The following is a 72,089-nucleotide window of genomic DNA, read 5'->3' as shown; positions in this document are numbered from 1 at the left end:
GGGGTGTGGGGACATCATTTTTTTGCAAGATAACTGGCATGAATTATCTTCTATTTATAATTTACTTAATACTCATACCAATAGTGCTTGTAAAGTGGCCAATTTTACTCATTATGGGACATGGAATTTGAATTACCTTGATGATATGATTTTTGATTTTGTGATTAACCTCATATTAAAAGTGCCTTTACAACTCGATTAGAAAGACTGTATTTTATTTAATAGATCTAAAGATGGGAGCTTTGTGTTTAAAGAGGTGTGGCATTCTTTTAGGAATGTGCAACCTAAGTCTAAGATTTTCTTTTTGCCTAAATTTTTTTACAAAATAACAAATTCAACCCCCCCCCCCTCCCTCTTGGTTAGGCTCGAGCTAGTTCATAATGGTTTAACAACCCTCGTGAACTTTCACATAGTTTTTTTTTTGTTTTTTTTTTTTCTGGTTTTTTAATTACTTTTATTTCTATATTATTTTTACAGGAAGAGTTGTATTATAGTTTTTTTATTGCAACATTAGTGTGTATTTATGTTTATGAATAAGAAAATTTTGAAAAGGTCGATGATCATTTTGTGTGATTACATCAATTAAATATCTTTATTGTAACGAAATACATGTTGAAGTGTCTTTTTTTTTTTTTTTTTTTTTTTTTTTTTTTTTTTTTGAGAAATTGAAAATTGCAATAAATTTAAAGGAAACTATTACAAAAAAGGAAACTACTAGACACTCCCTTTAAAACAAGGTAAAATGGGGTCTTATTAGCAAGCAATTTAAGCATAAAGAAAGTATTAGAAAAAAAAAAAGAAATGTCATAATGAAAGTAAGAGTCTCTACTTATCATTTTAAACTCATAGGGGTGGAGAGGATACCAAAGATTAAACAACAACCAAAAAGGTTGATTAGTATCCCAGAATTCCCAATTGAGTAAAAAATAATAGATAGAGAAGATCTTCAATTCCATTATTCTAATTCCATTTTCCAAATACCACCTTATACTTAACATAAAGAAAGAAATACCAAGTTTTCTAATCAAAGAAAAAGAAATGAAATACAGGAAAATACAAATCTTCAAGACATTGCCAATGATCTTGATGTCTCCACAATGCCTTTCTTTAAGAAGCTCCACCAACATCATCCAATCCACCAACCACTCTTGAACTTCCTTTTCACCAATCATATCACTGATTAAATAATGAAGTGGCTCCAATGCTGCCACCAAGAATATTCATTTTTCTTCCTCTAAGGCTTCCTTTAATAGGACCAAACAACCTTGTATCTTTATTACTTTTTTTCTTAATAAGAAGTGACTTCAAAGGGAGTTGAAATTTCCCATCTTCAAACAAATTTTCACCATTACTTATTTTATCAAATTTGGAGAAAGAAGTTACCTTTTCATTAAAATCTTCTCTAAATTCAAATTCAGATTTAGATTCTATTTTATTAGTACCAGCCGGTTTTGGTGAATCCACATTGCCTTCCTGGATCTCCTCTTGTTGAATTATCTCTTTATCAACACCTTTTTTCACATCACAACCTTCAGCATCTTGAATCTTCTCACCATCTCCTAATTGAATAGGAATTTTATCAGCAAAAACAGCAACTTCACACAAACTTGACTCAGAATTTTTGTTTCTCCCAGAATAATGAATTTCGGTTTGATCATCTATTGAACATTCTGAAATATGAGCTATTTTTCCATACCATTTTCTTTATTATTTGTATCCATCGAATGTACTAAAATCTGCTCATCCAAAGCCAGAATTAGTTTTTTTCCACATACCCATGATCAAGCTTTCCAACAGCAGAATTTAACATAGGTTTCTGAATCTCAAATTTATTCCTCCTCCTATTCTTAAATTTCACATGTAACCAAGGTCCATATACATGATCCTTGACCGATTCTTTTTTTCCCAAGCCATCCTTCAAAACTTCCTTCTAAATTTTATTTTGATCTTCATTAATGTCTTCCATACACATTTCAATCTTATGGCCTATATTTCCACAATTAAAGCATAAGGATGGGATTTTCTCATACTCCACTTTTTGGAAAAATTTTCCAAAAAGACCCTCAATCCAAATACCATTAGGTAGTTTAGAATCAAGGTTGATACAAACACAAGCTCTTGCAAATTCTTGTCTCCCCCATTTAAAAATTTTGCCATCTAAAAACAAAGGGATTCCTATTTTTGAAACAATCTTTGTAACATTCTCCTCATCCCAACAATGTAGAGGTAAATGAGGCAATCGGATCCAAATTGTTGATGATAAGCCTTTTAGTGATGTTGGTGAAAAATGAGGTGTCTATATCTATCCATCCCTATTATGTGTCCACCCACAAACCAAGGACCTCACTTAGAACTTCTTCCATTATTTGAGAAGATTGGAAAGAACACAAAATCCAATCTAATCCCAATGAGGTGAGATGGAAAGATCCAAATATATTCCATTGTCTCCTCAATTCAATGCTACAAATAGAAAAAGGAACTTCTTCCCCAAACACTTTTAAAATAAGAGATATTTGGAGAAGTTTAACATTATCACTTACCTTCTCCATATTTAACTTGACCACATTGGCATCCCCCTCCTCATCATGAGCTGTTTCCACTTGATTCACTTTAATATGACTAGTCTTAAATCAATAATTTAAAAAAAAACAAATTTATTTTTTTCCATATTCGGAACAACAGATAGAACTTTCTCTTCAAATACTTTTTTGCAAATCCATCTGATTTCCTTTGGAATTCTTCATCAACAGATAGAACATTATCTTGTATTACCTTTTCAGAAGTCAAATTTAACCGATCCTAAAATTCCACCCCATTATCTGCAATAGATGAAAATATGTTTACCTTAAGTTTAAATCCAATAGAAGACGCACCTCCTTGTCATTGGCCATCTCTGTCAAAAGATTACTGATCGAAGAGGAGAGAGCCAATAAATGCTTTCTATCTTAAGATTTAATAACCTCCTTCCCCTTACCTAGTACCAAATCTATTTCGTGCATCATGTTCATCCGACCTTCCTTGATGATCAAAGGTCTCTGTTTATACATTCCTTCCCGATTTGACAGACTCAAGCTTTTGGATCCAGAATGATTTAATCATTAGGACACCTCGCTGAGTTTGGAATGGAGGTTTTTCGGTCATCATCAGCCGATGACCAGCAACCCTCCACCACCATTTCAGCCAACCAGGAAATAAGGAACGAAAAAATTCAAAACAAATAAGGCTCTCTCTCTCTAGAAATCCTAGAGACTCTCTCTCTACAAAAACACTCCGAAGTGTCTTTATTTGTATGTTATAAATGGATGAACAATTAGAAGAAGTTTAACTTTCCTTTATTGATTTAGATGACATTATTTCATGACAAACAAAATCGTTTAATTGTTCATATGGTTGTTGTGATAGTGGTGAGCATTATTTTTCTACTATGAAAAAGGTAGGAAAAAAAGTAATAGTATAATCCAAAACAAAATATTCAATGTCAAACATATCTTGCTAGGCTATATCATAGTTCTGATTCATATTGTATCATTATGATGAGAATGAAGAGGGAACATTTCTTTAACTTATGCAACTTGCTGTGGACAAGAAGATTACTAATAGACACATTTTATGTTTATATTAAAGAACAACATGATATATGTTGCATACTCTTGGATATAGTGTATGTAATAGACTAATTCAATTCAACTTTCAAAGATATAGGGAAACTATTTTAGGTACTTAAATGTTGGGTTAAATGCTATTGGAGACTTGCGACATTAAATGATCACACCTCCATTGCTCGAAACACTATATAAGATACAAGCTAATGTTAAGTTCATGGCCTTTTTTAAGATGCTGAAAAACATATTAATCTAAAAATTTATTTTTCTATTATCTACTATTTCTCTTTGATGCACTACTCTATAATAAAATTGTGTAGGTTCCATAGACAGAACACAAATTAAAGCTAGAGTCTCTAAGGAGCATGAATTTGAATTTAGAGGAAGAAAATCATACCCAAGCCATAATGTTCTAGCTTCAATTTACTTGACTGGAGATTTATATATGTTCTACTATCCTTCAAAATGCATTAGAGTTGCCTAATGGTTTCTGTATTTTAGAAGGTGTGTATAATAGTTACACATAAAGACTCTTAACTACTTATTCAACTCCATACAAAGTAATAAAAGAAAATGATACATGTAAATATTATTTAGCTAATGGTGGTTACTCTACCAAGAAAGGTTTCATATCTCTATATGATACCACTTGAAGGTGTTTAATAATATTAAGCCCAAAAATTTTAAAGAGCTATTTAATCTTAGACATTCATCACTTTGCACATGTGTGGAGCTTGGATTTGGGTCATTAAAGAATTGATTTGTAATTTTAAAATGTGACCCATAATTTTAATTTGAGACTCAAGTTGAGATTGTACTTGTTCGTTGTATTTTGCATAATTGGATAATCACAGAGGGTGGTAACGACTTAATTTTGTCAAAAGATGAGTGGAGATTAAGAAGCCTTGTAAGGGAAAGATATGAAGCTATGTCAGATGATTCTAAAGAATGGTTGGAGAGAATAGATCAAATTTACTATGTGGAGTCGCAAGGAGAATGTTGACTTTTAAACACAATGAAAACATGTATTTATGGTTGTATGTTACTTTTTGTAGATGTGCTTTGTAAATGCATAGATAAATTATATATATATATATTCTCTTTTATATGATTCTACACTTTTGTAAATGCATTGTCGACATGGCATTGTAAATATATCTTCTTTGATGAATAGTATAGAATCGTCATAGTTCTTTTAATAATATTTTTTATTAATGTAGTAAAATTTTTAAAATCTCATAAAATTATCATGATTTATATGGAGTCAAATTATATTTATCAATTTAGAATATTTTCACTTTACCTCTAGGTATTTACAATTCACTAATATTTGGCATCTATATATGCCAAATATTGACACCCAATCAAACAAAAAAAACATCAATTCTCCTACATTCAGTTTACAAACAACTAAACAACCTCCAAATTTTAGAGCCAGCCAAACCTGAATCAAACAACAAACAAGCAATAGGGGTGTCAATATTTGACCCGACCTAGAACTGACAAATTTTAGGTTTGTGTCAACCCATTTGGAAAATGGGTCAGGTTCATGTTTAATATCTTGAAACATTTTTAAAATTGGGATATGTTTAAGTAGACCCGAAAACCCAAACTTGATCTAGATCAAACCCCATAGCTTGCTTCACACTTCTCGCACATACAGTCCTACATGCGTCACGCCCATCACCAGCATCCCTCTACGTAGCTCTCATCATAAGTCTCACACCCGCACATTTCCTGCACCAACATACATCTTGCACCTGCATGTGTTATGCTTTACATCCCTCCCCATACCTGCATGCGTTAAGCCTAGGGGCTTCATTTCCACAGTATGAGCTCGACCCCGCTGCATGCCTCACCTCTGTGCCACAACCCATGCCCTACATTTGGGTAGCATCCCACACTAGCGCGTGTCACACTAGGCTCCCGCAAGTGCCCCCCACACTCGATAGTCGTAATATGTCTCGCTCACATGTTCCCCCAGCCCCTGAAGCTCATCCTCACCTGCGGCCTGCCTCATAACTTGTGGACAAGTAATAAGTAGCCTATTCTTGGGCCAACATGTCAGGTCGAGTTGACCTAACTTTAGGATGGGTCATATTTGAGTTCAAATTTTTTACCTATTTTTAAAATTGGGTCAGATTTGGAACAAATTAAATAGTTATGAGTAATTTTAGGGATACACCAGATCCAACTCATAAACCATTTTGACACCTAAGTTCATCTATAACTGAATGAGTAATATAATACCTCAACAAAATAAAAAATGAAAATCAAAATACATAACAAGTTTAGACAACAAAAAATTAAAATAACTAGTAATGATAATTTAAAAATATGGAAGATTGGTATCGGCTCCTCCAATATCATTAAGATATTGTCCAAAAGATTTTGAAGGATGTTGTTGTTGATCTTCTTATTGTCTGAACCTCTTTTGTAAAATTTGTGCTTGTTTAGCATGGACAAATGGATGAACATCAGGATTTTATATGGAACTTAAGTCTTAAAATAAGATTTTATTTTCTTCCTTGAATTCTTTTAAGGCGTAGTTCTTAGTTTGAAGCTCCATATGGTATTGTCTCTACGCACTTCTTTTTTTAAATTACTCAATAAGTTATTTATTTCTGTCTTCCGGAGTATTAATAAAGGTTGACAAATTTTTATTTTTAGTTTGGCTTTCTTCCCCCCAAAAGGTAATTCATATTTAGATCCACAAATATTATATTCTTAATCATTTAAATTTAGAGAAAATGCATAGAGTCTAGGAGGTTGTTATTTAGCAAATTTATTGGTTGGTTTTTTTTTTTTTACATTGATGGGGCATACCCAATGTTACATACGAGATGCTTATTGAGCCCTAGATTGACCATCTTGAAATTTTTTAAATTTTTAATAATTTTCCAAATATGATCAAGCAACTAACCTAGTTTGAACTTCTCATATTGTGTAAATAATCCTCTTACTAAGGGTAAATCTCACTATTTTAAGGATGTTTTGGTCGGTTCATCTTTGTCTTCATCTAAGCTACAATTTGTTCATACCTCTTTCAAGGGGTGTCTAACTTTGATGTTTGAGGACTCTGTTGTGGATCAGTTGGTTGCTCCGTTCACTTTAACGCTGGTTGGCAAGTTCCTTTTGAGGTGTCCGAACCTTGATGTTATACAGAAATGTTTTGCTAACCTAAAACTATCAAGATCCTTTCAAATTGATTTACTTGATCAAAGACATATTGCCATCCAACTTTCCAACGATCTTAACTATAGCCTTATATTTACTAGGAGATCTTATTATATCCAAGCATGTCAAATGCATTTACTCAAATGGACACCATATTTTGATGTTAGCGAAGAATCTCTGATTCAACTTGTGTGGATTTCTTTCTCGAATCTTAGACTTTATTTCTTTTATTCTCAAATTCTATTTGGTCTAGCTTTGATTTTTGGAAGGCCTTTACATATTTACCAAGCCATTGTTTCTATTACTCGGTCGTTTGTGGCTCATGTTTTGGTTGAGTTGGATAGCTCTAAAAAGAATCCAAATGAAAATTGGATTAGGTCAAAATTGAATGACTACTTCCAAAAAGTGCAATTTTAAAATTTACCTATTTTTTGTTCTCAGTGAAAAATGCATGATCATGGTATAAATGAATGCTATATAGGAAGCATCCTCATTTTCGTAAGGAGAAGGATGCTTCCAAATCAATGCAAGGGAATGTTGTGAACTTGGCCTCTGATGAAAATGTTATTCCTAAACAAGGAAACTTGGAGAGCAACACCCCTGACCCGCCACATAATACTGAGAAAGCTATGCAATTAGCTAAAGTTGCTCTTGAATTGAATGTCCCTAATGATGTGTATACTAATCATATTATGGGAGTAAATTTTAATTCTAATATTATCTTATCTTCTGGTTGTGAAAAGGGTTGAGCAAATGTTGAATGCTAACTCTAACCATAATGTTGACTGTTCTGATTCTATCATTCCTTATCTTATTAAAAAAAAGTAATCTTTACCTTTAAACGAGCAGAAGAAAGTGGTGGAAGTTAATGAGGATATTAAATTTCTTTATAAAGATAGTGATGGAGATGGTATCATATTGGAGGAGGGTGAATTGGATAAGGGGGAGGATAGACTTTCTCCTAAGGAAGGTAATAATGAGCTTGATTTGAGGCGCAAAGGTAATGTGGAGGATGATGGTATGTTTATGGAGGATGAATACCCTCAACAGGTAAACCAGGTGGCCTAAAACAATGATAATAAGCTTCCATCAACTTCTCGTTATAATAGTGATGCTTTTACTGATACGGAGGATTTGGAAAATGTTGTTAAATGTTTTGCTAAAGATGATACTGATACTACCTTTACCAAATTTCGTAATATGAGAGGTATGAAAAAAATAAAAATATCATTCTGCAATCTCCTAGAACCACCCGTCGCTCAAATACTAGTCATTAGCATGTTTCTTATGTTTAAAATTATTATTTGGAATGTTAGGGGTATTGGGTGCCCTTCATCTAGATTGAGAGTTAAGAATTTATGTCACATTTATAATATTTCTATTCTTATTTTTCTTGAGCCCCTTATTAAAGTTTTCTACTACTAGATGTTTAGGTTTTAAGCAATATGTTTCTAACTCTGCCAATAAAATTTGGGTTCATTGGAAGGATCCAATTATGATTGATGTTATTGGTGACTTTACTCAAGTGTTGCATTGTAGTATTGAATTTTTAAATTTACATTACTATGCCTCTTTTATCTATGCTACTTCTGCTCGTAATACTAGGAAAATGTTATGGGAACAACTTAATAATTTTCATAATATGTGCAATTTACCTTGGCTAGTGGGTGGTGATTTTAATACGATTTGTAATCCTGCTAAGCATATGGGGGTTCTACTCTGAATTATCACTTTATGGAGGATTTCAATTCGATTGATATTATTTTTTTTTGGAAAAAAAATCGCATGGAATCGTGGTCATTTATGGCAACGTCTGGATTGAGTTTCGTTTCATGACAACCGACTTAATGCTTTTAATGCTACTTCCGTAGAGCATATTAGTAGAACTCTTTCTGATCATTCTCCATTATTGATTACAGTTAAAGCTAGACAGATGAACTTTGTACCTCAATTTAGATTTCAAAATATGTGATTACTTCATGATTCATTTTTGGATATGGTTCAGGAAAATTGGTATATGCCCTTACATCCTGATAATTCTGTTCATGGTATGATAAGATTTTTGTTCGAGTTAAAAAGACTAAAATAAATTATTAATTGGTGGAATCACAATGTTTTTAAAAATATTTTCTCTAATATTTTTATGGATGAAGACAAAGTTCTTTCTATTGAAAATATCTGTCAACTCTTTCCTTATGATGCTAATTTTAATTTACTTAAAGAGGCTTAAGTTTGTTATTTAATTTACAAGCTCAGGAGGAAGCTTTTTGGAAACAAAAAGAGGCTATGAAACATCTAGTTGAAGGTGATAATAATACTATTTGCATTTCTTCAAAAAAAAAAGAAGGTGATAATAATACCAAATATTTGCATGCTTTCATCAAGAGGAAAAGAGTAAAAAATTCAATTAACAAAATCAATTTTGATGATGGATCTATTTATGAAGATGGGGAGGAGATTGCTAATTTAGCTGTTCAGCATTTCAAAAATCGCCTTAATAAAGTTTTTACTCCGGTTAATATTGATAACCCTGATATTATTCCTAATCTTATATCTCAGGAGGAGAATGACTTACTTTCTAAACCTCCTTCTTTAGAGGAATTCAAGCATATTGTTGATGATATGAATGGTGATTCTGTGGCAAGTCTGAATGGGTTTAATACTAAGTTTTTTTCAAAAAACTTGGAATATTATTAATTATGATCTTTATGCCGCTATTTTGGATTTTTTGATGGTCATGCTATCCCTAAATTATTTACTTCTACTTCTATTGTGCTTATCCCTAAGACCAATTTGATTTATTATTGGAATGATTTTAGACCTATTAGTCTTTGTTCCTTTTTTAGTAAGTTGATTTCCAAAATTTTCATGAGTATGTTAAACTATATTTTTCCTAAAATTATATCTCTTTTTCAAATGGGTTTTGTTAAGGGTCATGCCATTGCTGACAACATTCTTTTGGCTCAAGAATTTTTTCATGACTTGGATGTCAATGTGAGAGGTAGCAATGTTATTTTGAAGCTTGATATTTCTAAGGCTTACAATAATATGGATTGGAGCTATCTTTATAAGATTTTATACTTATTTTTCTTTAATTCGAATTTTATCCATCTTATTAGGAATTGAATTGAAGGTTCCTATTTTTCCAATATTATTAATGGCAAGAATACTGGTTTTTTTAAATCGTCCCATGGCCTAAGACAAGGGGATCATTTATCCCCTTCCCTTTTCATTATTGATGTGGATTATTTATCTAGAGTTCATGCTAACCTCTTTGAAAATCAACCTAGCCTCTATTTTAGTGCCTTGGTAGTTTTCCCATCTCTCACTTATGTTTTGCAGATGAATTTATTAGTTTCATGAATGGTTCTTTAAATCAGATTAGTAAACTTTTAGATTTTTTTTGTGTTTTGAAAATGTTAGTGGTCTTTCCTTAAACAAAAAAAAATTGTTGTTTTATTGCCCCCAATAAAATGCCTAATAATCCTACTATTGCTATTAAAGCATTGACGGGCTTTATCCAAGCCCAAATTTCTCTTAGGTATCTTGGGGCTCCTCTATTTAAAGGTCAAAAAATCATTTCTTTTTGATGATTTGATTACTTCTGTTCAAATTAAATTATTATCCTGGGACTCAAATTTTTTTGAGCTTTGGTGGTAGGCTTACTCTTATTAGAAGTGTGCTTTGCTCTCTTCCCGTTTATACTTTTCAAACTCTGCAACCTACAAAAACTATTTGTAATATGATTGATAAGAATTTTAATAAGTTCTTTTATAAAGGTGCTAACATGAACTCTTAAATTATCTGGTCCTCTTGGGATACCTATTGTGGTGTTTTAAATGAGGGTGACTTGGGTTGTAAGAGCATGTTTGATTTATCTTATTCTTTCTCTTTTTAAGTTGTGGTATACTTTATGTGCTAATAGGAGCCTTTGAACCAAATTTATGATTGTTAAATGATGTTTTGGAAAACACCCATCTATTTGTAATTTTAATCAAGGTGACTCTAAAGTCTAGAAGAGACTTTGCAAGTGAAATGGATGGTTAAACCACACTTAATCTGGGGTCTGGGTGGTGGGAATATTTTCTTTTGTCAACATCGCTGGTTAGGTAAGCATTCTATTGATTCTATCACTAATTCCTCCTCCACTTCGGTGATTAAGGTTAATTTTTTCATTACAGATAACTGTTGGGACCACGATAAACTTGCGAATGTTATTCCGGATGAGATTATTAATATTATTTTTAATCTTCCTTTGAACACTGAAGGTGAAGATTTACTTTTTATGTAATTTGTCAAAAGATGGTACATTTAAATTGGAGGATGCTTGGCATGATTTTAAAACCAAGAAGGAAAATTCTAGTATTTTATCTATGATCTGGCATAAGAGCATTCCATCTACTATTGCTATTTTTATCTAGAGGATTATGCACATGTTCATCCCTACTGATGATAATTTAATTCATAGAGGTTTCATTTTACCTTCCAAATACCAATGTTGCTATCTTGTGGAGAATATGCAACATGTTTTTCTTTCTAGTCCTATAGCTATCAAAATTTGGACCTATTTTGATGATTTTTTTTAATTAAATAGTTTTAATGCTAAACTGTCTATATATGCCAATCTTATGTTTTGATTTGTCAAGCCTAAGGGGCATATTAGAAATTTTATTCATTCTCTTATTTTATGGTATTTATGATTGGATAGGAACAATTCTCTTTTTAATGGTATTGGCATGAATTGCCACAGGATTATTAATAATGTGAAAGACAAAGTTATTGAAAGTTCGTTAGGGATGGTAGGCCCTATGAACTAGTCCCGAGGCTAACCAAGTGGGGGGTGAATTAGAATTTTTAAAAAATTCTTAAAAAAGAAGAACAAATATCACAAACCAAAGTCACCATGGAAAAACAAGTACGAAAAATTAAAGTGCGGAAGCAGTAAAAAGAATATAAGGGTTTATAGTGGTTTGGTCAACTTGACCTACGTCCACTCCCCGGAGGCGCCCTCGGAGTATTGCACTACCATAGTGACTCTCCTTTAGCACCCACAGCTAGGCGGAGAAGCCCTTACAAAACACCTCCTTTTTACCACCCCTGGCAAGGCAGAGAACCTAACTCCGTTTGCTTCCTCCTGAAGCAGGCAGAGAACCTCGATCGATCGCTGAAGCTTACCTCTCCCAACCCTTCCAAGGATAAGAGACTCTAGGGAAGAAGAAGTGGAATAATGCTTGGAGCAACCCTTATGAACTCCCTCACAAGCTCTCCCTCACAAGATCCTCTCTCTCTCTCCCTCTCTCTCTCTCCTTTAGGTTTTCTCAGGTCATGAAAGCAGCCAAAAGATGTTCAAAAATGTTGAATAAGAGCTCTTAAATAGAAGAGCTTCAAAGGAGCTCAATAATTGCAAGTTGCCAACTTTATCGTCCAGGACTATAATAATATCATCATGTACGATCAGTTCAAAACATAGACGATCGGCTGGAACATCGCCCTGAAGATGATCTAGACAATTGAAAATTGGCTTGATCGTCCAGGATGATCTCACGATCATCCCGGACAATTTGTTCAAATCAGAGGAAAATCGTCCAGAGCATCGATCTGAATTCGAGCTGTCCAATCCTGATTGGCCAGGAACAACTAAGGGTTTTTGAATATATCGTCCTGGTCGATCCTGCGATCGTCCAGGACGATGTGATCGTATCAATCATCCTTAATTGTTTCCTTAATTGCTGGATCAATTTAGGCATAATTGTGCCATATCATCCAGACCGATCTCATGATCATCCTGGCCGATTTCCAAAAATACAGAATACCTAAATTGATCATGGCGGCTATTTCTTTCTGTAATGAGCATATCGTCCAGGCTGATAAGTTAATTACGGATGCCTTAACTAAGAAATCCTGATTAGAACTTCTATTTTAAACTCGATCGTCCAGGACGATAATAATATCGTCTGGGACGATATGAGTTAAAACAGAAATTCTAAATCTCTCAAGTGTGTATGTGTAGGGTTAGTTAACATCAGTCACTTCAAACATTTACAATTGACTCAAGAAAGGAAAAGAGGAAAATTACATACTTACTCAACCCTAATCTACCTAGTCTTGAGCTGATTTCGATTTCCGTCCAATCTTTGAGTCTTGAAAATTCAGTAGAGAAAAGACAGTCGTATTGTTTGCTATCATTAAAACCATAATTCATGAAACCAAATTTGTAATAGTTATGAAACTCTTTGCTGCTAATCTGCTTTCTAGTAAGAATTTTAAAAATTACTTTTTTGTGGCTAATGAATTAGGTATTAAATTGGATGGTTTTTTGCACCCTCCTGCTGGTTCTAGAGTTATTTACTAGATTATACCCCCCTTTAACAGTTACAAGCTGAATGTAAAGGGTATCTTTAAACATCATTCATCAGGTTGTGGTGGGACTATCAGGGACAGTTTTGGTAACATTGTCATGGATTTTTCGAGTCCCTCACAATTGTATGATGAGAATTATGCTGAGCCATTGGCTATTCTTTATGGAATTAAATTATGTATTTTCTTTGGATATTGTAATATTAGTATTGAAGTTGACTCTACTTACTCTATTCAATGTTTAAATTTCTTAGAGGATATCACATGCAATCCTAATCTTTTTTACCTAATGAGGGATATTAAACAGTTCATGGTTTTTACTAATGCATATTTTTCTCATGTTTTCAGGGAGGGAAATTCTTTTGCCTATTGGCTGGCTAATTGGGGGTGCAACTTGAATCAGTTCTCTAATTTTATTGCTATTAATCTTCATGCCCTTGTTAAAGGGCTCATTAATTTGGATAAAATTGGCACCCCTTATGTTAGAGTTTGTTATGTTTGGTGTTTTAGTTTTTGGTTTCTACTTTGTTTTTATTTCGTTGTTGGCCTATTAGTCGATTTTTCTCGACTATTCTGACGGGATTATTGTGTCTGGTTTTGCTGGACCTCTCTCTGGCTGTTTGTTTGGTTTGTTTTGTGTCCAGGTTTTCTATAGTCTAGATAGTATGTTGTGTTTCAGATAGGTGTTTTTTTGCTTTGGATTTTCTTATTTTCTCCTTGGAGACCTTATTAATGTTTTGGCTAATTGTTTGGGCGCCTTTAATTTGGAACACTTATGGAGGTGTTTTGGCTTTGTGGTCTGATAGGAGTCGTTGTTGTGCTATCTAATGTATGGTGGGTGATGTGCTGATTTTTAATTCTGGTTTTTGCTTTGGCCTTAGTTATTACTTTTTTTTATATGTTAATATTTATTTATTAGTGATGTTTGGCAGGTGTATTGGAGGTGTTGGGTGGTTATTAGCTTTTGCTGGCAGTGGTTTATTGAGCTTATGTAGGAGATTTATTGGTGTTTTCATTGGCCTAGGCGGCTATTTTAAGGTTTGGCTAGGTGTGTTTCTCTGTGGGTCACTTTGTGGCCTAGATGTTTCGGGTTTTCCTATTCATTTTTGTTTTAGTGGTTGGTGGCTTGATTACCAGTGATGACTTGTTGCATGTTTACTCTCATCAGTACATTAGTGAATTCAATTGTTGGATGTCTGGTCCCACTAGCTATAACATGGAGTTAGATTATAGATGGTGTTCTCCCTACCCTAGTTTATATGATGAGTTGTTATTTTTTATATATTGATTCTTATCTGGATTTGCAGGTTGTTCTGAGTGCATGTACACTAGCTGATGGTTTTTCGGACAAGGAGCTTGAGCTGTATACTGCTTGCTTTATCTTTATTTGGGTGCTCTCTCTTGAGCACCGTATAATGTACCTAGGTATTTTTGTACATTTGCCTAGTAGGGACCTCGAGCTCTTAGTTTTTTTTTACTTTATTTTTATAACTCTTCGGAACAGTAGTGAGCTTGAGGGTCCTTTAAGGACTTTGTAACTTTTGATTATATTAACGCATATGCCCCTCTATGGGTTTCCCTAAAAAAAATAATTTAGCTTGATCTAAATGTAAATCGAGATAAATAATTATAATGAATTAAATTATGATATGAAGAAGATATATTTTGAAAATAAATATTAATACTCACAATATCTTCATTTGAAGCAACATTAATATGTCTATTTTTAATATGTCAAATGCATGCATACACCTTGTTGCTTTTGGAATTATTGTAGGCTTCTTCCACAGGTGTCAAAAAGTGATCTAATAACTAATATATACCCATGATTAGGTCTTGAGAAATTTCAATGTAAATTTGACATAAGAGCTTATATTACTCCTGAGAATATGCAAAAGATCAGATAGACATATTTTTGGGAAGCTTAATGGTTGTAGAAGACCAGTTAAATGACATGCTCCTTACCCCTACTTATATAAAAATTCTGTTGGCATTCTTGACCTAATGTGGCCACTCAACACAATTTGGCCTATAGGACTTCTCAAGTTGCCTTTACCCGAAATGACCACTCACTACACTTTGTCCTATAGGATTCTCACACTTCTTAAGTAACCTTGATCCGATGTGACCACACACTACACTTTGTCCTATAGGATTCTCACACTTCTCAAAGTAACATTGACTGGATGTGACCACTCATTGCACTTATACGAGTATATGTGTTTTTGGAGTGTGAGTTTTTCTAGTGGAGATGGCATAAATAAAGTATACAAGTTCTTGGAGTGTGAATTTTTCTAGTGGAGATGGCATAAACAAACAACCCCTAAATCCCTCTCAACACACGACTGTTATATTCCCAGCTGGGTCAAGAATGGCAAATCTCCTTCAGAAGATTTTTTTTTAGTTAAAACCCACTATAGGGGCTTACACGTTTATTTAAAAATACGATTACAAAGAGTCCTTAAAGAGACTAAAGGCTCAACTAAAAGAAAAGAAAATACATTAAAGAAATAAAAAATACAATAAGAAAAATAAAATCTAATGAGCCTAAAGTCTCTAACTAAATGCAAATTTTTAAAGACAATAAAATTGAAGTTCCTCATAAGCCACCAATCTTGAATAATCTGTAGAAGCTGTAATATATTGAAATATAAAAAGCCAACTCCATCAAAAGCATAATCATCCATTATCCATAAGCCTTTAAGATTCTTCATTAGCTCGCTCATTTGATAAATCAAATACTTCTCCAACAAATGGATGTCATCAATAACTGAAAAATACTCAGGAAAAAGAGTTATAACGTGCTTTAATAATAAGCAGAATAATATTGAAATAGGCTCAGCATTAATTAATTCAATTATAGAACAGAAGAATACCAAAAATCTCAAAGTAATTTGGTAATTATATAAAAAAATTTCTGTAAACAGCTCTATAATGAAGTTCCAGAAAATAGTTAAGGCCACCCAAGCCATATTAAACCCAACAAAGCTCCAGCGATTCCCAAAGAAACTCAATAAAAAAGAATGCCAAATAATCCAACCCTCCATTCTCAGCTCACAGAAACCTTCCAGGTTTTCAATCCAAAAGCCAACCAAGCTCCAACCGAGCCAAGAATCCACATAATAACCAAATTACTAAGATTGCAAACACAATATTCCATAAAAGAATTAAAAACATCATAGCCAAATAAAATAAAATATTAACATGAATTAATGACGAATATAAGGCAATCCTGACTTGTCAAGATTGATTAAACCTCTTAATAAAAAAGAAATGTCATTATTATAAAACAGAGTATACTGATGCAGTTTAGCTCCATTTTTGGCCAAAAAATCAGCAGCCGAATTTCCCTCTCTTCATATATGAGAAATTTTATAATCCAAATGGGAAAACATCTTTTTGATGTCTTTTAAAATATAAAAAGTATCAAAATTTCCAATGTAACCAACAGAAAGATAATTAATGACTAAAAGAGCATCAACTTCCAACCAAATTTTAAAGTAGCCAGAAGATAAGTAGATTTGGAGGGCTTTATAAATGGCCATGAGTTCAGCAAATAAAACTGAACAGTTATTAAGAGGAGAAGAAAAAGCCACAATTAAATTACCTTTGTAATTTCTCATAATACCTCCACAACCATAATTATTTCTAGAAACGAAACCATCAGTATTCAGTTTGATATAATCAATGCTCGGTTTCTTCCAAATAACAAATTTAAAACACGGTTCATGAATATAATAAAAAATATTAATATTAAGCTTGTTGGCAACAAATTTAAAACCACGAAATTGTTTTTGATTAATAAAATTAATCTTATACAGACTGTTAATTTTCTCTTTGGTTCTAGCAATTATAAGATTGTGATTCATAGGAATATTCCTATGTTTAGCATCATTTATATCAATCCATAAAAACCAAATAAGAGATATGGCAGTAACAACTTTAATATGTCCTGAAGTAGTATTGTGTCAAATAACAGTTAGGAAATGATTAAAGGATAAATGACCACTAAAATAATTGGTATTAAAAAAATTATCAAACCAAATACAAACTCTAGCAGCAATGGGACCATTAATAAAAACATGATTGATATCCTCTAAATGATAACAACAATAGCATTTAGAAGGAAGGTAGAACCCTTTCTTCCAAAGAACAACATCAATAGGAATATAGCCCTTTAATATTCTCCAAACTAAAATAGAATAAGATGTAGGGATGTTATTGCTCCAAATACTTTTGAAAACCATAGAAGAAACTTTCTTTTTTCTAATGAAATCCCAAGCAACTTTAAAAACAAAATTACCATTATAAGACAATTTAAAAAGAATGTGATCTTTTCTTTGATCATCCAAAGAAAAATCCTTTATTTTATTGCCAATGTCAACAAGAACCAGACTAAGTATACTTTGCATATCCCAAGTATTATTTTAAAAAAAATTATTCACTTTTAAAGCAGAATAAGAAGAAGTAGAAAGAATGGAATCAATAGAACCTTCAAAAATCCAATTGTCTTGCCAAAAAAAACAATTACCAGAATTTAAACCCCAAGCAATAAGAGGTTCCATTATATTCATGGTTTGACAAAGCCTTTTCCAAATTAAAGAGTCACCATGCTTATAAAAAGAGCATAAGGGATGTTTACCTTTACAATATTTGAAATTCATAAACAAAGCCCAAAGACTTTCATTTTTCCTAAAATTCCACCACATTTTCAGAGAAGAAACAATTATAGAATCAGAAATAGATTTGCAACCAAGCCCTCCCTCATTAAGAGGACCACATAAGTTACTCCAAGAGGTCCAATGCATTCTAGTAGCATTATTTCTAGAACCCCAAAAAAATTTATTCAGAATTATCTCTAATCTTAAAACAGTGGCAATATTAGGTTGAATAACTTGGAATAAATGAAAAGCCATAGAATTAAGAACACTTTTTAGAATAGTTAATCTACCACCATAAGATAAAAAATGAAATTCCCAAGAAGAAATTCTATCAATCATCTTTTGAATAATTTCATCAAAGAGATGAGATTTCTTTAAGCCTCTAAAAATCGGAGCACCTAAATATTTAAAAGGCAAACTTTGATGAACAAAATGAGTAATGGAAGAAATTCTATTTATCTTAGCTAACATGAAATGTTTAGAAGTAAAGAAAGAACTTTTCAAGTTATTAATAGATAAACCACTCTCTAAAAAGAAATTATTAAGAAAACTTTTGATTTTCTTAATATGGTTTAGGCCTCCATTACAAAATATCATGAAATCATCTGCAAAACAAAGATGGGATATAGAAAAACCATCTTTAGTTAAATAATGCATGGACGGATACTTCTCAAAAATAAAATTAATGCATCTAGAAAAGTATTCCATAGTTATAATAAAAAGAGAAGGAGACAATGGGTCCCCTTGTCTAAGACCATGTTTAGAATGAAAGAAGCCATTGGAAACACCATTAAGCAATATAGAAAACCAAACATTGTCCACAGAATTTTTAATCAATCTTATAAATTGATCAGAAAACCTAAAAATACCTAAAACTTTATAAATAAACTCCCAAGATATGTTATCATAAGCTTTAGAAATATCAAGCTTAAAAAACATGTTGCCACCTCTAACTTTCAAATTGAGATCATTCACCATTTCTTGTGCCAAAAGAATATTATCTGAAATCAATCTCCCTTTAACAAAAGCAGTTTGATTTAAAGAAATCATACTAGGTAATAAAGAACCCAATCTTAAAGTAATGATTTTGGAAGTTAATTTGTTGAAAAAAGTACATAAGCTTATAGGTCTAAATTCATTCCAACTAACAGGATTTTCTTTTTTTGGGATAAGAACAATAGCAGAAGAAGTAAAGTATTTAGGCATAGCATTACCATTGAAAAAATCAATAACAGCCTCAATTAAATCATTTTTAATAGTGTGCCAACAACTTTGAAAGAATTGAGAAGTATAACCATCCATACCAGCGGTAGAATCAGGATTCATAGAATTAACTGCTGTAAATATTTCTTTTTCCGTAGGAATAGCAGTTAAAGCAATATTTTCTTCCACAGATATGATTTTATCAATAAGAAAAGAATAATCTAAATTCTTAACATGAACCTCATTGCAAAAAATATTAGAAAAATAATCAATAACAGATTCATGAAGTAAAGTGTCAGAAATCCAATTTCCATTCTCATCTCTAATCTTATCAATAAAATTGATAGATTTCTTTTTGTTAACCAAAGCATGAAAATATTTCGTGTTTCTATCCCCATCAGAAATATGTTTGGAAGCAGATTTTTGCTTCCAATAGGTTTCCTCCATATCTTGAAATTTAACCAAATTATCTTTGGCTATGTTCAAATCATTAAGAAAAGAAGAATCAAAAACAGTAAGAACTTCAAGCCTACAAACATCTTTTTCCATTTCTTTTATGTTGGAAAAAATATTTTTAAAATGATTTTTATTCCACCTATTAAGGTAATGCTTTAACCTTTTTAATTTCATTTGGAGGGGGTTTCAAGTGAGTGTGAAGGAGATCACACGGTTGCTCCGGCGAGCTTGCACCTCAGTACCATCGGATTCAAGGTTCGTCTTGAAGGAAGTTTTGGGAAGAAGAATATCTCATTGGTGTCAAAGGACCCGGCTCCTCCGCCGCACCGGGGAAGGTGGAAGTGATTGTGTAAGGGCTTCTCCGCCTAGCTGTGGGAGCTAAAGGAGAATCACTAAAGGTTTAGTGTAATACTCGGAGGGTGCCTCCGGGGAGTGAACGTAGGTCATGGTTTGTCCGAACCACTATAAATTGGTGTATTCTTTCCTTATCGTCATTTTCTTTTACTTGCATTTAATTTTCATAATTATTGCGTGGTGAAATTTGAGGAAGAAAATTTGTTTAAGTTTTTGTTGTAAAATTTTAAAAATAACAAAAAAGATTAGAACTCATGTTTAGGATTACTTTTTATTGAGAAAAAGTTTTTCACAATTCACCCCCCTCTTGTCATTTAGTAATTTCAAGGAGAACCAGCAGAAGTAATAATTTCCAAGTTTCTATTAGGATATAAAGAAAAATCCGAACACATTCCATTGTTTAAAGCAACATTTTCATCATAAATGACAATTTTCAAATTATTCTCCCTTAAAGAAATATTTTCCACATCCAGATTTTTGTTAGAAGAACTAACAATCTTAGGAGTTTTTAGTTCTATTAATTCTTCTTCAACATTCTTTAAATAATCATTTAAAGAATCATTTTGTATCTGTTCTTTATTAGAAGAATTAATAGGATTTGATTTAGGAGAATAATTTTTAGAATTTCCTTTCAGTTCAGGATTCAACACAAAGCAAGAATTAATGTCATGACCATGTAATTTGCAATGAGAGCAAAATATAGGAAATTTATCAAATTCTACCTTTTGAGAATAGCCACAAGAATCAGTCCTAGCCAAATTTCTTTAGGATACTCCTTTGTAATATCGATTTCAACTAATATTCTAGCAACCGAGGGCCTAGTCTTGTTTGTCGTGGCCTGATCAACTTGTAATGGCCTTCCAAATAAAGAACCGATAGCTTGCAGAATTTTTATATCAAAGAAATGCATTCTCAAATTAGGTAAAGATAACCAAACCGGACAAATATGCGATTTAACATGAATATCAAAATCCATAGACCATTTGAGAAGCAGCATTTGACAATTTCTAACGAAATAAGATCTTCTCAAGAAAACTCTACTATAATCTAATTTATTTGAAAGATTAATAAAAACATGCCTCGCATCAAGAAGAGTAACTGAAAACATGCCTGTTAGATGCAAATCATGGAAGAATTTCATTTTTTCTTCCATTAAAGGTCTACGAAAAGAAAATTTACCAACTAAAGCAAATTTATAAGGCTCAACAAGTTTTTTTAAGTCATTCTCCGAAATTAAAATAGCAGGAATGCCATTAACAGAGGAAGAAGAAATAGAGACACCAGATTTTTCATTAGAACAAGAGCCAGATAAAGCTTCTTTAAAAGATTTAGGCATCACTTTCTTAGGTATAATCGGATCCACCTCTTTCTTTCCAGAAATTTTCAAATCATCAAGAGAAGATGATTTAATCTCATGCATGAGTTCAATCAAGTGATTGAAACAAGAAAAATACTCATTAGCCATCAATTTTTCTCTGTTTACAAAGATCCGAGAAGGATCTTCATAATCGAAAGGATCCGTCAAAACCCTAGATGGGTTCGACGGCATACCCGAGTAGAATCCAAAATAAATCAAAGAAGATTAAGAAGGATGAAGGAATGATGTAAAATAAAGCAAACCAAATCAGATTAACACCAAAAAAACTGCTCGATCTCACCCAGGAACGCGAATCGCCCTCTCGTCGCCCGGTCGTCGCTCCAAGAATCGCAAGCCTTCGGGTTTTTTCCGGGTTTTTAAATCTCCTCTCCTCTCTCTCTCTCCCCTTCAGAAGATACCATATCATCATCTCTCTTTCTAGGGTTTGCAAATGGTCGATAAGATATCCGATTGTGTCACCAACGACGCCATCAGTCTTTTTGCGGCTGACCAGGCACCTCAATCGCAAAGTTTTAAAATGGTCGTAGATGAAAATACTCAATTTCAAGAATTTATTGCTCACCCTAAACAAATCAGGAATAAAGATACCCACATTGCACTGCGAAATGCATTGATTGATCATTTGTGGGATCAATATATTAATTCTAATGTGTTAGTTCCCTGTGTTTTTTTTCATTTTTATTTATTTGTTCTAATGTAATTTTCATTTAATAAATGTTTGTTTATTTAGGACATATTTATATTTCAAATTAATATTCCTTTTTTGATATTACAAAATGGATTCCATTGGAGATGTGCATTTTTTAAGTATATGACATCTTAGAGTGCGAGTTTTTCTAGTGGAGATGGCCTAAGAAAATAGCCCCTAAAACCCTCTTGACACGTGACTGTTATTTTCTCAACTGGGTTGAGAACGACGAATCTCCATTAGTGGATACCCTATCACCATCTCTCTTTCTAGGGTTTATAGATGGCCAGCAATATGTCTGATCGTGTTGCCAATGACGCCATCATCCTCGTTCGATGGCTCACTAGGCACCTCAATCATAAAGTTTCGAAATGGTCATGGATGAAATTACTCGATTTCAATAATTTATCATTCACCATAAATAAATTAGGGATAAAGATGCCCATATTGCACTGCGAAATATATTGTTTGATCATTTGTGAGATAAGTATACCAATTCTAATGTTTAATTGCATGTGCATTTTTTTTGTTCTTATTTATGTGTTTTAATATAATTTTAATTTTATTTGATAGATGTTTATTTATTTAGGATATATTTATATTTTAAATTAATATTCTTTTTTAAATATTAAAAAATTGAGTCCATTTGAGAGGTCCATTTTTTTAACTATATGATATTTGGAGCGAGAGTTTTTCCAGTGGAGATGGCCTAAGCAAACGAACTTTTATTACGTCTTTGACCGGACGTAGATCAAACAATACCTAAAAGTTGTAAGCAAACAGCCCCGAAATCCCTCTCGACACGCGACTGTTATTTTCCCGACTGGGTCGAGAACGGCGAATCTCCTTGAGAAGATACCCTATCACAATCTCTCTTTCTAGGGTTTGCAGACGGCCGGCAAGATGTCCGATCGTGTCGCCGACGACGCCATCAGCCTCGTTCGGCGGCTCACCAGGAACCTCAATCGCAAAGTTTCTGACATCGTCCTCCTTCTCCTTAATCACAAGGTAATCCTGCAAGAGATATTCCCTATCCGACCACGTTGATCTTGTTAACCTTCTAGGACTTGCTTTTTACACCTCCCCAACTCGATTCACAGAGTGCCGGCTCGTTCGGAGCTGTCGCGGGACTTGCCATCGCCGTTGTCTTCACATGGAAGTTCTTGAGATCGCCTCCGGACCGGGGGCGGCGGCGCACCCCAAAACGCAATGTTTTGCCATCTGCAAATGGCGGCCCGTCCAGTGGAGTCGCGGCAGAGGATCCTCCTACTGTGCCCAATTTGAGAGATTCGGACGGGGTCCAGGAGAACGGCTCTCCTTATGAGGTAGCGTCACGGTTGCTAAAACTAATTTTTTTTGTTTCGGCTACAGTTACTGCACTTCTGCCACCGTATATACTGGGTTATTTTATTTCGACCCTTTCAGCTTAGTCTTGGACAAATTGTGAGGAAGAGGCTTGGCGGATGCCGGAAGGTACGTGGAGTGATTATTTTCGTCAACCAAATAAATTTGAATTTATACGTCCAGAAATTATTCTGTTATCTTTGGGGAAAAAAATTGTCAAATATTTTGACCAAATTTTGATCAGGATGAATTTCATACCGGTTAAATTTATTTTGAGATTAGCAAAACCCAAGTTTTGATTAATAAATGATTTGACTTATTTTAAAGAAAATCTGATGGATATAAAATTCATACTTATCACAATTTGATTAGGATATATCCTGGCCCAAAATTTCTTTTTATTTTTGTTGGTATTTAAGAGAGCTTTGATTCTGTGAACCGTTGAGTTTACATGTGGCCTATTCCATAGGCTAAGCAAGAAGCTTGTAGGCTTAAAGCCTTAAATTGATGTTGAGTTGGTTTACCAAAAAGATGAGTTCACATAATTATACGAACTAGGCATGACCTAGGGAAAATCGTAGTTCATTTGTAAAGGGAGAGAAGAAAGAAGAGGTGATAAGAGTTGGAGGATTTTTATTGTGAATCATCAATACTTGCCCTTCCAATACATTATAGGTGCCTTTTGTAGAAAATGATCGGTAATACATATTAAAAATATGTTAGACAAATGAATCAAGTTATTTTGTGTACTTATTGCACATTAACATAATGAACACGTGTAAAGTTTAAATGGATGTGCTTAAAATCTAATATGGAAAGTAATCCAACAATTGAGATTATCCTATCCTCTATTTGGGCTGCAGAAACATTTTGTTGAAGAGTTGGAAAAAGGTGGCTATTGTGGTAGAATTGGTATGTGCACTTCTCTAAGTGAACCCAAACGTGTTCTAGTTTGGAAGTTGTGAAGGTGGCCAATAACCATCATGAGTGACCAATGGGTTGTCAGTGAATGAACAGCTAGTGGAAGATATGGGGGCATTGGTGCTAGATGTCAACATATATCATGAATTGGATCAATAACTTGAACAAGGATCCTATAACGGTATGGCTATGACAGTGTGAAGTTAGTCTATATGAATGAAGATGCAAACAATAATACAGGAAATGGAGGAGCATCCTTTATGACTATCTCAATAGAAAGTGAAAATATTGGACATTATGCCGTAGTATGTGAGCATTTAAATCTTGGTCATATGGTGGAATTAGTGGAAAGATAGTTAAAAGATTGAGTGGGAAACAACATAAGATATTGAGAAATGATCTATATCTCTATCTTTAATGGTTTGGGAGAAGAAATCGTAGCAAAAGGCTTCATAGACTCGAGTGCATCATTTATTCTCTAGCATAGTCTTATGTTTAAGCTCTAGATTAAGTTCAACTATAGGTTGATCATCACAATCCGGATCATTATATCTATATCAACATACTCATATAAGCATACACATCCTCAATTGATTCTATTGAATTCTTCCATGGATCCAAATAATCTATTTATTCTAATTAATTTTTTAATCTTATTGTTTAGCAAGATTTGTTTCTTTGGAATTTCAATCCTTTTCTTTATACAAGTACTTGTTGCCTTCCATTATGTTGAGGTTGATTTACATAAGATGAAAATGTACAAGTAGGAATAGAAAGTTGTCGATATGGGCACTAATATGGTGGAGATCAATATTGATCATTTTCAGTACATGATCTTGAGATTGTGGGTAATTTGTGGAACTTGTATATTGATCAAGGAGATTAATTAGTTTGTATCATGATCTTGATTATTATATAAAGGCCATGGTGGTCTATCATTGTCATAAGGGGTTTCAAGGATTGCTCATATTATTTATGATAATATGATGAACTTGATCATTCAACACAACCCTTATTATGATATGATATAGGATTATGATGTGGATGTTGACATTTTTTTTGTTAACACAAGGCCTTTTGACTTTGGACTCTTTCGTTTCGTGATTCTTCAAATATGGTTGTGTTAGTCCATTATGGAGAGATTAGAAGTCCTGCTTGGTTGTTCCATTGGTTATGACTTAGTGAATTCATTCACAGGAGAGTTTGAATACCATCAAAGTGACATAAGAATCTATTCTTTGACCTAGAAATAATGAAGATCAAGCATGTTTATATAGTGGAGGCTTGGATTTCCATCACTTAATTGCATTGATAAGTCTTCTTCATCACAAGACAAATGTTTGCTGATCAAGATGTATAAAATCAAACTTCAATAAAGTTCCATTCAACTTTGGTCAACCCTTTGCTCATTATGAATTGACATATGCTCAAATAATGATGTCACACACTTACCAGACTAAGCATGGCTAATGCCAAAATATTTGGTGACCCTACTCTTTTTTCCATTATGTCATGATTGATCACCACTTGCAATAAAACTAGATATTATAATTTAGGGGTAACTTAAAATCTTTCTTTTGATGCGTAAGATGAACAATCTTGATTAGACTAGGACATTTTTAAATGTTATTCTCTATATAAGCAAGTGCTATGTAAAAATGAAAGCAGTTAGTAAAGAGAAATAAAAATGTCTAATTCAAGTAATTTGAAAATATCTTGGTGATTTTTTTCTTCCTTTTGAAATTCTTTGATGAGAACTTCATTTATTTTTGTAATTCTGATATGTCTTGGTATCCAAAACAACAAAATACTTCACGAGATTCAACAAAAAAATAAATTATAATTGGTAGAAAATCAAATACGAACCACGCAAGATACAATGATCCTCTTTTGAGTGGAGAATCTTCTCTCCCAAATTCTAGACGCCCCTAGAATCCCTCACACAAGAGAACTACAACACTTAAAATAAAATTCTGCATAAGAAAAACTCTCATAAACCCTAACTTAGACTGAAATAAGCTCTCCACCTATTCCCTCATAAATCAATCACTTTCCTAATGCATTTCCCTCTCCTATTTGATTTCCAATTAGAAAAATCCTTTTCTAATTGATCCTTGCTTAACATAGTGTATTAACTCCTTGATGGGCCCCACCACAAGAGCCGAATCCTCCTTCTCTTGCTTCCACCATCTCCTCCTGGGCCAAAACCACTTGGACAGGCCGTTCTAGGTCTTCCCGGGTATGAGCCTTGAGGTTTGCTAAAGCGGAGGACCATGTTGTAGCGAAAGCCGTATCAATACCCCCCCCACAAAAGTAATGCAGGGAACTACAGTTAAATAATCTGGTAAGACTCCCATGTGGCCTTGTACTCTGGTAGATCCTTCCACCTGATCAACACTTCTTTGCTTCCTATTGCTCCCTCTCACACTCCTTATCCCTCAGATGGTTCCGACAACACCTCCATGTCATCTGTCAAGGTCGGGGGCAGTGTAGAAGATGGAATATACTCTCCTATCACCCGTCGCAACTTGGACATATGAAACACCGGGTGGATGGCTAACGACGGTAGTATCTATAGGCGATAAGCCATGGCCTCGATGTGCACCACTATTTTGTAAGGACCAAAATATTGGGGTGATAATTTATCATTCCGTCTCTGTGCCAAGGTTTTCTGTCTGTAGGGGTGAAGCTTCAACTAAATCCTGCCCCCTACTTCGAATTGAATGTCCCTCCTTTATGCATTTGCTTTCCTTTTCTTAATTTGTTGAGCTTTTAGCAAATCCTTTTCAGTTCTACCAATATTTTATCTCAGTGCTCCAAGTACTGATCTATTGAAGCCACCGGTGTGTTGCCCTGTCCATAATATATGAAGTGCGACGGGTCTCTTCCATATAACAATTTGAATGGTGTTGTCTGAGTTGCTGAATGATAGGAAGTGTAATACCAATATTCTTCCCATGCCAACCATTTTGCTCACAATTTGAGTGTGCTCGATATGAAGCACCATAGATAAGTCTACACACTACGATTAACTACTTATGTCTATTTGTCAGTCTGATGATGATAAGCATTGCTTTTTTTTCAAAACTATTCCCTACATCTTGAACAACTCTTTTCAGAACTGGCTTAGAAAGATCTTGTCTCGATCCAACAAAATCGTTTCTGGGATCCCATGTAGTCTGATCACCTCCCTCATGAAAGTCGTCGCTATTGATATTGCAATATACGGGTGGCGATGGGGAATAAAATGGGCATACTTACTCAGTCAATCCACTACCACTAGAATCATAGTGTATCTTCTTAACTTGGTATGTATTTTGGACCCCCACATGTCCCCCAATGGTCGTCCCATGGAACTCCTGAAGTAAGCAAGGAATGTAAGAAGAGGTATTCGGGAGTACAAAACTCCTATAACGCAACAACTTCTATCTCACCACTGAATACCCCTAATGGCTATTCTTGTCTCCTGTCAACTCCTCCTTGATTTTCCTCAACGCGGCATCAAGTTCACTTTCTCTCTTTAGTGCTTCCCAATGAACCACCAAGGGCACAGATAATGCCATCATCTATGGTTCTCCCATGCACTTGGACAACCCATCTGCTTCTCTGTTTTCCACTCTAGGTCATTACTGTTTCTTGAAGTCATAGCCCAGTAATTTAGAAGCCACCTTTGATGCTCTTCAGTGACCATTCTTTGCTCCAGCAAATACTTCAAACTCTTTTGGTCAGTTTTGACAATGAAATGTCTCCCCGATAAATACGATCGTCATTTTTGAATGGCCATCACTATTGCCATAAGTTCTCTCACATAAAACGACTTGAGCCTTGATATGGCCGTCAACACTTGACTGAAATAAGCCATCGATATTTGGTTTTGCATGAGTATCTCTCTTAGCCCAAACCCCGAGGGGATCTATCTTAACTACAAAAGGCTAGCTAAAATCTGGAAGAGCTAAGACTGGCACACTAGTCAATCTTCTTCAGCTCCTCAAAGGCCTGGGTGGTTGACTCTCCTCACTTGAAGTGTCCTTCTTAAGTTGTTTTGTCAATGGCCTTGCTATCGACCCATAGCCTTTCAAAAATTTACGATAGTAGCCCGTGAGTCCCAAGAATTCCCTCAACTCCTTCAAATTCCTCGGTATTGGCCATCTGAACATGGATTTAATCTTACTTTGGTCTGCTTTCACTCTCTTGAGATATCACATGCCCTAAGTATTCCACTCTTGCCTGGGCAAAAGAACACTTCTTCTGATTGGCAAACAAAGAGTGTTTCCTTAAGGTGATCAACACCCCTATTAGGTGCTCCAAATGCTCCCCTCCGATCTATTGTATGCCAATATATTGCCAAAAAATACCATCACAAACCTGCACAGGTATGGTTGGAATACCCTATTCATTAAGGACTGGAAATCGAATGACGCGTTATTGAGGTCGAAAGGCATCACCAGGAACTCATAGTGTCCCTCATGCATCTGAAAAGCTATTTTATTGGGTGTCGCCTGGTCGCATTCTGATTTGATGGTATCCGGATTTAAGTCAATTTTCAATAATATCACATATTCATGTAGCTCATCTAACAACTTATTAATGATGGGTATGAGAAACTTGTCTGGTACTATTTCCTAATTCAGGGCACGATAGTCTACACAGAACCTCTAGCTTCCGTCCTTTTTTCCCCAACAATACAGGACTAGAGAAAGCGCTCACACTGGGTTTAATAATTTTATCTTCAAGCATCTTCCAAATCAACTTCTCAATCTTATCCTTTTGAACTGAGGGTAGTAGTACGACCGAACAATGATGGGGGATACTCCTCTTAGAACAATAGAGTGCTCGTGCTCTCTTGGGGGTTGCAATCCTTAGGGAGGATGGAATACCTCTTTGAACTATTGAAGAAGGGGTTGGACAATTTCTGGAATGTCCTCTCCATCCTCTATCTCACCTCCCTCCAGACTTTGAAGAAACACTAAGAATCCCCCTCCTTCCCCTTGTCGGGCACGAACCATGGCTTTCAGAGAAACCATTACTTTAGATAGCCCCCCCGTTAAAAAGCCCCCCCCCCCCCAAAAAAAAAAAAAAAATTACCACATTTATTCCCTCCACTTGGATCTCCATGGCAAATGCTTTCCACTTTACCTTGGTCTCCCCCAAGGTTTGGAGCCACTTCATCCCCAAAATTAAATTAATAATTTCCAATTCAAATGGGAGAAAATCCTTCCTAATGTGAAGCCTTCGCAGCTCTACCATCAAAACCTGACATATCCCTCTTCTCTTCTCTATATTTCCTGTGCCCATCATCATCCAAGCCATCCTTTGGCGTCTCCCTTTTAATTGGTACAGTTTGCTGCCTTAGTACCATGAAAGTGGTTGTCGTGTGGTAAGAGCCTCCTCCACTGTCCCCTTTACGACTCTTCTGTAGTGACTTCTTGTTCTCAATAATTTATGCCAACTCCATTGCATCTCCCAGATCATGGGCTCTTGTCACTCGTACTGTTGCCCTCAACTCTGTTTTGAGGACATTCATGAATTTTCTTTCCAACATTGCCTTTGATAACCTCCCTACTCGTCCTGACAGAAGCTCAAATTTTTCACGATACTCCATCACAGTGCCATCCTGTGTCAAGGCAAAAAATTGCTCATAGTAATCCCTATCCTGCTCTGCTTGAAAGTGCTCCAACAAGTATTCCTTGAACTCATCCCAAGAATGGATTGGTTACCTCACCTCTCGCCATTGGTACCATGTCATTGCCTTCCCTTCCAGACATAGAGCGGTGGCCATGTATCTCATTTTCTGTCAACCTGTTCACTGTAAAATATCTCTCCACCTTATATATCCAGCCATGTGCGTTATCCCCTTCAAATAGAGACTTTTAGCTTTATAATCTTCATATCCCCTTCGCCCCAATGCACCCTTCCGCCTCCCATACCTCCCATGGCATGACCATTATGGTCCCTCCACGGCTCCCTTTCTTCCCTTCCCCATTTGTATCCCCTCCTTCCTCCAAATTAAGCCTGCTTGCTCTCTTCTTCCCATTCCCTCCTCCCTACATACTCCCTACCCATCCCCTTTCTCGGAATAGGCTCCAAGTGGAGTATTTCCTCCTCTCCTAAAATTTCCACCTCCCCTTCTTCTCTCGTCATGTCATCTTTCCAATTTCTTCTCACCTCGACGAAACAATTTTAGTATGAAGCTCCAACATCCTCTTCATCATCTCCTCCATGTTTCTAAACCTTCCTTTTATTGCTGAAATACATTCATTCATTGATTCCACATCCGCCCGTAGTTTCCTTACTTCCCCGTCCAACTTTTCTTCCAATGCCTTAACTTTTTTTCCACCATTGGTACCTAGATCAAGGTTCTCTCGGAAAAAAACAACTTTGATGAGGCTTTGGCCTCCTAATAGCAAAATTTAGCATACGACAAGGAAAATCGCAGCAGAAATCAGCAACAAAACCTAGATTTCTATCCAAGAAAGGGCTCTTATGCTAATTTGATACGTCTTGGTATCCAAAACAGCAATATACTCCACGAGATTCAACACAAAAATAGATTTTAATTGATTGAAAACCAAATACAAACCACGCAAGATATAATGGTCATCTTTCGAGAGGAGAACCTTTTCTCCCAAACCCTATACACTACTAGGATTCCTCACACAAGAGAAATATAACCCTGAAAACAAAATTCTATATAAGAAAAACTCTCCTAAACCCTAACTTTGACTTAAATAAGCGCTCCTATTCCCTCCTAAATTAGCCACTTTCTAATGTATTTCTCTCTCCTATTTGAATTTCAATTAGGAAATGGAAAAATCCTTTCCTAATTGATCGTCCTTTAACATAATGTAATAACTCTTTGCTGGGCCCCAACATAAGAGTTGAAGCTCTCTCCCTTCCGCCATCTCCTCCTGGGCCGAAACCACCTGGACCAGCCGGTCCAAGTTTTCCAGGTACATGCCTTGTGGCTGGCTGAAGTGGAGGCCCCTGTTGCAGCGGAAGCCATATCAAATTCTTGAAGTTTCTTTGGTAAGGATGTTACCCCATTTGATTACTTATATTATCTCTGACTCTATTATTGTTACTCTCTATTAAGCTAGATAATTAGGCCTTGGTCGACCATTAAACCATAATTGTATTTTCATTAACCTCCAAATAATCCTTAATAATTATCTCATCTTTCAATTCCTATAAAGCCTTACCACCATTCTTTTTTATTTAGCATTAGAACTATAATAGTTAGTAAAAGGGAATAATTTTGGGGTTTTGTAGGTATTTGGATGGTGGCATGGGTTTAGAGGATTGTGCAGAGTATTTAGGTTGTAAGCATAGTGACGTGGTCAACCAAGCTATAAAGTTGGGAGCAACAATAAAGAAGAGGGGGGCATAATATAAGTATTCGGAAGGGATGATTTTAACATCGAAGTCTTTATAAAGTTGAATACAACTTTTACCGGAGAACTTCATGGGAAGAAGAAAGCTACTAATCTATCTTCAAATTACTTGTAAACCAACAAACAATTTTATTTCTTTGCAATGATTCTTTTATGGTTACATAACTTGCCTTTATAGAGGATGTCGTGAAATAATCCTAGACTAATCACGGGTGGCTAGCCTATCACATAATGGAAAATTTTAAATCACTCTTTAGTACAATATTTAGTTTATTGATGGCCAAACATGACATAATTGAAAAGTGAGTGTTTGTAAAAATATGCATATGATGTATTTCAAATGCTTTAGATCTAAACCTCACTTTTTTTGGTAAGAGAGCGACACCTAATTTAAGCACATATTGATCCATAGTGATGAAAGAACAGACCTTGTTTTAATGAAGTTTGATTAGTCTTGGTCATCATATACTCTTGTGGTTGAGGAGGCCAACCATGAAAATAACGGGTGAAAATCTAACCATCCATTTCATCCACATGTTTGATTTTCATCATATTCATGCTTGAAATTAGATTCCTTTGTTGCATCATCTTTTTCATACCTGCATGGAGTTGGTCATAACTTGCTTGAATTATTATTAATGAAACAAGTTTTTGTCGAAGGAGGCTTGAAGTGTATTAAATGAACATAGTCTCACAATGGGGTAGCTTGAATATATTTTTTATTGTTTACCACTATGGAAGGATTTATAATAGTAAGAAGACGTTGATTAACATTTGCATATTTAGGAAGTGCACATGATGTTTTTGGTATTGAAGAAACTATATTATTAGAAATAGCTGTTGGGTACTGGATAGGTTTATGGATGGAGAACTATTTATAGACAAGTGGACCTTGCCTATGGTTTTTGAATGGGCATTGGAATAGGTTTAAATGTGAACTTTTGTGGAATTGGTGTAGAAGATTTCTCATGTGACTAAATAATTTTAGAGTTGTCAGTTGGAGGTTTCTATGCATTAAGACTACTTCAGGATTTTAATAAAGTGGAGGTGCCAATATATCAGCAAGGTGTTGAACACTAATAACCAGTTTCTTTGATTAGATATTTGACATCTTTCAACTTGTTGTGTAATGTGTCAAAGGTATGATTAAGTTTATTATTTTATTTAAAGTCTTTGTTAAGGTTTGCAAGATTATCCATTGACACATGTTGGTGTGCTAAGATGATCCACACAAAAGAAATAATGACAAATATGAAATATTTATAGGTCTTATGTATTGCTAATCAATCAATGTTGATAAACATACTCAAATAAATTCTTACCAACTTCACCTTTGAAAGGAGTTAACCACAACTTGAATTTTGATATTTTATGGTAAATTATTGATGGTTGCTTTTCTTGGAGATTCAAATTCTTCCATAGGATGCTAGGTATCTGCTTTAGCTTTGATACTAAATGTAGGAGAATAATGGAGAGTGGGGTGGTATGTGTTTATAATGTTGTGTGAAGTATTTCCGGGTTTGGGAATAGTGATGCGACAATAAAGAGTGGGGGAGGGATCATACAAATAATCAAAAAGAGGTAATTATGATATTTTGAAGTTTACACCGAAGAAACTTCATGAAATTATAAAGATGATTTATGCTTTCACTAAAGAATTTGAAAGGGAAGAAAAAAGTCGCCAAACTATCTTCAAATTATTTGAACCAAGCAAACAATTTAATTTCTCGTAAATGATTACTTTCATGGTTACATAATTCTTGCTTATATAGAAAATAGCATGCAATAAGTCTGCTAATTAAGGATGACTGGCTTATGCATTAATGGAATGTTTTAAATCATTCAATTATGCTATTTAGCTTGTTTGAAATCAGCTAATCAATAAACTTTTTTGTATGAGGAAATTATTTTGAGGGACATCACGAATCAATTCCAATTATACATAGGATTTTAACTGCGGCATGATGCTTATGTAAAATCATCTTCTCCATGGAAAAGATGCGTCTATTGCCCATCATGATTTTGATTTTATGTATGCTTTGCACAGGTGACTTGCCAGCTGCTTGGTGTCATTCTGGAAGAAAAAAATCCTGAAGAGCTTCAGGTTGAAATCAAAACTTCAGGCTTTCTTAGATTCTAGATGCATAAATATCTTCAAGTTCAAAACCTTTACTTGCAGAAACATGCTACAGTGAGGCCTTCTGTGGTTGAAGTTCTTCAAGAAATTACCAAATGTTGTGATTTTTATCTAATGGAGAGAGTTCTTGATGATGAGTCTGAGGTGAGCTCAGGGAAGTGTTAATTAGGTGTTGGCACTGTCAATATGATTATGCTGCCTGATTAGATCTTCTTACCTAAAATTTCATTTAGAAGAAATTATTCACTCGCAGTCACTTTGCTTCCCATATATCGGATAAAATTTGTTGTGTTAGTTTTACTATCATTATCATCTGCATAACTATTTTAGATAAATTTCATGATTTCTCAGAATTCTCATTTCATTTTAGTGTTTTGGATATAGTTTACTTGAGTCTTTTGAAACGATTTCTTGCTACATTATCTTTGATTTTCCATTTCTTTTCAACAACTTCCACGTTAATTTATCTTACCTGTGATGCAGGACGGTTTAGAGTCTCCTGATGCAACAAGACGCATGGTGCATATAGATCAGATAAGGGAATTTAGGATTCAAATATCACGAATTACTAAATGTGGGAGCATACTTTCTCTAAATGCAAAAGTAAATTCGAGAATTAGAATCCAAATGATATTGTAATGATAGGGTAAATTTAAAGAACTTAGCAACAAATCTGAACCACATAAAATCAAGTAGCAATTGTAATTTAATCACCACAAATAAATTCTCAATTGTATAAAATTTAAATAAAATCAATTGTACTAATAAGCCAATAATAAAGTATTTAGAAGAAATTTAATTCATGATCTCATCCTATTATAAGGAGATGACTTCTCCAAATATTTTTTATTATACTGCACTCAGATGAAGCACATATCCAACTTGCACACAAGATTGAAGTTTGAGAGGGAAATTTTTATTCCAGCATTTTTTGGCATGCTCAAAACATCTAAATATAGATTTCTCATCCCTAGGTTAATAGATATAGTTAGTATAAGATCAACCAAAATAATGAAATTAAAAAAACCCTAAAGTTTATACTTTTTCCCTTAGAAGAGACAAATTACAGGTTCACAATGGCAGAATTTGTGAACTACAAACCAGCCATACATGGCATTAACAGGAATTTTGTAACCCATAAATATATTTAGCGAAAACGTGTTATAGACCTAGAAACAATCTCAAAAACTATATTTTTAGAAAGAAGTGAAGTCAGATCGCGATTATAGTCTTATTTGAAAAAAGTCAATTTTAATGAATTGAGCTTTGATATCACCGTAATGACACCCCAATAGGAAAGTTAAATAGTACTTTAATTGAACTTGAAGGTAACCATTGATCATGCCAACTTGATATCATACCAACTCCTATAAATGAACCTAATATTAAAAAATAAATACTCCTTTTCTCAAGGCCTTCATTATTGGGCATGTCTCTTAACTACTTGAAATTACATAATAAATCAATTAATGAAAATATGTAAATTTTACTTCTATCATTATTTGATGTGATGCTTCCAGCATGAATAATCACAAATTTCTTTAAATATGGCCATCATAAGCAAAATTGGTTTTGAATTTAGCCTTTGACATTTATCAAGCAAATTCTGTTAGATTTTATGTCCTAAAAATTAGTCACGAGTCTTCAATAAATTAGGCCTGTCTTTGTTTGTGAACAGGATATTTTGTTGAATTCATCAACAATAGTGAATGCAAAATTCCTTCGAGAATAAGCTATATTGAATTATATGGCAGAGAATTAGATGTCATTTCTTATAAAAGCAGTGGAAAAAGAGAAGACCGCTAGGAATTGACTGTAGGGTCATGAAATATGACGCATTGAAACCTAGATTAATAGCACATTTTTTTGAAACATTCAATTTGTTGGCATTTGTTTCCAAGCATTACAAAATTTTAAATGATACTGCCTTCTCATTTAATTTCTTAAATATTTTCAATGAAAGTATTTCTAATTTAAATGCACCATGACTTAATCACTAAGTTTTAAGCTCTAGATACCTCCTATTCACATCAGCCACTTATATTTGTCATAGTTAGCAACTATTTTGTTGAGAATATCTCTACGCAATTCAAACAAATCATGAAAATTATGCACATGATATGAGAAAAATAATAAATGTTGAAATTTAAACGCGCATTCTAATAGATATTAATAGTAAGTTATTACGAAATCCTAGAAATTGAAATACAAATAAAATTGTAAGTAGGCAAATTACGTAATTATGATGTGCATATGTGGATGAAAAATCTATTGAAGGATAATTAATCTATATAGTTTAAATTTAAATTGTGATGACTTTTACACCTTTAAAATTAACTAGATGGATTGTGTTTCAAATTTCTTATTTTTTAGGATATTTGGAACCAACAAATTCTCAGAAATATTGATGCCACATAGCTTTTGTCATGGGTTCATTCAATGAATTCGTTTGACACTAACCAAAGAAAAAATCAATAGCAATCTGATTATTAATCATAGGAAAAATGGCAAAAGATAATTCATCAAGAACTATTTTTTTATTGCTCATTTAATTTATCAACTACAATATATGCATTTGGTTCATCTTTACATTCAGAAATAGACTTAATACTTCTATGTAGTTTTGATACAAATATGATCGTGCCCAATTTTAATTTCATATTCAAATTTTGACTTTTGACCAAGTGTAGATTAAGGGTGCGTTTGGGACGGCTTCACGGCTGCTTTGCTTTATAAAAATTTATTAAGTGCTCATTTGGGACATTGCGGTAGAACAAAGTTAGAAAAATTTCTGCTGTCCGCCGCTGCTTCTCGCGACCTTCCATTGCGTCCCGCGGTCCGTTGCGGCTCACTGCTTTCCGCCGTTTCGAAGGGCATAAAAGACGGAAAAGCCGAGTCGCTGCTTCTTCGATGCGCGCCTTCTCCGATGGGCATATTTTTCTCTGCAGCGTCGTCGTTCTCCTCGTTCAAAAGCTAGGGTTTGCTTTCTGATTTTTGGCCGCCATGAGCTCTACTGCATCTACCAAGGGAGGGCGTGGCAAGGCCAAAGCCACGAAATTTGTGTCTAGATCTCATAAGGCCGGTTTGCAGTTCCCCGTCGGGAGGATTGCTCGCTTCCTTAAGGCTGGCAAGTACGCTGAACGTGTTGGTGCTGGTGCTCCCGTATATCTTTCTGTCGTCCTTGAGTATCTAGCTGCTGAGGTTGGTATACTAATCTATTTTTGAATGAGTTAGGTTTCTTGTTCTCTGCAATATTTGGCTGTAGGTGGTCTTATTGCTTTTGTAATCTAGGTTCTTGAGTTGGCGGGGAATGCAACGAGAGATAATAAGAAGAATAGGATTGTGCCTAGACACATTCAGCTTGCCGTGAGGAATGATGAGGAGCTTAGCAAGCTTTTGGGTTCTGTGACAATCGCTAATGGTGGTGTTCTGCCAAACATACACCAGACCTTACTGGCGAAGAAGACTGGCAAAGGGAAGGGGGATATTGGTTCAGCGTCGCAGGAGTTTTGATTTTGATTTTTTTTATTACTTTATACATTTGGTTTAAATATGTATAGAGCAATAAAATAGTTAAATTTTATATCAAAATTGTTAACATAAAGAGTTAAAAAAATTAAATTTGAACAAATTTTATTCATCTTCATATATATAAGGGTAACAAGGTAATTTGTTGTAAAACAGCAGCAGCACAACACTTCGGTAGTAGTAATACCCAAACAACATTGACTGATTTCTATACAGCAACTTAAAAAAGCAGCTTTATGTACAACAATTTCACAACCTGCTTTACCGACAGCACCAGCCGTCTCAAACGCACCCTAAAGTTCATGAACATGGTCTAATATAGATACTTGATGCATATTCAAAGCCATTAAATATAAATTATTCATATTATAATCATAAATCATTTTTGCATTCAAAAATATCCTTTAGGAATTTTCATGAATTATCATTTTATCAATTCGATCAGCTTCTATCATACATGATCTTTATGTTGATGTACAAGTAACACAGCCTTAATAGTTGATGACATTATTTTATCATTAATGACATGAATCACATAAATGATAGACGTGTTGATTAAGACTCCTCAATATCCAAAGTTGTGTAAAGCTTATTTAAGGTATTTGGTGCATTATAGCTTTATTTACCCTAATCGTTTACATAGAACCTTTAGGGAAACAAATAATACAATAACAACAACATCAAGCCTTTATCCATTACGTGGGGTTGGCTATATGAATTCCTTTTTTCCATTATATCCTGTTAATAGTAAAATTCTCATTTAAATCTAATAAAGAAAGGTTATTTCTAACATTTTCTAATTAAGTCCTTTTAAGTCCGCCTCTATCTTTTTAACATAAGCCAAATCTAATACATCTACTTTCCTAACCGGGTCATCGGAAGTCCACCGTTTTATGCGACAAAACCATCTAAGGTGACTCTCTATAATCTTATCTTACACTGGAGCTACTCCAACCTTTTCACGTATATACTGGTTTCATATCCTATCTCTATGAGTAAAGCCACTCATCCATCCGAGCATTCTCATCTCTGCAACACTTAAATTAATATTATGCTTCTCTTTTAATGACTAACATTCTACACCATAAAACATTGTAGTTCTTACCACCATCTTATAAAATTTTCTCTTAAGTTTGAGTGGGACTTTTTTATCACACAACAAGCTTGATGCATTCCTCCACCTCAACAATCCAACCTGAAATCTACTAATAATATCCTCATCTTTTCCACCATTACTCTAAACAATAGACCAAAAATATCTAAAACGTGTATCCTTATTAATGACTTGATTGCCCAAAGTCACAATTCCCCCATCAAATCTATTACTTCTAAAATTATACTCCATATATTTGGTTTTAGATGTACTCAAACAAGAACCTTTAGACTCTAAGGTTGAGGCCATGGCTTATCGCCCATAAAAAATTGCAAGGACTCGGATCTTCTTTTCTTAAAATATAATTATATACACAAATATTACAACTTAAAGGCATTTTTCATTGAGAAATGCTAGACTTGACATATTGACACAAGTACAACCTTATAGCTTACAAAATTTTTTTAGAAGAAAGATAGAGATGGGGCGGAAACCGTGGATAGAGGAGGTAGAAGACTGAGACGAAGTTTTAGAGGGGTATGGGAAGGAGGCTAGCTCGCAAGCGAGTGAAAACCAATATGTTTACATTCCAAAAATCATCAAAAACTCATACTCTTACTGCAGGAAAACAACCACTATATATAGGAAATAAAAGAAAAAAAAAATTAAATGCAAGATAGTTAATGCACCATCCAAACATCCACTAGAATTTCCTCAAAAATCTCAGCAAACAGGAACTGAAAAGGTAGCAGCAAACAGGGCAAAACAAAAACAGAAATAGCTGCCAAAAGGGGGAAACCGAAACATTACATGGCATCCAAGGGAGGGGGGGGGGGGACTGAAGCATCAACAGGGGGAAAATGAAGCATCATTCGAAGCTAAAGGGGGAGGGGGGAACTCGAAACTTTACCTACATCAACAACTTCCGTAATAGACCTAACCGACATGAATCCAAATTGATTTTGAGAAACATTAGTTTCATGTCATAACCTATGCTCCATAACTCTTTCCTATAGTTTTAAAGTATGATACATTAACTTAATTCCTCTATAAATCGCACAATCTTGTGCATCACTTTTATTCTTATAAATAAGAATCAACACGTTCCTCCGCTCATCTGACATATTTTTAGTCTTCAAAGTAATATGAAAAAGTTTAGTAAGCCAAGAAATTTCTTTATCTCCTAAGCATTTCCACACCTCTATTGGAATATCATCAGGTCTAATAGCTCTTCCACACATCATTTTCTTTAAAGCCTCACTAACTTCGATGTTATTAATATGCCGATAAAAACAAAAATATATATTTTCATTTAGGGTGCTAAGGTAACTAAACTCAATCGTATTTTCTTAATCTTCGTTGAAATGTTTAGCAAAATATCTATCTAGCTATGTTAAATTTTTTCTTTTAATAAAAACATTTTTAAATCTTCATCCTTAATGCATTTCACTTGAACTAAATCCTTATTGCTACTATGTCTTTGTTTGACCAACTTATACTTATTTTTTTTCCCTTCTTAGTATCTAATCTATTATATAAATTATTAAAAGATAAATTTTTTGTATCGCATATTGCTATTTTAGACTCCTTACGGGCCTTTTTATATCTTTCTCAATTTTTCAGAGTTTTACATCTAAGATATTTTTTTATAATAAAACTTCTTATTTTTAATCTTTTTTTTGCTTATTTTAATTTCATCAACAACTATTTTTACTATTACGTGTTTTTTTCTTAATACTCAAAGCACATCCTTTGCAACAACCTTAATAACACTAGTTATTTTTTTCCACCTAACATTAGCTTTCTCATGCACAAACAAAATCTTAAAATTTATAATTTTACTCAAAAAATATTTTTGTTACTGTACTTTAAATGCCCCTATTATTTAATTAAAAATAATATTTTACTTTATTGTTTATATTCTACCCCTTAATCTTAAAGTCCAAAACTAATAAGTGATATTGGGTACATAAGCTTACATTCAAAATAATTTTATAATTTAAACGATCTATATTTCTTATAAGAAAATAATCAATTTGAGTTTTACTTTATCCATTCTTATAAGTGAAAAGATGCTCATCTCTTTTCTTAAATAAGGTATTAGCAATTACAAAAGCATGTGAAATCTAAAATGGTCTTACCCCCCTCATTAGTTGCTCTAAACCCATAGCATGCATAAATGTTTTTAAAATCATTTACCTCTCTACCAACATGTCTATTTAAATCTCCTCCAATAAAAACTCTTTATTAAAGGGTTATTTATTGTATTAATTCTTTAAAGTCATTTCAAAATTTTAGTTTTGCACATATATTTAAATTTACTTGAGCATAAGCACTTATAATATCAATAATCATAGCATCAATAATAATCTTTAAAGCTATAATTCTATTTATAATTTTATTAATTTTTATGATATTATCCTTCCAACTTTTATCTATAATCATACTTACACTATTTCTAGTACAACTCCTATCAGAATACCATAGTTTAAATCTTAAACTATTAATCTGTTTAGTCTTCTCTCCAACCCATTTAATTTTCTGAATGCATATAATATTTATTTTCTTATGAATCATACTATATATTTATCCATTAATTTGCCTGTAAGGGAATCTACATTCAAAGTTCCTATCATAATTCTAGTTCCACGGACTATCTTCTTTGCCCACATTCATCAATAATATGGAACTCTTGCTTATTTAACATTGCACCTGGGAGTCGGTGTTGCGGCCCTTGCATTCTTATTGCTGTATCCAAGCCATACAACATGTCGCTTTAAGAAAATACCCTAGCATTAACACAATGTATTAAAAAATTCATGTTATAATTATTTGACAAATTTTACACATGATATCCATGTCAATGGCGCAAAATGGTGCACACCTTGGCTCATGATGGAGAGTCTTTACTTTTGATGCATTTTTTGTATTAATCATTTTATTTCAGTTTTCCGTTTTTGCCCTTATGGGTAGTTGATCGCTATTGTAGCCCAAGGGGCATTCTAGTTTTTTGTTTTATTTGTCATTTTGAGGCCTATATATATGGCCATCTTCTTATGCAATGGGATGATGAATGAATAGACAAATTTCAGTTTCTTTCTTCTTGCTCTTATTGCTTGTGTGCTTCGAAGAGGAGAGATCACCCTAGAAGAGGGCCAACACAATACCCGACAGCCGCCGGAAGGTTTGGGCTTTCGATTCTACCTTTCTTTGGTTTCTTTCGTATTCTTTTTGTTTTCCCTCCATATCCCTCATACCGCCGGCCACCTCTTGCTCCTTCCCCAAACCCGGAAACCCCACATCCCACCACCGGCCCTACTCAAGCACTAGCCACCCGCCGGCCACCAAACCCCATAGCCACTGGTCCCTTGAACCTTCTAGCCGCTGGCCCCTCCCAAACTTCCATGAGTTTTGAATTTCAAAATTCAAATTTTCCTTAATTACTTTTTTAAAATATCTTTCTATTAATATGAAAACTTCTTGATTTGAATTCAAACTTATTTGAATTTCAAATTAATCCCATATTAATGAATCCTATTTTTGGAAACCCATTCAATCCCTAAAATCTGAAATTAATTCAGATTTAATCATATAATTAGATTGATTGCATGGGGACCACATACATCGAACTTGGACACCTTTCTCTCCCCTCTCTCATGGCCGGGCCCCCCTCCAATCTCTTTCCTATCTAATTAAAGCTCCCAATCAAGCCTCCAATCAACCCATTAATGCTCGCTTAATCAACCGGCCCCTTCCCCAAATCAGCCACCCCTTTATTCTCCTTAATTATTTGGGGTTTGAAATTCGAACTTCCTCCTAATTCCTAATTCACCAAATCTGAAATACATTTCAGATTTTTCCTCCTTGGCTTCCTAACTACAGAGCCCAAATCTGGCCCGAAGCCGTGCTCCCCTTCCCTTCTCTATCCGGTCATCCCATTTCCCTCCCTCCACTTGTTAGCCCTTCCAAATCTTTCCCGTGATTGCTGAAAACAGAGTTCCTTCTGGAGTGATCCTGCTGTCCAGAAGTTCTTGACGTCTTCATCATTGAATCTAGCCCAATGCCTTTGCAAAACTGCTGCTCCATGAAGGCCAGATTGCTGTCCACGGATTTCTGCGGGCATATCTACACATTATCTCTCAACCAAAAGGTTTCAGTTGCTGTCTAGAATTCCATAGCTATTCCAGGTTGCTGTCCAGACTATGGAGGCTAAGGGGATTGCTGATTGGAAGCCCCATATTTGCATATTATTTAATATTGGTGAACTCTTTCCCTAGTCACTTATTTTCTTAGTTATCCTACTCCGTGTCTTAATGGATTCTTATGGAGCTTATTATTGATCTCTGCTAAAACCTAGTAATCTTAAAGAGTTGAATGAGTGGAATATGTCATAGTGACTTGTCTCATTGTTAATCTAGGGATATCTTGTTGAAAACCATCCATGCTTGCAACATAGATTAAGTTGTCTATTTTACGATCTTAACTCCTATGCATGTGGTTTAGCCTAAGCTTGTCTTACCGCTCTTTATGTTTTCTTTTGTTGTTTAAAACCAATATAAAGATGTGATTATTATGGATTCTAAAATTAAACGTGCAAATTCATTAAGTAACTCATCTTTGCATATATTGTTTTACATCATTCTTGGTATCAGAGCATGGTAGGCATGCATGTCATGTACTAAAAAAACATCCTATGGTCTAGCCTTGCGTTAACCTTAAATTTTGCATGTATATCATCGCATATATAATTTTTAGTCACTGTTTTCATTGCTGTCCCTGCATTTCCTGCATGAATTTAGTGGAGTTTAAGTCACTCTAGCTAGTGTCTTAGTGCTGCCATTAAACCCATAACGATTCTAAGTGCTTAGGACAACTACACCTTTAATATTAGCTGCTGCCTCACTGTTCCAGCAACTTTTATACACCATTTAGTGAGTTTAAAGTCGTGTCTAGGTGCTGTCCTTGCCCTAGTGGTATCCCTATAACATTTATACAACCTAGACCATTGCTTAGTTTGCTGTCCTGATTTTTCCTGCTGCTATTGGTGCCTTTTTAGTGAGCAATTCAGTGTGTTTAGATGCTGACCACACTCTAGAAACTTTCCTAAATACTTTGACAACTTTATGTCATGCTGTACGTTGCTGTTCATATAATTCCTGCACACATCTAGTGAACTATAGGCTAGTTTCTCAAGTGTTTAGGTGCTGTCCTCAACCTAACGACATTCCTAAGTACCTAGATTTCTTAACTCATTAGTGTAGCTTGCTGTCCAAACAAAATTTGAACCCTTTAGTGAGTTTAAGAAAGCCTAGCTTAGTGTCTCAATGACGTCCCTTACACCCAATCATCTTTGAGTGTCATTTGACGCTTCCGAATAGACCCGATAGGACTTTAAAAGAAGTTAGATGACCTAGTTAGTCTTGTAGACTCTCAAACTAAAACCACGAAGGAGAAACATGTTGGCTCTCCCCACTCTAAGTACGTGCCCCATTCAGTCATGTTAGTCGGACGATGCCCCTCTCTGCTTATCAACCTAGACCTGAGCCTAAGTCTCAACGACCTCACTTAGAATCACAATACAGTCTACCCACATTTGAGTAGTTGCTTCATTGTCTTCATTGACATTAGTTTCTCCTTCTGCTTCAACTTCTGAAACATCAACATTCTTAGGAGTAACCCATTCATCATCAAATTGTAAATCATCAACAAGTAAAAGATCAATTTCATTATCAATGCTTCATTGCTTTTGTAATTTGAGATGTCTATCTTTCAGTTTTTTATTAAACATAACATAAAGTAGTTTGTTCATTCGATCTATTGTCAATCGATTTCTTCTCTTAGTATGAATTTGATTGAAGATGCTCCAATTAGGCTCGCATGCAGAAGCCGAACATGTTAGGCTAAGAATTTTAACTGCAAAAACTTTCAATTCAGGAACATCATCTCCAAACTGACTCCACCAATGTTCTACATGAAAATGAATAGTATTTTATGAATATTAATTGAAGTAGAAGACTTGAACATAAATATTAAAATTAAAATTCTAAATATACAAATTATAAACATACCAGGAGATCGTGTTTTGTAGCATGCTCGTACTGCTCTAAATCCAAATATTCCCTTCTTTAAATGAAATTCCTCAAGTTGATCATTCACTTTGAGATAGTTTTCTTCAGAAATGAGTCTGTCCATACATGCATACAAACTAGTTTTCACTTGTTTATCAACATGAAAGTCTTTATCATAATGAAATTGATGATTTAAATAGTATGCAGCAGTATGTAAGTGTTGGTGTAATTGACGATCCCACTTTTCATCTATAATATCTCCTATTTTTTGTAGTCACTTTCTTGACCTCCCAAATTTTTTGTAAAGTCTTCTTTAGTCCTATTCATTGCTTCATAAATAAATCCCATAGCTGGGGCCCTCTCACCATCAACCATTCTAAGCACCTTAACTAATGGTGTTGTTGTCTTCAAAGCATAATTTGTATTGCGCCAAAATGAATCATCTTTCATAACAATATTTTTTACCTGTTTTTCTTCTTGTTTTTTTGTCCATGAATTTTTATCCCATTTTTCAGAAGCAAACATAGCTTCCAAATGTTGCCTTAACTTCTTGAATCTCTGCAATGTTAAATATGCAATAGCAAATCTCGTAACAGCAGGTCTAATAATTTCCTTGTCAGTGAATTTTCTTATCAAATTGAGTACCCAAGAATGATTGTATATGAACTTACTAACGAATTTGGCCTTCAATAGGGCTGATTTATGCTGAGGCAACTGTCCTAACCTCTAAAGCATTAAATCAATACAATGTGCAGCACAACGAGGGTGCGTCGTTTGAACTTACTAACGAATTTGGCCTTCGGCATCATTTCCTGCTTTCGAAATCGTTATTGCTTTCGGTTTTGTTTCTTGCGTCTTCTTCTTCCAACTTCGTCTCCTGCACTCACGGCTTCGTCTCCTTTCCTCACGGCTTTGTCTCTTTCTCTCACGACTTCGCCTCCAGTTCGTCTTTCAATTCTCATAGGAAGCCGTAATCCTATACGCGAATACGGGAACACGAATTGGCTGCGTCGTATTTATATATATACCGAAGAAAATATTTCGAGGTGGTGCCTCGTACTGCCTCGAGGCGTTACGCTATGATGCGCACGCCCCGTGCGAAAAAATCGTAGGCTTCGCTGGATGGTTTGAGGCGTAAGCTCCGATGCGCATGACTTCCGCCTCGACTTGAGGCGCAACTCAATGCGGACCCCTCGTCCGCTTTTTTAATGGTTGCTATTTAATGGTATTTAATATTAATAAATATATATATATTAATTATTTTACATTGAGCGCCATGTTTAAAATGACGTGTGCCGTGCCGTGCGCTATGCACCATGATTCCATAGGAAACTTTGTGCTGTGGTGCGTCATTCGCCATTGGCAAGTATGCTAACACAACCCTCAACTTTTCAAAACCTAGGACTTGGGAACTTGCAACTACATTGTAATGTTTAGCTAAAAATTTTGTAAACCTTAAATAATGCTTAAGGACCATATTTATGTAATTTATAATTCTTAAATTGATATTGCAGTTGATTATTATACTCACCAAATTCTGAGTATTACTCGTAAGTCTATGTTTCATACAAGTCCATGATGATGACTTAGTAGAAACACCTCACTAAAATGATTGAGCATGACTTCTAGTTTTAGTTTGACACATTCAAATCTTTGATGATGATGACAACAACATCATCAAGCTTTTATCCCACTATTTGAGATAGACTACATGAATCCTTTTTCTCCATTGTGTCTTGGTAAGAGTCAAATTCTCATTTAAATCTAAAAAAATGGTCATTTCTAATATTTTCTAATCAGTTCTATTTAGGTCTACCTCTGCCTTTTTTAATATAAGCCAAATCTAACACATTCTTCTAATCGGGTCATCGAAGGGTTGATGTTTTATGTGATCAAACAATCTTAGGAGATTCTCTCTAATCTTATCTGCCACTGGAGCTACTCCAACTTTTTCACATATTTGCTCGTTTCATATTCGATCTCTAAGAATAAAGCTACTCATCCATCCGAGCATCCTTATCTCTGCAACACTTAACTTAATTGTATGCTTCTTTTTTAATGGCCAACATTCTGCGCCAAAAGTATTGCTGTAACTTATAAGTAATCCCACAATGTTGCATTTAAATTATTTCCTTCTATTAGGCCCTTTACACTCATTGAAGTGATTCCAACCTATATCTAGCTTCTCTCGCACGCTATGAGTAGGTCTAGGTTGACTGTTTGATGGATCCATTCTAAAGCATTGAAATAAATGCCATAATACACATACACTAATTTCAAATATTCAATTGATGCAAACAAATTACAAATAAATTCAAGAATATAATTATTGTCATGGCGATTGAAAAATAAATTTTTAGAACTGTAAATTTTGCAAGAACAATGATTTGGAAATGCTCCTCTTATAGTGTTCTTATCTCTCATCATTTAAATTTTAAACAAAGGTTCATTACAGAGGCAACCACCAATTCTAGATTACATACGCTCAAATTCAAGAGAAGAAATTGTAGACTTAGGGGCTGCGTTTGCATTGTGATTAACTAGGGCAAATATTATTAAGGTTTTAAGTATAAAAAAGTAAAAGGAGCAAGGTGAAATATAGTAGAGCCAATTTTTATACATTTTCATAATTTTGAAATGCTCCAGCCTCATTTATGAAGAATAAAAATGTCTATCAGTGCGTCAGTGACAATTGGGTTGACAAGGATCTAGTTGAGGATTTGATTAAACAAGGTATGTAAGCAAAGTAACTAGTAAATATCATTTAATTAGTAATCTATAACTAGTAAACTAAATAGTAAACATTCACCTTCACCTTCACCTTCTCTCCTATAAAAACTTAAACCCTAAATTAACAAATTTGAGAATAAACAGTAAATACTAAATAAAAATGCAATAAATAGAAATAATGGAAACTCAAAAGCTCGTGAAAGTAATATATGAAATTTTTATTTCCTTGTGGAAGAAATAAAAAAATCTTGTATTTTCGATTGTTATCCATGATGAAGAATAGGAATAGATGCTGAGGAGATCAACTTTGTAGACTTTAGATTGAGGTTAGAGGTTAGAGATGATGAATAGCACCGACAACTCCATCTCACTCAATTGATCATGCTCGGGAATGTGAATGGGTCAGGATGGGTAAGGGAAGAAGAAGAATAATGAAATAGGAATTAGGAAATATGTTTTTGATTTAATACTATGGTTGCTTAATTTAGACCGTTTGATTTGAAATCAATGGTTCAAGATTGATTTTTTTTAAAGCTTAGTTTTTTAAAATCATTTCCAATCTGCTATTTCAACGATCAAATCGCTTGTTTGATGTAGTCACACATAGTTTTCGTGCAAATTCAATTTTTGTAGATAATGGAACTAGCCGGCCGACCGGTTCCCGGTTCAACCGGTTGAATCGGTCCTGCTTTAAAAATCTTGTGGTATGTATTGCACTTGAAGGAATCACATGTCTAATCGGTATCATGGGATTGAAATATGGAAGAGAAATTTTTATTTAACCAAGGTTGTTAGCACATGCCCCAAAATATCTATTTATGGAGTCCTCATCTCTGAGTAGATATAGTTAACACAAAGCCAATCTAATATTATTCTAGATAACCATCAAATTCACTCAAAACTCATGAATTATAATGACACAAGATAATGTGAAAGCAAAAATTCCACAATAGCCGTGACAAACCCTGGTGTAGCCCCTACATCAAATATTGAACCAACTACCAGGATTGGTTGGACTAGTTGTCAACATATTGATATTGATGATTCAAATAATAGTAGTGGTGTGCAAATACTGATGCAATTGGAGCTCCTATTTTTCATGTATAATTTCTTAAATTTCTCACAGACATGGCCATGTCTTCTTTAGTTTTGTACTATCAACTCCTGTTTCTCGTCTTTTGTATTATAAATGAAACCAATAGTTTACTTTTTCTTTGTATCAAATGAACTAAATAAAGGCTTAGAAGTTATCATAACATGAGTGACTCTTAAGCAAAAACTCTCTCATGAAACAATTTTCCTGACTTCTTTACAATCAAGTTACTTAGCCCAAACACAATTTAACCACTCTATGAAGGTGAACATAGCCTCCAATAGTTTCTTTATTCTAGAATGCTTTGTTAAGTATGCCATAGAAAATCTTGTTGCTGTAGATAATGGTTTTTGTTTTAGAAAATGTTCTCATCAAGGCCAAAACCCAACTATGATTGCGAATGAATTTTCTAATTTTTGCATCTTTAGTTAAGGCATTATCATTTTGAAGAAATTCTCCAAGTTTTAAAAGGATTAAATCAATGCAATGTGTGACACACACATGGAGTCCAACAAATATGTTTTCTCTTCTCCATCAATTTATTTCACACTTTCTTATAATCGTTATCATTTTTAGTAACCACTTAAAATACTAAATACTCTATAATCTCCTCTATAACTTCATTAATGTCTGTAAATATAATTTGCATCATTCACCTAATTTAATGCTTCAATAGGCTTCAAAAAATAATGTGATAGGGATTATTTATTAGGTGTTAAATAAGATAGGATTGCAACTCCATGTTGTGATGAAATTCTTAAACACCTCAATAACCTTTTTAGTGTTATTCAATTTCTCCTTCAATATCAAATCTTAAGTTCCTACATGTATGGACGTCTAAGGTCTCAACCATAAATACTTATAGAATTAATCATGTTGACTTAGGATGTGGAAGTTGCTACATACAATGGAATTACATTGATAGGGACATCAGAGCTTGGAGGGTTTATCACCGTAGAGGTCGCAGATCTACGACCTTAATTGAGTCTTTATATTTTTAGTTTTCATATGTTGTAGAAGATTTATGTGATGTTAATTATCTTATTTCAGTTTTACCCTCACTTGAAGGAGCTTTTGTGTTGTTTGGCCAAGGGCCTTTTTGTCTTTTGTCCTTTCATGTTTTTGGTGCCGATATATATGGCCCATTGTTCTCTTTTATGGATGATGAATATTTCATATAAATTTTTGGTTATATGCTTCCTCTTCTCTTGGTGAGTTGAGTTTGTGTGTGAAGTCTTTTGGAGAAAGACAAAGAAATACCCAACAGCATCTGAGCTGTTGGATGGTATCATCTTCCCTCTCTATCTCGTTCTTCTCCTCCCCTAGCCGCCCAAACAACCTCCCATAGCAGTAGCAACTTGCTGCCCTCAACTAGTTGCCACCTCCCTTCCCTTCCTCTCTAACTACCTCCATCATCCCTCCAACACCCTTGTCCCTTGCGCTTCCCAATTTTGCATTTAATTCACATTAATTGAGCATTTATCTCAATTGATTATGACCTTTGGAGATCCACATCCACTTTAATTTTCTCCCTTTCCCAAGCTAACTTTTCCCTTTTCCGACCCAACTATTCTTCCCAAGCAAGCCACATCAGCCCTCTCCCTTTCTCAAGCTAACTTTTCATTTTCCCAAGCAAACTACTTCCCTTCCAAACAAGCCACATCAGCCCTCTCTCTTTCCCAAACTAACTTTTCCCTTTCCCAAGCTAACTACTTCCACATCAGCCCTCTCTCTTTCCAAAGCAACCAATCCCACCTCTTCACCTCTCAAGTTTATTTCTCCACTTCCAAATCCTCATATAACTGAAACTTTCTTTTCCCCTTACTATTCTACCTTTCCAAGGAAACATAGCTTCTTCTAATGCAACAATAATATTGATTCAATAAAGAGCAAGTGTTTTGAAGGTAAGCCAATGAGGAACTTGCCTGCATTTCATCAACGACTCCGTTCTTCCCTTTCATGAGCTAAGTATCAAACCCTCTCTTGTTCTTCATCTAACTAAATATTAGTTTTCTCATTTCATCTATAGTAACATCATCTTATATGTGTTGATTAATCTGTCATGCCCTAGTTAAATTTGAGCGATCAGAAATTCTAGTGATTAGTCCTTTAATTAAATGTTGGACTTGTGCCAACCCATATTTGCTAGTCTACATTTGATTCACCTATTCTTGTATGTTCAGCCTTTACTTGTTAGTTTCTTGCTATCACATGATCTAATAGTTCCAATTTTTTTAATGTTCTTATGTTTTATGACATTTATTTTGTTGTCTTTGGCTATCTTAGCACAAATTTCTAATTGCATGGCTTATTTCTCTTAGTTCAGCATCATTTAGTATCAGAGCATGGTTGCCTAGTTGCATGTGCTAGAATTCAACCCAAAGTTTTACATAGCAGCCCCTAGGTTTGATTAATTGCATAACATTTCATTTACATCACTTGTTTGCCCATTTTACACAACAATTTCTGCATGCCATGTCACTTAGCTACAAGAAGTAGACTCATAATGCCAAGCTTAGTTTAAGAAATTGTATTCATAATGTCAAGCTTAGTTTAAGAATTTGTATGTTTAAGTGCTGCCCCTTAAACTACAGCAATCCTACCTCTTCAAAACTGATTTGAGGAGGGTGTTTCCCATTATTTGCTTGCTGTCCTCTAAAACCTGCATCATATAGCAAGCCTTTGGTGTGTTTTCCCATTAGTCTAAGTGTTGTCCTTTATGTCCTAGCAGACCTAAGTGTCTCCTTGTGTATCCCCATGGACCCGGAACAAATTCAACAGACCTAAGGCGCTTTAGTTGGTCAAATTGGCGCCCTAACTCAGGTTTTAGGGAAAACCAAGCCGATGCGACCAAATTCCATTGCCTCACAATGGAAAGGCTTGGCAATCTTGATAGAACAAGAAGTATGCCTTCACTCTACACCCCATCTAAAATTCCTTCAATTGTTGGTGATGACTTGAACCTCAATGATTGATACCCCCACGCCCCCTCCTCCACAACAACCTAGGTATGACCAAACCTCCCCTCTTGATCATAATCCTGTTTTCGGCTAGGGAGTGCCCCAAGCACATGGTGGACACCACCTTGCCCCTATTGATCGGCCATACCGTGAGCATCCCTGTGGTCATGATCCCGTGCATGATCCTGTTGCTCCTTTGTTGAAAAACATTAGGGTTGATGCTCCCATATTTGATGGAAACTTGAATCCCCAGATCTTTCTGGATTGGATCAAGGGTATGGATAGTTTTTCAAGTAGTATAACATTTATGAGAAGCGAAAAGTTAGATTTTCTGAAATGAAGTTTATTGGGAGTGCTAGTCAATATTGGACTAATATAGAAATCTTAAGGAATCTTGAAGTGAATATTCTGTCACTGATTGGAGAACTATGAAGCGGGAACTGAGGAAGAAATATCTCCCACCATCGTACTTCTCGAAACTATTGGATAGGTGGAACAAGTTAACCCAGGGTATCAAATCTGTAAAAGACTATATCGTAGCATTTGATGACTTTATGATACTCCGCAGTGGAGAGACCACCACTACTCCTGCACAGATTCTATCCATGTTTCGTGCAGGGTTGCGTGAAGTTCTTCGCAACAAATTATTTGCTAGGAATATCACCACCTTAGAGAGTGCCTATAGCATAGTCTTGGATCTGGAAGAATCTAGACCACTCCACACTATTTGTCACAATAAGTATAGACCCCCATTTAGGCCTCCTTGTGGATCAACCCCACATGTTTCTTCTCCTAGGTCAACTCCTAGCCATCCCAGCCGACCCCCTTCTAACACACCCCAAACTTGGCCTGATCTGAAGGGAAAGTCTCACATGGTGGAGTCACATAAATCCCACCCCGGTTCTAAGTGCTTCAGGTGCCATGGGTATGCCCACATCGCTGTCCAATGCTCTAGCCCTTATAATGTCTCCATTATTGAAGAAGTATATGAGGAAGACCTTGAGCCTGAGGCTGACCTCACTCATCTTGTAGATCCTGATAGTGAGCTCTTTGAGGAGGATGAGGATGATACTGCGGTCATCCATTGCATCCAAAGATTTGATCCATCTCCCTTCTGTGTGGTGAGATGTGCTTTGTCCCACCCTAGACATGTTGATGATTGGCATAGGACTTCTATTTTCCGTAATTACACCAAGTTGAAGGACAAAAATTATAAGGTTATCATTGACAGCGGCAGCTGCATCAATGTCATTTCCTCCAACATGGTTACACGCCTAGTTCTATGTGTTGTTCCTCACCCCAACCCTTATAAGGTGGCGTTGGTCAACTCCACTGCCTTGGGGGTGTAGGAGCGAAGCTTCATACCCATCTCCTTTTTAGATTATAAGGAGAATGTTTGGTGTAACATCCTTATTATGGATGTGGGACAAATTATCTTAGGCCACCCCTGTCTTTATGATAATGATGTCCTAATTTATGGCCGTTCGAATATTCGCGTATTTGAACATGTGGGCAAGAAAATCAAGCTTATACCAAACCACCCCAAGCCAAAGGATGAGCCCAAGCCTATGTCCGTAAAGCCAAGAAAAGGACTAAACCTTGTATCTGCCATGGTTTTAGACTCATGTGTGTCACAAGGTGCACCTCTGTATGCCTTAGTGGGACATGAGATTACGGAGGAATCTATTAGTTATATCCCTCAGGAGGTTCAACCCCTACTACAGGACTTTTTTGACATCTTCCCCGAGGATCTACTTGATCATGAGATTTAGTCCTAGGTGCATCCCTTTCGAACTTGCCCCACTATCGTATGAGCCCTACTGAGCATGTTGAGCTCAAAAGGCAGGTTGATGAACTCCTACATTGAGGTTTCATCAAAGAGAGTTTAAGCCCTTGTGTAGTGCCTGCCCTTCTTACTCCTAAGAAGGATGGTACTTGACGAATTTGCATTGATAGCCATGTTATTAACAAAATCAAAATATCGCTTCCCTATTCCCAAACTTGACGACATGCTGGATATGATGTCAGGAGCCACCATTTTCTCCAAGATTGATTTGAGAGTGGTTATCATCAGATTAGGATCTGCCTAGGGGATGAATGGAAGACGGCCTTCAAAATAAAGGATGGTTTTTTTGAATGGCTGGTCATGTCGTTTGGGTTGAGCAATGCCCCAAGCATCTTCATGAGAGTCATGACCCAGGTGCTTAGACTATTCTTGGGTAAGTTTGTCGTTGTATATTTTGATAACATGCTTATTTACAGTCGTTCTATTGATCAACACTTGGACCATCTTTGGCAAGTGTGTAGTGTCTTGAGGAAGGAGCAGCTTTATGTAATCCCAAGAAGTGTGTCTTCTTCACAGACCAGGTCATATTCTTGGGCTTTATAGTCCCATCCTGTGGGGTCTCTGTAGATTTTGAAAAGGTAAAAGCCATAGTCGATTAGCTCGTCCCCAAGAGCATTCAGGAAGTTCGTAGCTTCCATGGTTTGGCTACATTCTATAATAGGTTTTTTAAGAACTTCAGCAGCACAGTCACCCCTATCATTGATTGCCTTAAAAGAGAGGAATTCCATTGGTCTACAGTTGCCACCAAGGTCTTTGATGAGGTTAAGAGAAAGATGGTGGAGGCACCTGTTATGAGGTTACCTGACTTTTCTAAAGTCTTTGAGGTGTCATGTGATGCCTCTAGAGTTGGGTATTGGTGGGGTCCTTTCCCATGAAGGTAATGTTGTGGCTTATTTCAACGAGAAGTTGAATGATATTCGTCAACGGTACTCCATGTATGTCAAAAAATTTTATGCTGTGATTTAGTCCTTGAGATATTGACAATATATTTACTCCCATAAGAGTTTGTCATCTTTTCTGATCATGAAGTTCTACGTTATATAAACTCCCAAAAGAAGTTGAACAAACGTCATGGAAGATGGGTTGAGTTCCTCCGGGAATATACATACACGCTTAAGCACAAGGCGAAAGTGCAGAACCGAGCTACTGATGCCCTTTGTCGTCGTATGATGACGCTTGTTGAATTGAGGGCTGAGGTTATTGGATTTGAGCAGTTGAGAGACGATTATGTTGATTGGCATGATTTTGGAGAGATCTACTCCATCCTCACCTCTATTGATGAACGTATCATGGATGATTATATCGTCAAGGATGTATATCTATTTCTGGTCCAGGAGCTCTGCATCCCTTCATCATCACTGAGAGAGTTTTTTTGTATGGGAGCTTCATGCTGGCAATCTAGCTGGTCATTTTGGCCGGGATAAACTTGTCATATCGATTTTTTTGGCCTAACTTATAACAGGATGTTGCTAGGTTTGTCAATAGATGCCACTTATGCCAACTGGCCAAACAAAAATAAGCAAAACACTTGGTTATACATGCCTCTACCTGTCCCTTCTTGTCCTTGGCAGGATGTTAGTATGGATTTTGTTCTCGGCCTGCCAAAGACCGTCCGCAAGAATGATGCCATCTGTGTGGTAGTGGTTAGATTTTTCAAAATCGCTCATTTCTTGCCTTGTTTTAAGACTTTTGATGCCTCTATTGTGACAAAACTATATTTTAATGAGGGTGTCAGATTACATGGTTTACTCAAAACTATCGTGTCTGATAGGGATGTGAAGTTCACGGGCTATTTTTTGAAAACCTTGTGGATGAAAATGTGCACAAAACTTCAGTTCTCTACTGCTTTTCACCCACAAACTGATGGCCAGACTGAGGTAGTTAATAAGAATTAGGACATCTTCTCAGAACCTTAGTTGGTGAACATGTGAAAGATTGGGATTCTAAGTTGTCTATAGCTGAGTTTGTCTATAATAATTCTGTGAATTGTACTACAAGTCTGAGTCCAGCTGAGATAGTCTATGGTTTCAAACTTAGGCAGCCTATAGATTTGATTCCCATGAGTCCTAGGTCTAGAGTTAGTGAGTTTGTATCATCATTTGCATTCTATTTGCATAATTTGCATAAAGAGATTTTAATTAAGATAAATCAAAGCAATGCAACGTACAAACTTCAGGCTAACATTAAGAAGCGATTCAGAACTTTTTAAGTAAGTGATTATGTGATGGTTCAGATTCGTCTGGAATGGTTCCTGAAAGGGGTTATTTGGAGAGTGTTGGACCTTTTAGAGTTGTGAACAAAATTAATGACAATGCTTATGTGGAAGATTTTTCTTAAGATTTTGGCATAAGTCTGTCCTTTAATATAGAGAATGTAGTAGCCTATAAGGGACCTGATTTTAACCCACCTAATCCATTTACTGAGCCTTGTTTGAACCCACCCAGTGAGCACCCTAGCCTACCTCAACTACCCAAATTACCCAATACACCCCAAGCAGATAAAATTGATATCATTTTGAGCGATAAAATTATTTCTACTAAGGATGGAGGAAGAAGAAGATATTTGATTAGGTGGAAGGATAAGCCGAAGATCGAAGAGATATGGTTTGAGTGTGAGGGGTTGTAGAGGATCGACCTGGATTTGTTGGAGCGATACAAGAGTTCACTTACAGCTTACTCGACAGGGTCAAGTTTTCTCCCACCCCGGGAGAATGATGGGGACCTCAGAGCTTGGAGGGTTTGTCACCGTAAGACCGGAGATCTACGTACTTGATTGAGTCTTTATATTTTTTTAGTTTTATGTGTTCTAGGAGATTTATGTGATGTTATTTATTTTATTTCAGTTTTACCTTCTTGTCTTTTGTCATTTCATATTTTTGGTACCTATGTATATGGCCCATTGTTCTCTTGTATGGTTGATGAATATTTGATATAAATATATGTTCTATGCTTCCTCTTCTCTTGGTGAGTTGAGTTTGTGTGTGAAGTCCTTTGGAGAAAAGCAAAGAAATACCCAACAATGTGTGAGCCCTTGGTTGGTATCATCTTCCCTCTCTATCTCTTTCTTCTCCTTCCCTAGTCGCCCAAAAAACCTCCCATAGCAGCAGCAACTCGCTGCCCTCAACTAGCCGCCACCTCCCTTCTTCCTATCTAACCGCCTCCACCATTGCTCCAACACCCTTGCCCCTTGGGCTTCCCAATTCCGCATATAATTCACATTAATTGAGCATTTATCTCAATTAATTGTGACTTTTGGAGATCCAAATCCACTTTAATTTTCTTTCCCAGCTAACTTTTCCCTTTCCTAAGCCAGCTACTTCCCTTTCCAAGCAAGCCACATCAGCCCTCTCCCTTTCCCAAGCTAACTTTTCCCTTTCCCAGCCAACTGCTTCCCTTTCCAAACAAGCCACACCAGCCCTCTCCTTTCTCGAGCTAACTTTTCCCTTTCCCAAGCCAACTACTTCCCTTCCCAAGAAAATCACATTAGCCCTCTCAATTTCCAAAGCAATCAATCCCATCTCTTCACCTCCCTAGTTGATTTCACCACTTCCAAATCCTCATATAGCTGGAACTTTTTTTTTCCCCTCACTATTCTACCTTTCCAAAGAAACGTTGCTTCTTCTAATGCAACAAGGATTTTGATTCAATAAAGAGCAAGTGTTTCGAGGGCAAGCCAAGGAGGAACTTACTGACATCTCATCAAGGACTCCATTCCCCCCATTCATGAGCTAAGTATCAAACCCTTATTCTTCATCTAACTAAATATTGATTTTCTCATTTAATCTATAGTAGCATCATCTCAGATGTGTTGATTAATCTGCCAAGCCTTAAATTTGAGCGATCAGAAACTCTAGTGACTAGTCCCTTAATTAAATGTTGGACTTGTGCCAAACCATGTTAGCTAGTTTGAATTGATTCACTTATTCTTGTATGTTTAGCCTTTACTTGTTAGTTTCTTGCTATCACATGATCTAATAGTTCACATTTTCTTAATGTTTTTAATGTTTTATGAAGATTATTTCGCTATCTTTGATGCTATCTTAGCACAAATCTCTAATTGCATGACTTATTTCGCTTAGTCCTACATCATACATTCTTAAAGAAGAGTCTTTCAATGTCAATACAAACACGCTTGCAAGCCTCTTTTACAGTTTATTGAGAGATATGATGGGTAATCCTTGTATTATCGTTAATGTTATATGCCATATTCATCATATATTGATTTATAGGTCCCTTTGCACCTGTATTGGATATTTTGGTATACGTCCCTTTGCACCAGTATTAGACATTTATGTTAGAAAAGAAGAGGAATCTTTCCACTAAGCTAGCTATCATAATAAGGGCCACTACCAACTTGTCGTCAAATTGTCATTGTGTGAAATACTTTGACATGGTCATTTTATTCATATAAGCACTAATCTCCTCTTTTACCTTCCCAGATACTTTGGCACATGGTGCAATATTCTTATTCTAATGAGAACTAGAAATATATTTTTTCATTCTTATTATATAGCTTTTATCCACTTTATCATAATAGTTGCACTTCAAATAAATCTAAGTTTTTTTACTCCCTCCAATATGCAATTAAACAATGGACTTCCATGTCAAATTATTGTTTCCCATTGAGCTTTCTTTAGAACCTCGAACCTTTTTAGAATAACTCGAAATTGAACTTCATTCAAGATTGAGAAAACTTCATTAAAAAAAGAGAATGGGAAATGCAAATGATGAGAAAAAGTTCAAAAAATATGGAAAAAAAGGAGATGGGTTGCTAGAAAGCAGAGAGATAGTGGAGTAGCGGAAGAAAAGTATGATGAATTAGTGGTAGTGGCTTAGCAAGAGTGACAACAAAGGTTGTAAATTATGGCTGTGGAGATGAGTGTCGTGGGCTTGCAGTTGAGGATGTGTGTGTGATTCTCGAATTGGTTTGGTTTTGATTTAGATATAGAGAAATAAAAATAAGATTTAATTTCATATATTAGATTTATAAATTAACAGTTTAAAATTTCCTATTCTTTTATATTAGATTTTTATGCCTCTTCAAAATTAAGCTAAAATGTGCCTCCTTAATATTTGGGGCTTGTGCCTCTTGAAAATTGTGCTTAGCATGCCTTAGCTCCACTGAAGGTTTGTGCGCCATGCGGCCAACATGAGGTTTATGCCTCATAGTTATTTTTAATATAAATTGCACTAAGGTGCACCTCTAATTGCATAATTTTTATTATTGTTAACTCTACATAATACTCTTAGCATAGAGTTACATAGAATGCTAATTATTTTTCCTTTTTGCCTAACAAATTTTAAAATATCTTTATAAAAAATATCTCCTTCAATTAGTTGGCATAGTCCTGATTTTTAGGATATCATTAATGATGCTAAACCCTTTTTACAATTATTTATTTTAATCTTCATTCATACTTGTCGTTTGATGCTTATTTTGGTTGTATTTCTTATACATTAAGAATTGCACAGAAGGAAAGGTAGGGTGAAGGAAACATAGATGCAGGATGCATCAAATCGTGTTTTAAGTTCTTCAAAATTTTGGAAGTCTTTCTTAGCAATATATTACTGCTTTAATGATTAATAAAAGTAAATTCTTCATCTGTTGAAATTTCCCTCTTTTGAATATTTATTTATTGCTACTTTTTCTATTATACATTTTTTTTTCTATCTTTCATGGTAAAAGAACAATACTATTTACTATTGATCTTTAAATTCTTCTATAGTTCAATCAAGCGTAAACTATTTTCAGGAAAGAGTTCTTTCAGCTATGGAAAATGCTGGATTGTTTGGTTCAGGTGGCTTGAATAGGGATAAGGTATGCTAGAGCTAAAATTATTTATTAGTGTTATAAATTATCCATCATTGGGACATTTCTCATGCAGTAGATTAAACAAAGAGGTATAAGCACTTTATCTTTATTTTAGAATGATTTTTTTTACATAGCTGCGATGTATCTTTCTTACAGTGTGGACTGTCTTTTGGATGTTGCTTTGCTGGATCTGCTTAAAATAGTGCATTGTAATTATGAATAAGATAGAAATTTGTATATTCTCTATTATAGCTCTTCCAATACTTAAGAGTTTATGTTGATTTGTTAGTGTCTTGAATTAGTCCTGGGAATGCTAGGGGTTGCATTGATGATATCAACTTGAGATTTTTTAAATTGTCAAATACGTTTTGAATTTTGATCAAGCACTTGCTTGTTTGGAGGTTGAATTTAGTTCCTTGAGAATATGAAGAGCATTTGATCTCTTCATGTATTTTGCTAGAACTTAGAATGGAATACTAATATATATATATTTTTAATGGAAATTAATTTTTGTACAATAATGACAAAATTTTTACAGTATTTTGGTCTTATATTATCTGTCAACAGGACTTTGTGAATAAATAGATTTGACTGGCTATGTGATATGAATGTTAATCCTGATGAATTGTTATTCACTCTATAGCCATTTCATTAATTTAGTTTTGTTCCTTGCTTATGCAACTCGAGAAAGGATATGAACTTTAGAGGTATGGCTGCTATGCTGGTGAATATTGGTTACATTTCTCGGTGTAATGGGCCATACAGTGGTCTTTCAAAGAGTTTGACATTGAGAGAAGATGTTAGGTGGTTAGCTTGGATAAGAGAAAAGAAAGCTGCAGGTATTTTGTGGTGTTTTTCTTGCATTTAAAATGAGGGGGTGGGCTCTGTTAATCTTCATTTTTTATGCATTCTTCTTAAGTGCTACATGGAATATTAAAATATAATTTGCTCAAAAATTTTTGCTGGACTTCTATACATGTAATTTTTTTGTCTGACTCTTTTTTTTTTCTTAAACCTTCCAATTTAATTTGATTTATCTATCTTATTATTGCTTCTTATACCCTTCATTTCATATGCCTGAATCATTTAATGATATCCCCATTGTTTTATATAATAAATCCATTATGCTTGCCCACCTCACCTAGGTATCATTTGGTATACTAATAATATTTACTTATAAGATCAATTTCATATTTACTAAAATTGCATATTGCATTTATGGTCTTTTATCTTCTAAACATTTTCCATATTATTCAAATTTTTTGGCATTTTTAATAGAGATTTTAATGATTAATACTGCGCTGTCCACTTATTCAGCATATATTATTCTAAACATTCTACTATACTGCGCTGTCCACTTATTGTATGATTTCTACTATTTAGCCCCTTTCTAATATCACAATTCTAAACATATTCTTTGATTGGAAGTACTGATGCCAAAATCCACTTATTCAGCATCCATTTATTCTTAAAGATTTCATGGAAAAGTTTTATCAACAAATTACTTTAATGTTTTTCTTGCATTGCAAATCCTTAGAATTATCTGTTTTAGACCTAAGATTTTATATTTATACGTCTTCATCTATAATATTTTTCATGATTCAATGCATTGTACATTTTTTGAAAAGATTTTATATTAAAATTTCATTTAATGATTTCTTAAAATAATATTTATTTATATATGGAAGATTGAGTGAGTTTGATCACAAACTCACACATACTACTATATGCTAGGCCTATAATCCATGACCTTGTGGATGAAGCTAAAGCATCTAACCACTAGGCAAAATTGGGGCTACATAGTTTTATGTTCTCTTGATGCCATATATAGTTTTATCTTTTCTTGATGCCTTATTTAATTTATGGAAAACAATCATATTATCTTTTACATATAAACTTTATTAAAGTTTTTAGATTTCTTATTTGTTATTTTGGCTATTTAATATTTTCTATATTTTTCTTTCTTATTATTGCCTAACCTTTTTGAGTCATTTAAATGATCTACAATCATTTAATGTCCGTAGGATATATTGTTCACAACATTTATTTACTTCATGAATACATAACCAACCAAATATGTGAGTTTATCTCGAGGAATGTCTTCCTGTAAGGGTACTTTGCTACAAGTCAATAAGCAAATTTGAAGGCTCGGGAAAATAGTTGAAATGACTCAGCGGAGTCTTTATTGAAAGATTGTAGAGTTTTACAACTAAATTTAAAGTTCTTTTATCTTGAGCGCACGCGCGTGCAGGGGGGGGGGTGTTTGTTATAGTAATGTGAGTGAGGGGTATTTTGATTAAGACATGATTAATAAGATATATACTTCTTATTTGAAATTTGTGCCTCATTAATCAGAAGGTTGATGATTGTGAAATCTCATCTCTAAGATTTGTGTTGGGTGTTTTCTATTTAGGGGATAATGGACTGATGGATGAATTCCTTAGGTTTTGAGATTACTGTTATTGGAGATTTGAATTGACTATTGGATTCATTTTGATGGCTTTGAGATTGGTGTTTGAGATGCTTTGAATTTGAGTTGAACCATAGATCTATCTGATTATAATGATTTAAATTTGACTTTAATCATTAGATATATCAGATTATGATGATCTGAATTCGATTTGAATCATTAGATCTATCAGATTATAATGATTCTCCCTAGGCTTGATTGAAGGGCTATCACAAATCTTGAGTGAAACAAACATTACTGTTAAAATTAAGGAGGATCTTCTTTAGAGCTCTTCTTGTAAGAAAGAGAGAGGAGAGGAGAGGAATGAGAGACAGAATTTAGGAGAAAAATAGCTAAAGCTTTATTAATTTTACCCAAATAATACATCTCATAAGCAGGAGTGTGATAACAAAGAAGGAACAACCTAGCTAAAACTAGACCAACATCTCACAATCTCCACCTTAGTCCAAATTTACAATCAAAGAGCCATAAGTTCATCTCTAATCTAACCATATCTTTAAAACAAGAGCAGCAAGAAACAATAAATCGGGAGAACTAGGGGACGTAGCCCCAAAATCGAGAGCAAAACAAGTATCAACAAACCTCCTAATGTACAAGGAGAAAATACACCTGCACTTCTAGCGTTCAGCTAAGGAACAAGTTCTTACGATACTAATCTGTTTCCAACCGACAATCATAACCTATTGTCTTTCTCAGAGACGAAGAACAAACAAGAGGAGAATAAGAAGGATTCACCTTCTTCACACATAAAAATCCCAAGATTTCACCTCCCCACATCTTCTCTCTTCCACAAGAAGCCCAAAACAACCGTTAACAAAGATCTAGCCCTTTCTTGCTCTCACTCCCAATTCAAATACGTGAATGAAAAAGATTATGACATAAAACTTGCTTCCAATCTATAATAACTTTTGATTGTATTGCTCGAAGAAGAAGAACAAGATAGAGGAGAACAAGAATGGTTCATCTTCTTCACACACACAGAAATCCCAAGATTTCACCACCTCTCTCTTCCTCCTCACTCAAGAAGCCAAGGCAACACAAGCCCTAAACCTTCCCTTTCGGATGGCTCCCGCTCTCACATGACCCGAAAAAATAGAAATCCCTCAAATCCCAATTTCTGCTTCTGATTTTCTTTCTTGATCCATTTCTCGTACACACCAATCCTGATCGATCATTCTTGCTGATTTAACCGCAATCTTAATCGAAAGCTCCACCTCAAAGATCATCACCGACCTTTAATCAAGAACAGTATTCCTGCTTCCAGCCGGTCCCGATCTCCGATCTTGATACTCGATCCGTGCCTGTCTTGAAACCAAGCTCCCGTAATTCTAAAACAGTCATCCGTGAACACCATTCTCTTGAATCGAGACTCCTCTATCTGCAGACATGCCTTCGCCAAGTTGTGCCTTCAAAGCTTCTGTGCGAACGGAAATGGTCTAGCAAAGGCCTACCATCTACTTCTTTTGAGCAAGACCTAACTCCTCCACCCTTCAGCCTATGTCTAATCTCCTCATGCGAGCAAGATTCGTTTGGCCAAGCTAGGTTCAACATCTAGCCTCCACTCACGCCCACGTGCCTTGTCCTGCGTCCGTTTCAAGAAGATTATGGAAGCATAAATCATTTGCTTTTTGGTAAACAAGCTAGATTAATCCGGATCCAATACTTTCTTAGGGGCATATCAAGATTATTTTATAATATATCAATAGTTGTAGTTTTAGTTATACTTATTCACCTCTTTTTTTTTTCACTATAAGTTTAGTATTTTTTTGAAATATGTTTTAAAGCAAATTTGTTATTTTTTAAGTAGCCATATATATATATATAGCCATTGGGTTCTAGAGAATTTTGAAATAAAATCAGACTATTGACCCTAGTCAACAATATCTAAAATAGGAAAAAAATAAATATAATTTGTTTAAATGATACTTTGACCATGCACCTGGCATAAAAAAATGATAAAACAATTGAATTGTCTTTTTTATTTTACGTGCTTATGAGTTTTATTTTAAGTACTTATACAACATACTCTGCGTAGTAGAATAAAGGCTTAATGTTGTTGTTGTTTGTTTTTGCTTGTACAACATGGAAGGCGGATAGTTCAATACTATACTCTTCGTGCTTTATGCATCATTGAACTACTAATGATATTTAATATTCTACTATCTCGGCTAGATTATGATTCAAAATTGTTATTTGCATTTAGGATTCTTTATGGATGAAAACTAGACAGTAATAAAAATGTCGTGTTTATGTATTTTGTAAGCATTTTTAAAGTTTCTGATGTCTGTGAAGTTTGGGTGCGTATGCGCTTATACTTTGTAAGCGGGGTAAGAAGATTTGTAATATTTGGATGTTTCAAAGACTTTGTTGCTTATCGAGGGGCTTAAGCTCAAGTTGTAGCTTGTTTTAAGAACGTAAGTCTTGGATTCAGGATCTTTTGATTGTTACATGAACGAGGGATTTTATTAGTTGGTTTTACAACAATATTAAAGAAAATTGATTAACTTTTAGAATATAGGGCCCTCATTATTATCATAAGTCGGAGGAATCTTGTGGGAAGGTTTTAAAAGAACTGTGGCATATAAATTACGGAGGCAAACATGATGGGATTCTTTTTAATTGTCATTTCTTGGGTTTTTCTAGGCTATTGGCCAAGGAATTTACTTTGTATGATTCTTCCCAACTGCCATGCTGCTTACAAAGTCACTATTTAATACCTTGAGTAATCATTTTATAAGGTGATAGCAACATTGATAATTAAGGGGATTTACGTACATAACACTTTAAATCATCATATTTATATATTTAATATCTAAATGATACTATTCACATACTATATCACACCATTAACCCCATCTCTCATGCACATGAATAGGAAGTTGCAACGAGATCTCTCATTGAAGGGCATGCATTGGATAATGCCATGTTTTGATAGGAAATCGTGATGGCATCTCACTTGGAGAAGGGCCATGGTCAGGGTCAGTGGCTTTTTTTAGTCTCGAAACCCTTGGCGACAACCAAAAAAGAAAAAAAAAAAAGAGGTGATGAGATATCGTGAGGAGACCATTGGCAGGGCCGGTGACAACAACCCTTGTCAACAAAGAGGGGTTTGAGGAAGTTATGATGGGGAAGGGCATCATTAACGGAAAGTATACACTGAGGTGAGGAAAGTGATATTTTTGATGTTATTTAAAAAATGGAATGGGGTGCGAGTAAATAGTGAGATTTTGGTCTTAAATATGTAAATAGAATAGTTTGTGTGCAATATATATAAATCCCTCCAGAATAATTCATTAATTGCTTGAAATCATAGCATTGCTTATTCAGTTTCCCTTTGCATGCAGTCCTGAATTATTTTTGCTTATCTCTGCTGCACTACCTTTACGACCATTGTCCTGTAATTTGCATTGCAAATTTTTTCCTACGATTGAAACTTGTCATTTCAGTAGCTATGGATACAATGCTATAAAGAATGTTTCTTAAAATGTGCTGCAGGTACTCTTTTGCGGCACTGAGAATGGGAGAATTTCATTTGTTAGACAAATAGAATCGGACTGGCATATCGATTCAAATCTTGATATAATCTCCCAACTCACTGTTAGTAATATTTAACCGGTAATGCTTTAATGCATTGTTTTTTTTTCTTTTCTTAATAACATGGCTTGTTTTTTCTTTCAGAGATTCATTAGATGCCAACTTTATATCTATTCGGATGATCTTGGACAAATAGCACCCAATGTCATCACATCCACCAGTTTGGAGCAGTATCTATCACAGATTTCATGAGAAACAAGAAGGTAATGGTAATTAGTTTGCATGCATTATCTCTTTCCTCCTAATTTTCTATTAAGTTACTATTCTGTCAAATCCAGACCAGGCCTGCAAAGCAGATGCATTCAAGGAATTTTGTATACCCGTGCTGTGCCGAGTTCAGCTTTGTGATTCCTTTAGAGCAAAGCTTGTTTGAGATTGACGTAAACATTGTAAATAAGGAAAATTTGTCACAAGTTTTCAGCTTTTGTCCAGTGATGTCCAACTTTCTGGACAATTGGTATTGACTCTTTATTCATCTATTAGTGACCTGGAAAATCCTGTTTGTGCTTGCAGTAATACTCAGGTTTCGTTCACCATTTTGGCATTGGACTAGAGTTTTAATCTAAATTATAAAACCCAGTTGTGTATTGGTTTCTTTTCAAGTTGAACAAGTTTAATCCTACTGTGCAGACGTTCAATTTCTCAGTTTAACTGTTTAAATTCTATCGAACCAAACATACATTAAATTTTTGAAAAAGATTAAAAGTTTTCTGATAAAACTAATACCGTTATGGATTTCACTGTATTATAGTATTATTAAAAGCTTCATGATCAAAGTCAAATTAGATAGAGCTCTATTCTGCTTTTATATACTCGCTGTCAGCAAAATAAATCATGGATACGTGTTTCTGTTTACCCGTCCTTTTTTTTTAATAATATGATCTTACTGCTAAGGGCATAGGCATGCTGCTTCTTGTATAGAAAATTTGGTATTGTATTTGTGCACTATTTTTCCTTTTACTATAGTGCATGAGTTCATTATATTTTTAATTAGATAATTCATGATCATATCTCGTTAGGTTCAACTCTTGACAGTGTAGAGAGTTTCAGTTTATCCTGGTTGCACAACATTCTAATTTTGATGCTGGATTTAAATGTACATGTGAGTGATATTCGACTTTACAAACAGACAAGTTCAAAAGGTTAGGACCCAAAAACCTTTAGTGAACGAGGAAAAAAAGAATTTTTTTCAGAGGAACTGTTGTATTAGCTTAATAGTCTTGTATGAAAGTGCAAAAAGATTAAAAATGTGTCATTTCATCTTTTTTATGTATAGGGATTTCAGAGCTATATAAAATGTTTCATAAAAAATTATAATAATAAATGAATCCCAATATTGATTGTTGTGGACACATGTCATCCTCTAATAGGTTGTTAGGAATTGTTGCTACTTATTGATCTTGCTCTATTTCAAGGTGCGTTCTCTTATGACAAGTGTTTATGTGCGAGTTGAATGAGGTGAGTCATTTGATGGGACAAAAAGGCTCTCTTCGATAAGTCTCTGCTAAACAGCTTTAGAGATGTGGTTTCCACTAATCACGTTGTCATTGAATTCCTAGCTAAAGGGAGAGAAATAATGGTGAGGGGTGACTTGATCTAGGTATGTACTGGCTACTTGCTACTTGCAAGCAGTGGAGAAGGTAGCGATTCCACTCGAGGAATTGTTGTTGCTTGACGTAGAGTGAGGTCTCGGCTTGGAGACTATAGAGATCAGGGAGGAAGTGCTATGTTCGAAGGTGTATCCAACAAAACTTTGAGCATAAGTGCATCCTTCAGCAAGGGGCATTGAGGTCAGTTGATATGGACCCTTCTTAGAGGATGACTTTGATGTCTTCGCTTGGATGGCGGCAAACATGGTAGAGGTGGTTGAATTGAAGAAGTTGCTTGCGACAGGCTTAATGTGAGATAGGATATTAGGCCCATCAAGCATTAAAAAAAAAAAAAAAATCTGCTATATTCTTTGAGCTCATAAGGGAGGAAGTGCAGAAGTTAGTAGAGCCTGACATCATCAAAGAGGTTTAGCACCCAGATTGGATCCTCCAATGTCGACACGGTATATACATCAATTGAAAAGTGGAGGATGTGTGTGAACTTCACTATTATGAATTCGACATCACCAAAGAAGGGATATCCATTGTTAATGATAGATGTTGTAATCCACTTGAGAGTGGGCGACTTGATCATGAGTTTTCTAGATACCCTCTCAGGATACCATCTAATCAAAATGCATCCAGACGATCATGATAAAATAACTTATATTATTGCAAAAAGTCTATATTGTTATAAGGTGATGCCCTTAGGCTTAGGGCGACTTACAAAAGAATGATTTATAAGGTATTTGTTGACAACCTCCTTGTGAAGAATAAATTGCCCAACCAGCACACTAAGGATTTGAAAGAGACATTCACCACCCTCAAATGATATAATATGCGACTTAACTTATTGAAATCTACTTTTGGTGTAGGTTCAGCGAAGTTTTGGGGGTTTTTTTCTCACATCTGAAGGTATCAAAGTAAATCCATACAAGGTGAAGGCGATCCTACAGATGAAGTCTCCCTAGTTAAGTGCAACAACTCATTTGGCGAGTTGGGCTCAATCGATCAAGATTTACCCAAGGAGCATGGGTGATCGCCTCATATTTTGGGTGGGCTCCCAATAATCTAGGATATAAAACTTGCCTTCCCTTGATACCCGACTCCATAATGACACAGTGTGATTGATTAAGATGGGGATCAACCAAGTTCTCATCCATGCTCACACTAAAAAGAAAATTTGACTACTTATTGAAGGAAAGCTCAGGCCTGTAGGCGAGTCAAAGCCCCTGCTTAAGTGAACTCCATTCCTTCTTACGTTCCTAGTAGCCTAGGCAAGTCACATTTAAATTTCTATTAACTTATTTTTGTGAGCAAGCTCAATAGAAAAGAAAAAAGAAGAAGAAGAAGAAAAATAAAAGAGAAAGAAAAAGAAATGGAAGAAAGCATAAAATTTTTTATCATTAAGACAAAATGACCAGCATACATTAAAACTCCAAAAATAGCTAACTTGCCAATATGTATCAAAGGTAATAAAAAATTAAAATTCTAGTTGTCAACATTCCATAGCAAATTGTCAAGCCACTATAGGTGACTCCTTTTGCATTAAGATTCATAATGAGTAGTGCATGAGTCCCTTAGTGAGTCTTAGTGGACACACACTAAAGGTGATGATGAGTATTTAAATTAACAATTATATAAGTTGACTCTACTATTTACGAAATGATTTGTAATAAGTAGCATGTGAGCCCCCTATATAAAACGAGTCTAGGTGGTTGACCTTACCTATGAAGGTTAAAAGCCTAGCATAAGGTGCGACCCACCTAAGGCGACTTCGCATAAAACTTACTAGTGACAAGTTTCCTCAATAAAGAGTTTTAGCCAACTCGCTTACTCATTGACAAGCCACTAATCATGCAATCGGTCTATCAAGTCCAAAATGTTCTATTTTATTCCTGCTAATGAACTCAACTAGGTATTCTTTTACTCAGTTTATTTGCTAATGTTGTCGAGTTCGAGAATTATAGGAAATCACGTCGAGTTCCAACATATTTGCCTCATGCTGAGCCCAAGTATAGTTATTATCTAATTGTAAATTTAGATTCTTCATTATTATGCCGAGTCGAGACATGAGGAAATTTTCGACGAGCCCTAGGTTTGCTTGCTCTAAACGACAAGTTCAATTACAAAACCTCTCAAATACTTAGCCGAAGTTTAACAAGTTATTTTTTATTCAATTTGAATCTTACAAAAAATTCTCATTTACATGCCACTTTCTCTATGATTATATACATGCGAGTGCCCTAGTAAGGTACAATTACTGTGGTAAGTGCATTCACATACTTTTTACAAGTGAGTTCTACATAGAAATTATGAAACAATTATATACACAAAAAGTGACATAAAATTTTCATTTTTCTTCATTTCATTTTAAAGAATTACATGTATCGCCCTTCGGGCCAAAACAGAAAATTACAAAAAGATGGGTGAGTGTGATTCAATCAACAACCGCACTCGCTCCATCACTATCCTCTGTAGAGAAATTCTCAAAGAAGGTGGTTGGATTTTGATACTTAAGGGTGATTGTACCCTTTAAAGTGAGTTTCTTTATATAGCACATGATCCTGACCCTGTATCTCTTGCCCAAGGATTGAATCATACTATTCAGCGGTCTTGAAGAAGGTCCATTTGTCCTCAATGGCTTTTACCTCACATAGTAAGTGCCTCAATGACCTTCCACTCAACCATCTACTTGGCATCTAGTGTTGAGTTTTTTAGGGCCCTCTCCTTATCCATCTCTCCCTGAAGAGACTCGATTGTATGGATGAGTTTATCCTTTCAGCAGCTCCTTCCCATATCCATTGCCAAGTTCTTCTCAGAACATTCTTCCTCCAAGTAATCTAAACCTTTGAGTAGGCCTTTTCCATACTACAAACCTTCGTCAAGCTTGAATATGGTGACAAGTTAGGATAAATGTACCTTGCCATATTCGCCCCATCGCATTCATTGTTGAGAACTCAACATCGTTGATGGGAAGACTCATTAGGTGGTCCTCTACATCCTGACAGAAGATGTATCCCTAATTGAAAATGGTTGTGAGACACGGTGAACCCCCTCCTCCTCCTCATAGTCTTTCGAGTCCCCTTGAGGTTTGTATACTACCGACATTTCCTCGTTGCCTCTATTAACTACTTGTTGTGTATCCTTGGCATGCGCCTTACCCTTGCTAGGCACCACTATGGCGAGAGACAAGAGGTTAGACTCTAGCTCAATCCTTTGCTTATTCGTCTCCTCATTAATCACCATGCCCCTAACTGTAGGGCGTGATGCTGGCTCTTTTGGCTTCACGGGTGGTGGTCACTACTCCTTATTCGCTAACCCTTTCTTTGGGACCACCTTGGGGCAAGTGGCCTTCTCCCTCTCAAATTGTACCTTCTTCGGAGGTGGGCCATGCTCTTTCCTAATGGGTTCGACGGGCTCCTCAGTGAGTGCCGCCTTCATCTTCTCAACCCCTTTTCCTACATGAAAATGTTTATTTAGCCAAGATGGTGGAGGGTGATTAATGACTGCCCACTAATTGATTTTAGTGTTTCCTCAATAAATGATGTCAAACTTTTGAATGTGATTGACTAGCGGTCACTGGCTAAGACGTCGAGCTATAAACAAAAATGAAATTTTCCTTCTAATCCCTGACCTTATTTGCTAGTATGGTTTCTTTTATCTCATCGGACGAGAGTTGCATGCAGTCATCTTTAAGTGCCTGAATGATGAAGGCATTCCTGAATAGGTTTAGCGACTACGATAATTTCAACTCACACAAGAATGAGGCGAATAACAACATGGATGTTGTAGAGCTCGACAGCACCTGTGCAGGGACAACTCTGTATAAGTTGAAGATTTCTACCAACTCTTTGCACATAGCAGCTTTAGGTGGAAATGATCGATGGGTCCGCATAACTTAGTGTCATATAACATATTTAGGCGGTTGGCCTCACTTGGAGTTCACACTAAAGTCACTGTGTGCTAAGCATTAGCCAAACTAAGTGAGGTCAACATGATCAGCAATCAAGTGCAACTTCAGGAAGTCGGCGTCATGGGTGAACACTAGAACATATATACTTGGAGCATCAATGAAAGAAATAAATGCACTAGCATGAATGAAAATAAAGGTTAAGGAGAAAAGATTATAACATGAGGGACCTACTCTGGATATTTATAGACCTTGCACTAATCACATATATCGAGGCCTCTCATATCCACGTTAAATATGCTATATTTCATTCTATCTCCATCATTTTAGAGAGATTTGATATCTCTTTCTTACTTGCTCATCAAGTAGCCGACAATAGTTATGTAGCACACACTTGCACATCACTTGCTGAAATTCTATCTTTGTGTTAATCCTGGTGAATAATCATTCTCACAAACATTAACTAACTCTATACACAACCATGCCTCCTCATTCACTGCAAAGAACTTCAAAATCCAAAAATTATACTACCTGCCACTCAATAAGTATGCATGCTACTACTTGCTACATTGATCGAACTCAAGTACTCACAAGGCACTCTCGCTAGCCTTGCCACTTATGCAGTACTCGCCACACTACAAAGAAGTGAAAATAACATAACAAACTTGCACCAAACATAAAATTCTTTTATTGATAACTTTTTTTACATAGAGCTCGCATGATACTGACAATCTCTTTGTTTAGCTTTGCTAAGGATGTAGAACTTCCTGCTATAGCTTACACACTTTTGATGTCTTGAATGATGGTTTAATTTTATCATTGTGTAAGGCTTGTCTAATGCAAGTGCATGTATTTGTCAAGTAATATATTAATGAGAAGAGTGTCGATCATACGATGAACAACCTAAAAGTTATTAAGTTTACTTTAGTTCTAAATTGCCAAATTTATCAGCATACTGATTTAAATAGTGGTGCAGGTAAACTATAAAAAGCTTCAAATTTAGAAAGAAAATTTACTATTTTTAGAAAATTTTCTCCTATGATTTTTAAAAGAATATGATTGTTATAGAGAGGTTAACTTCCTTTTGTTGTTGTGGATTCGACCACAAGTACTCATCATCTCTATTGAGCTTGTTGGAGTATTAGTTAGGATCCTTTCTAAGTACAATTCTTTTAATCTCCTTATGTCCTTATAATCCTAACCACCATATGTCTATGTTATGGCCAAAATACAGTTTAAAATTTATAATTATTCTATTATTCCTTCGTCGAGGCTCTAGATCAGTGTAGGTTTTTAATTTAGGTAAGGCCTAATACATAAATTAATTGAAGCATGGATAAAATAAAAACAACATGGATACTTCAAAGATTAAACCTACTCTAAGCAATACATGCCTTTCAAATAAGCATAGTTTCATAAAAAAAGATTAGTTAAAATGGAGGCGATGCAACGCAACAAATATTTTATTGCACTGAAGAAACAATAAGTTATTTAAACACAATGTTTAGAAATGATCATTAATTATAATGCAAACCCTTTTGCGCTTCTGTACTTTAATCCACACAAGTACAACAATTCATGTAAAAACATACAAGCTACTCCCTTTCAAGAGCAGCCCATACACTCACACAAAACGACTCCGCAATGTACCAACCCTTTTACAAGAGGTTTAAGGCTACTATTTATATTTTTATGAATAATTAAACTAACACCCGAAGCTAGCTT

General features: G+C 35.1%; 2 protein-coding genes across 4 annotated transcripts; both read left to right on the top strand.

Moving 5' to 3' along the window:
• Positions 1-22,611: 22,611 nt before the first annotated feature.
• On the top strand, positions 22,612-65,484 carry LOC110114358 (peroxisome biogenesis protein 22). Of its 3 annotated transcripts, none has more exons than XM_020847214.2 (9): positions 22,613-22,884; positions 22,977-23,201; positions 23,302-23,349; positions 33,580-33,636; positions 33,712-33,813; positions 58,739-58,804; positions 64,764-64,865; positions 64,947-65,065; positions 65,146-65,484. In XM_020847214.2, exons 1-8 carry the CDS (start codon positions 22,780-22,782, stop codon positions 65,052-65,054), a joined length of 813 nt encoding a protein of 270 aa, XP_020702873.1. In that variant the 5' UTR covers positions 22,613-22,779; the 3' UTR covers positions 65,055-65,065; positions 65,146-65,484. The 3 variants fall into 3 exon arrangements, with proteins under 3 accessions (XP_020702874.1, XP_020702873.1, XP_020702872.1); XM_020847213.2 differs by having other exon boundaries at positions 22,615-22,884; positions 65,141-65,484; XM_020847215.2 differs by lacking the exon at positions 23,302-23,349 and having other exon boundaries at positions 22,612-22,884; positions 65,141-65,484.
• LOC110114359 (histone H2AX-like) lies at positions 33,837-38,144 on the top strand. Its single transcript, XM_020847216.2, has 2 exons — positions 33,837-36,870; positions 36,961-38,144. Exons 1-2 carry the CDS (start codon positions 36,673-36,675, stop codon positions 37,180-37,182), a joined length of 420 nt encoding a protein of 139 aa, XP_020702875.1. The 5' UTR covers positions 33,837-36,672; the 3' UTR covers positions 37,183-38,144.
• Positions 65,485-72,089: the final 6,605 nt, after the last annotated feature.

The sequence above is a fragment of the Dendrobium catenatum genome, unplaced genomic scaffold (genome assembly GCF_001605985.2).
Source record: "Dendrobium catenatum unplaced genomic scaffold, ASM160598v2 fragScaff_scaffold_146, whole genome shotgun sequence".
NCBI classification, from domain to species: domain Eukaryota; kingdom Viridiplantae; phylum Streptophyta; class Magnoliopsida; order Asparagales; family Orchidaceae; genus Dendrobium; species Dendrobium catenatum.
The sequence above is the reverse complement of the archived record's forward strand: the minus strand, read 5'-3'. Positions and strand labels throughout refer to the sequence as shown.

Bases quoted from the DNA above. Each gene is read 5' to 3' on its own strand.
- LOC110114358 (XM_020847214.2), top strand. From the start codon at position 22,780: ATGTCCGATCGTGTCGCCGACGACGCCATCAGCCTCGTTCGGCGGCTC. The intron at 23,202-23,301 runs GTAGCGTCACGG...CGACCCTTTCAG, and splicing joins AGAACGGCTCTCCTTATGAG to CTTAGTCTTGGACAAATTGT. The intron at 58,805-64,763 runs GTATGCTAGAGC...AATGTGCTGCAG, and splicing joins GTGGCTTGAATAGGGATAAG to GTACTCTTTTGCGGCACTGA.
- LOC110114359 (XM_020847216.2), top strand. From the start codon at position 36,673: ATGAGCTCTACTGCATCTACCAAGGGAGGGCGTGGCAAGGCCAAAGCC. The intron at 36,871-36,960 runs GTTGGTATACTA...TTTGTAATCTAG, and splicing joins TTGAGTATCTAGCTGCTGAG to GTTCTTGAGTTGGCGGGGAA.